At 34.9% G+C, this 72,089-nt stretch overlaps 1 protein-coding gene across 1 annotated transcript; it reads left to right on the plus strand.

Annotated features, from left to right (window-relative positions):
* The first annotated feature begins 8,308 nt into the window (after window positions 1-8,308).
* On the plus strand, window positions 8,309-45,774 carry LOC149252108 (cytochrome P450 750A1-like). The gene is made up of 4 exons (XM_089454077.1): window positions 8,309-8,468; window positions 44,694-45,262; window positions 45,361-45,468; window positions 45,574-45,774. Exons 1-4 carry the CDS (start codon window positions 8,309-8,311, stop codon window positions 45,772-45,774), a joined length of 1,038 nt encoding a protein of 345 aa, XP_089310203.1.
* Window positions 45,775-72,089: the final 26,315 nt, after the last annotated feature.

A 72,089-nucleotide genomic window follows, 5' to 3' on the forward strand; every position in this document is an offset into this window, starting at 1 on the left:
AATGTATATAGTCTGGATGTGGTCCTTACAAAACAAATACACATTGCGTGTAAAATAAAATTCTCCACTACAATACAACGTGAATGAATGGAAACCTCTCAATACTAAATATAGTGATTCAATTACTTCCCATTGACATGAAATGAGGAATACAGTGTTATTAACCTTGACTTCAGCAATACTAAAAGGTCCCAACAAAACATTTTCAAACTTTCCATGTTTTCTTTTGTCTTCTCTCATAGCATCCCATCTCAGTACCAAATCATCTTGCCTGAAATCTCTTTCCCTGGCTTTCCTATCAAACAAGCTTTTCATTTTACTTTGATATTTCTTGAGCTTGCATTGTACTTCATCTCCATCTTCATTCAATTCTATGATCTAATTTATTCTTTGAGAGAAGCCATCAGCTTCTTCATTTCACTCTTGCAAAAACGTTAAAGCAGGGAAAGCTATATGTGTGGGAAATATTGCCTCTTTTCCATAAACAAGATGAAAAAGGGATTTATGTATTGAGCTTTTGGGTGAAATCATGTTGGCCCAAAGAGCATAAATAAGATGAATTTCCCAACTCATTTTATGATCCTCTAATATTTTCCTTATTACTTTCACCAAGCTTTTATTTGAGGACTTTACCAGTCCATTTCCCTATGGATAATATAGTGTAGAATGATGCAACAAGATCTGATATTTCTCACATAACTCAATCATCTTTGTACCTTTTAATGCTTGTACATTATGTGTCACTATTTGCTGAGGGGATCCAAATCTAGACAATATATATTCTTCAATGAACTTGATCACAATAGTATCAGTTGCATTTATGACAGAGTGGCTTCTACCCACTTGGTAAAGTACTTTGTAGTAGTTAATATCCATCTGTGTTGATTTCTTGATGGAGGATGAATTTCACCAATGAAATCCATTCCCCATTGGCAAAATGGTGCTTGGACTAAGACTGGAACCAATGGAAGAGTTGCTAATCTCTACTTTCCAGCAAACATCTGGCACTGTTTACAACTCCTAACCTTTGCTCTTATCTGTGCAAAAACAGTAGGCCAATAAAACCTTGCCCTTAGGATCTTGTATGTTGTGGCCCTCCAGGCATAATGGAATCCATAAATTCTTGCATGAAATTCATCAATGATCCCTTCTATTTCATTATTTGTTAGGAAAAGTTGAAGGATATTAAGAGGATCCTTCCAGTACAAATTTGCATTCACAATACAATACTTAACAACTTTCAATTTCAGTGTTTTACATTGATTTTTGGTAAATTCAGTTGGACATTCAAATTCTCTAAGAAAGTTCACAATGTCAAAGTTCCAATCTGATAACAATTTTTTTCATCAATGTGAATCAAAATTGTCTCAGATGAAGTAGAAGGTTCTTATGGATTCTCCTGTGTGGGGATTTTAGAAGGTTGTTGTGGATTATTCTTAGTTGGGCTCTTAGAAGGTTCTTGTGGATTCTTCTTAGTTTGGTCCTCAGAAGGTTCTTTTGGGTTCTCTTGTGTAGGGGTTGCAAAAGGTCCTTATGTATTCTTCTGAGCTAGGATGTCAAAAAAATAATTTATTCCTAATATCTTTCAATTGGATTCAGCAAGGAGCTTGGAGAGGCCTTGACCTTTTATCAGTTTGGTAGTCTTGATGATGAGATCATACACTAAAATTTTAGTTATCCATCTCCCTCTCCTTCAATTAGTGTCAGGCTGAGTTAGAACAGTTTTGACAAAACTATTAGGCACATAGGAAATGATAAACGAGTCAAGGAGATGGACTCTAAAGGATTTGCGAGCTTGAACTAATGAGTAGGCTTCTTTTTAAATGATGTCATACTTTAGCTCAACATCTCTCATAACCTTGCTAAAAAAGGAAATGGGTTGGTCATCTCCATATTTGTTCCTTTGCAAAAGAACAACAATTAATGTGGTTTTGAGAAGATTTTTCTGGGAAAATCAAATCATAATTAATTTGTCGACGTGTTTCGAACCAACAAGTGTGGTTCATCGTCAGGTCAAATTGAATAACTAGACCATGGCTATGGGATAAATAAGGAGAGAATATCATCCAACGACTATATTTCACCAAGAATGGCTACATTTGACTAGGAAATGACTACATTAGACTAGGTAACCACACAAGACGAAGGGAAATATAATTAGTTATTCAATTAATTAGTCTGTTTTATTATATTAATTTCTTTTTGATTAAATGGAATTTTTTGTATCCAACTAAGTTGATAGTAAACTAAGTAATAAGTAATAAACTTTTTTTATTTAAATTTCAAAAAATATTTTGAAAGACTTATATTAATATTATTGTATGAAATAATAATAAGAAAAAAGAAATGAGTAATGACCTAATTAGTTAGTTAGTTATTTGACTTAATTATTAGTTTAGTAAAATTTTTAACTATATTAGTTATGTAGCAATTTTTTATTAGGATATAAATAAAAGTCGAAGAAGAATTATGGAAAATAATTATTATCAATTAGTTAGTTAAATCGATTTATAATTTTATTTATTCTACGAAATAAAATAATGAATTTAGCCCTTTGTTAATATTAATTATTATTATAATATAGATATTAGTTTAAATTAATATATGTATTATTTAATAAATAAATATATATATATATATATATATATATATATATAGATATATATATATATATAAGAGATCAGGGTAGGGATTCAACACCTGCTGATGCTCCAACCATCGTCTTTGTTAAGATTAATCGGCCTTTTTTCAATTTCTAAGGCCTCTCTAAATTTACGATGATGAAAATGATCAACCGTAGCTATGACTTTAGCCTCTTCTAAAGGGTATTAGAATTTTATGTTAGTTAGTTTCGATGTGGTCTCATTATTCGATAACATTCCTATTAATGAGGCCATTGACATCGTTAATTGTATCACGGATCCTGATACTACGTTTTTAGTTAAGATTTGCCTTACCTCTACTTTCATTAGTTTTGAGGGAGAATTTTATGAACAAACCTATGGTGTTGCTATGGGTTCCCCCCTTTCCCCTGTGGTTGCCAATATCTTTATGGAATTCTTTGAATCCAAAGCCTTGTCATCGACACTTTTCCAACCTAAGTTGTGTAAAGGGTTTGTGGATGACACGTGTACAGTTTGGTCTCATGGTAAAGAGAAGTTAGAGTTATTTTTCCATCACCTTAACAATTAGTTAGATTCCATAATGTTCACCATGGAAATTGAGGTTGATGGTAGCCTTCCTTTGCTTGATGTTCTCATTTCAAAAAAGGAGGATGGTTCTTTCTCTCCCAAGTTTTTTGAAATAAAACTCACATAGAGCCATATCTTCATGCAAATTCCCATCATTTCCCGGCCCAAAAACTAGGTGTTCTCAACACCTTAGCCACTAGGGCTTTACGAGTTTCTGATGATAATGATATTGATGATGAAAATGGCCCACCTCCTTAATGTCTTTAAAAAGAATGGCTATAACAAATCCCAAGGTCTGAGAGCTTTCCATAATGCGGAAAGACGACCTAAGAAGTGGATCAATCCCAAGGATCGAATTTATGGGGTTCATATTTCTTTTATTCAGGGGACCACGGACAAAATCACAAAGATCTTGAAGAAATATAATATTCCTTATTCCTTCAGACCCCTTCGCACTACTCGAAGTTCTCTTCATTCTGTCAAGGACCTGGTTAACCCCAAGGATGTGAAGGGAGTATATATTATTCCTTGTTCTTGTGGGACTCCTTACATTGGAGAGACTGGTCGATCAATAAATTAGAGGATTTGTGAACATGCTGCAGACATCAAGCATGGGAGGTCTCGCTCCTAAGCCTTGGCAGAACATGTAGAAAAGACCAATCATCTCATATGTATAGAAGAGGCTAAAATCATAGCTAGGGTTGACCATTTTCGTCATCATAAATTCAGAGAGGCCTTAGAAATTTAAAAAAGGCCCATTAATCTTAACAGAGATGATGGTTGGATCATCAACAGGTGTTGGATCCCTGCCCTGATCTCTTATATATATATATATATATATATATATATATATATATATATATATATATATATATATATATATATATATATATATATATATATATATATATATTAATGTAAATTAATATCTATATTATAATAATAAAATTAAATAATGTCTTCATTATAATTTATTAAATTTAATAAAATCTTTATTATAGTAAATTAAATAATATCTATATTATAATAATAATTAATATTAATAAAGGGCTAAATTCGTTATTTTGTTTTTATAATTATTATTCATTTTTATACGTTTTATTTATTTATTTTATTACAGCATTTTAACTATGAAAAAAATATTAAAAAATAAATAAATAATAATAACAATATTAATAATAATTAAAATCATTTTTAGTTAAAATTAAACAAATTAAAATAAAAAATAGAAATAAAATAGAAAATAAATAACTTAGTCAAACTAGCTATTTTTTCTAACAGCTACTTAGTTGTTCTCTTCGTCTATTTATTTCAATGCCTGGATCTGATTCATCATCTTGTCCTAAAGATGAACCACACTGGATGGTTCAAAACGCGTCGACGAAATTGCTCCTATGTGATTTTTTCCAAAAGAATTTGTTAAGATTAATATGGATCACAGAAGTCTAAACCCATAGATTTTATTTATTTTACTCAAGGTACAACATGTCTAATAGGTTTATCTTATTATAATCTTATTTATCTATGATTAGGACAAAAATATTATTATTATATTATGTCAAAAATATTTTTTAGAACCAAAAAACAACTAATTCTTAATTTTAAGTTAGACAATTTAAGATTAAAATGAATAAATAAATTACAGAATAAAAATCAAAGAGGAGAAATAGAAAAACCAACCAGAGGATGTGGGTGAAAGGACCAGAGATAATAATAATAAGAGGACAACACAAGGGGGTGGCTAGGATGAAAGGGGAGGGATGCAACAACTACTAATTTCCTGTCGTCATCCCTATTGAGATTTCTCAGACTTTTTTCGATTTCTATGGCTTCTCTAAATTTCTGGTGATGAAAAGGCGCAATCTTAGCAATAACACAAGTTTCCTCAATACATATGTGATGCTTCACCTTTTCCACATGTTCTGCTAGGGCGAAAGACTGGGTCCTCCCGTTTCTTATGTTGGTTGAGTCCTCCCATGTCTTATGTGGTTTCAGAAGCAAAAAAAAGGACACAGAAAGGTTGGGAGTAATCTGGACTAGCTAAGATGGGAGCTTCTGCAATGGCCTTCTTAATCTGATCAAATGCATACCTAGAAGGAAAATTCCATTTGATTTCATGATCCTTTTCTAGCATATCAGTTATTTCCTTAACTATTTATGCATAGTTAGGGATAAATCTTCTTAAAAAATTAATTTTGCTAAGGAAAGCTTGAACTTCCTTCTTGTTCCTTGGTAGTATGAGTACCTGAACTTTTGAGACTCTTTTAGGATCAACGACTACTCCTTATTTGGAAATGATATGGCCAAGAATTTTTCCTTCTTGAAGTGCAAACAAAAACTTCTTGGGATTAAGAGAAATCCCAAATTTTCTGCACCTGTCAAAAACCTTTCTCGAATGCTTCAAATGCTTTTCATCAGAGTTGGAAAAGACAGTTAAATCATCTAAATAGATAACAACAAATTTATTGATCTTACCTACAAATGCAAGATCCATAAGACGTTGAAATGTTTCTCCAACATTAGTTAACCCAAAAGGCATCTTATTATACATGAATGTGCCCCATGGAGTTGTAAATGCAGTTTTTTCTCTATCTTGTGGACTAACCATAATCTGGTTATGTCTAGAGAAACCATATAACATGGAAATTCTTCGGGCTCGTGAAACTTTCTGAAGTAATTGATCTATCTTAGGTAATGGATAATTGTCCTTCACGGAAGATTTATTCAAATTCCTAAAATATACACATAATCTAATTTCACTATTCTTTTTCCTCACGGGAACTAGATTGTCTACCCAATCTGAATATCTTAATGGAAGTATTATTTTAGCATTTAGTAACTTCTTTAGTTCTTTTACAATTACAGGAAGAAGTACAAGATTAATTCTCCTCAATTTTTGTTTGAAAGGTTTTTTTTCTGGTTTTAATGGAATTTTTTGGTCAATAAGAGATGTATCATAGGTTTTAAATTCGTAGTGTGACCTAGAAAAAACATCTTTGTGGGATTTTAGGAGGGCTAAATATTCATTTTTAGCTTCCATTGACAGGGATGCAGAAATTTTAACGTTTCTGATCTCTTCAGAACTTCCAATGTTATAAATTTTAATATTTTCATCATGTGAATCAAAAAGTGTATTTTTGGGAACATCATTATGATCAAAGAGCTTCTCAAGAGGGATTAACCCTTTCAGAATAAAGTTGTTAGAGAGTAGGATAATGTTATGATCAACAATTGTAGAATCAAATTGTGGTGTTTGACCTTCAATATCAATTTCAACATTATCAAGTGGTTCTTCCTCAATTTGCATGTTTGAAAATCCATCTATGACTTGAAAATCCATCTATGACTTGCAAAAAGGATTTTAGTTACTCGTCATCATCAAAATTTTTCCAGTACTTAAGATTGTCATGAATAAATGGTTTATACTTGAGTTGAATTTGATACTGGAAAAGCATATTATCAAGGATTTTAAAGCAACTTGCAAAAATAAGTACGGAATCTACATGCATGTTTTGATCTCTAGGAATAATACTAATATTGAATGATGAAAAGAAGTCAGACGAAAGAGAGAACGCTTTGGGTTGAGATTGGGAACGAAAATGAACCCTAGATGCTCAGACACCCCCTCCTCTCTTCTGGCCGCCGTTTGGACACGGCTCGGCCCCATTGATGATGGCGTAGCGGGTTTCAGGAAAGAATTGCAGATCTACGCCCTCTCCGCGGCTCCGACTGTCTTCAAGGTTCTCTCGAGAGCTCTCCGCCCCCTGTGCTTCTCCACTCTAGACTTTGGGGCCGCCGGCTCTCAGCCATCTGCCGCTGCATTTGGCTACAACTACCCCCATCAGATTGCAGACGCATTGGTCAAGAGCGAATCTGCAGAACCTGCATTCTGTTTTCTCCAAGCAACGGCTCTTGGAAATAATTTCTTCACCCTGGAAGGTTGCTCACTTTTATTTACTTCTTCTCTATCCCCCCCGATCTGCATCTGGACGCTCTTTTGGGTGGAACGCAATGTCAGATTCGGCATCCCTAGGACTCCCTCCTCCTCTTCTCTCTATCCCTTGCGGCAAACGCAAGAAAAGAAGGCCCTTCAAAGCTCCAACAGCCTGTTGTCTCAGATCTACAGAGGCACGCAGAACTCTGGTCTCTCGGCCTCATTCCAGATCCTGATCAAGCTTATTTCTGGCAAAACTCTGCTACAATGGGTGAGAGAGTCGGATCAAGTGCAAGACCTCAAGCTGGCTCTGGAACTCAAGCTGGGGATTCCCTCTGCAGCACAGCGACTTCTTCACGAAGGTAAACAACTCGAGGATATTTACCCCCTGTCTTTTTACAACATTAATAGAAATACCTCCATTGCTCTTACCCTTCGTCTAAGAGGGGGCGCTGCAGGACAGTCATCCTCAGCTGAGGCGTTTTCTTACAAGGACGCCGTCCATGCTAAGCTGCCTAAGAGAACAGCTCCACATGCTCAAGCTCCCAAGCCTTTCCTGGTGGATAAACTGGAGGAAACCCCCTCCATAGAAATAAAGCATCCTTCGCTGGATGAGCAAACCCAGCATTTTGCGGAACATGGCATTATTTGCAGGTTTAATGGGCTATGGCCACGCACAACAGACCTCTACCAATGGATCCACTCTAACTGGACCAACAACTGCAAGGTTCTGCTATGCTCGAAGGGATTTTTCATCGTAGTGTTTCCCTTCGATGAGGACTATCAAAAAGCCTTAACTGGTGGCCCATGGTTCTGGGGTGCAGCTGGTTTATTCCTCACTCCTTGGTTCCCAGATTTTGATCCCTCCACAGTAGTCATCACCAAACTCCCCATCTGGGTCAGACTTCCAAACCTCCCAGCGAATCTATGTCACTTTGTTGTATTCCAAGGGATTGGCAACTCTCTACGCTGCCTTTTAGACACAGACATATCTAGAGGGGAAAAGGGCTTATACACTTTTTCCAGGATCTGTGCAGAAATAGACATAAGAAAAGGTCTCCCGGACCAGATCAATCTCAAAATTGGAGACTTCCATTGGACTCAAACTTTGGATTACTAGAACACAGCCTTTCGCTGCCGCAACTGCCATCATACAGGTCACCTTCAGAGCTCTTGTCCCACGATGCCAGCCCAAAAGAAGAAAGCCAACACTAAGCAGAAATCCAAGAGCTGGAAGCATCATGATCCTCCTCCCATGGACGATTTTGACCTCAACTCCGATGAAGAGGAAGAGAATAAGAAAGGTGTGGCACCAGCGTCGGAACCGGATCCGTCCTCGGCAGGTCCTGTGGATTCGTCAGTCATACCAGCCTCACAGAAAAGGAACCATGAATCCTCCACCTCGGACTCAGACAAGGAGACCTCTCCGTCGGCTCATCTCAGTTTGCAAATCATGCCAGCTCAGCAAAGTCCTCCTGAGTGGGTCAAAGTTGGTAAAAAGAAAGGGAAAAAATGCAGAATAGTGGATTCTGCACATGTTGGGTAGAATCCTCTATTCAGATCCTACTCTTTTGTTCCTCTTGTTTCTTCTTGCTCAACAATGCTCTATACTCTTTCTCTCTTAGGAGCCGAGGTGGATAACCAATCCTTTCCGGTTGCCTATGTTCTTACTTCTCTTGTTTGTAACCTTGCATTGTACCATACGTTCTCTTAATAGAATTAGTTTTTACTGAGAAAAAAAAAATATTGAATGATGAAAAGAAATTTTCAATTAAATCCCAACCTTCATTCCTATAAGATATCAACCTTGGGCGCTTGGTTTGACACTGATTCCTAACTTGTCTGACAATAAGATCAGAATCACTGTATACACTTAAGTTCTGTACCTTAAGACTTCTTTCTTAGTCCAATCCTAGTAGAAAAGCTTCATACTTTGCTACATTATTGGTTACCTCAAATTCAATTTTGTATGATTGGGTAATGTTTTCTTTATGTGGAGAAATTAATACAATTCCAGCTCTTGCTCCTTCCTTTGAGCAAGAACCATCAAAGTACATTCTCCAAATATCTGTTTCAATTGTTTTAGGTTGATTAACAATATCTTTGATAGTTGGTTGAGTATTTTGTGAATTATTTATGGATAGTTCAAAACCCCAAAGTCTTGATAAACATCACAAATAGGATGATTCCTAGCCTAATCATCTCTACAAATAGTGTTCATAAATTTGACTTCTGTATACAACCTGAGATGTTCACCCCCATAAACTAGGATTGTGGCATAAGGCATATCCATCTGTAAGCTCCTTTCTAGTTTAGGACAACAAGATCTTGAAAGCAACATGCCAAATTTCGGAGGAATGTTAGTGAATGCTATGTCTAAAACCACACTTTTGACAGGGATCTAAGCTAAGGTTACCACCAAATCTTTAGTGAGTCCAAGACAAGGAAATTTCTTGGGGTCAAAAGTGTCACGATCATGATAAGTTCTAGTGACTTCCAATTGCAACTGGTCCATGATCATTTTAGGCATTCGATTATGGGAAGCCCCAAAATATAACATACAGTTATATAGCAGGAAATCATGAATTTTCAGTCACACAAAATGGTGGTACATTCTCATCTATCATGTCAGACTAGGACCAGAAACTACTGAGGGTTTTTCATCCTGCAGGCTTATCACATTCCCTTCAACATCCACACTCGATGATGAAATCCATTTTTAAACTTCGTTCTTATACCCTAGATTTTTTTACAGTTCAACTAGGGGAATTAGTATTTTAACCCTTTCTAGTTCTCTTTCAACATTAAAGGTTGTCAAAATAATTTTATCAATTTGACTTGTTTCACCTATTTGATTTAAGGGTTGAATGATAGTTGTCTGGGTTTCAACAGATTTTATGTGAGGTTCATTTTGTATGGGACCCTTTTGAGATCTACCAAGTCCTTCCCTAGGTCTAAGATCATATGTTCTATTTAATTCACCAATTAGGAATTCACAGAAGGCTTGTAATTTAGAAATTTGATTGTCTTCTTGATTTTGGGAAGACTGATTTGAAGGGTGAGGAACAATAACACTATGTACATATGTAGAATCAAAATTATTTATGTCTTAAAAAATTAGAGGACCAATATCATCTGGTTGTTGGTCATCAATCATCAGAGGAGGTTGGATCTGTTGATTAGTGTTAGGAAACTGTAAAATTCAAGTTTGGGGGGCTCTTTTAAACTAGTTCTGTGGTCTGCCAACAGTTTGTTGTATGGTTCTAGGCTGAGTTTAAATATTATAAATTCTATTAGATAAGTTTCTAAGTAAATATGTTATCTCGTCTATTTTTTTATCATCATTTTTGGACTTTGAGGAGGATCAAATAAAGGAGATATAATTTGAGAGCCAGAGTGAGATCTGATATGTTTTGAAGGAGCCAACTTGGTCAAGTGGATTCACCAAGTGAATTATTTTGAACCTACAATTTCTTTATTCACCTTCAAGAAAAAAATTTAATCATTTTCCCAAGGAAAATAACACAATTTTCGCTCCCCGACAGTGATGCCAATATGATGTTGTCCCCTGGGATGACTCTAGGTTAGTTAGGCATGTCAGAGCATCTAAAATATTTTTTTTCTTTTAAATTTTATGGATGAACAATGATATCAAATATTTAAAACACGTTCTTAATACTTAACAATTACTAAACTAGATGAAAGGGCTTCTATTTGTCTAGCTACATTTAATTCATTTAAAGTGAATGAATAGAAGAATATGTGATGGTATAACTTGTTAAATATTCAAAAAAAAAAATTGATTGGTTATAAGAAAAGAATATAGGGAAACAATGTTTCCTGTCGAAAAACAAATATTCAAATGAATGAAAATTTGTGTGACAATTAATTGATACAACGGAGTTTATAATAAAAAATAGTCTTATAAGCTAGCCCCTAGTTATTGCTGATAACTTCATGGGGGAGTTAAGACCGATTGATACTGAGAGGGAAGGTGAATCAGTATTCCTTAGCAATTAACACTTTTAAATACTTTCAGAGCATTAGTTAATCTTCAATTATCATTAATGTTTATGCAGTAACAACAGTGAATAAAAGAACACAGGAGGCACACAAATTTTAGGTGGAAAACCCCGTTCGAGTCAAAAACCACCGAATGCTTTTCTAATAATTCTTTAATCTTAAACTCCAATTGAAAAGAAAGCCCCAACTTCCTAGAATCTAGAAAATCATTCTTCTCTAGCTCCCATTGGATGGATGCTCCAACGCCTGTGATTCTTCAGTAGTCAACTGAACGGATGCCCCAACACCTACTGAGCTACAACTCACCCTAGAACCACCCTACCACCATAAATTTTTCATAGGCTTGAACCTGTCAGTGACTTCATGCACCAACCTAGAACCACCCTACCACCCTATAGAATAATAAAAGAAGAATGGACTCTCGTACAAGGGAAAATGGTCCACTTTACAATGATATACAATGATGTAGAAGAATAATACACCCTAGACCATGACCCAAACTATGACACAACCACCTAATGATGATCCTATACCTCCAGACATTGCCTCTTCAACTCTTGGCAAATAGACACTTGTACAACTTTTACGAAGATGCTTTTACAATGACTCTATACAATGATACTTTTACAATGTCTGTATGCAGTGCTACCCACTTGAAGACTTCATGTGGTAAACTTCTTGCTGCTGTTATGCACCTTGATTGTTGTTCTTGTCATGCTACCCTTTCTAATTCTTTAGAACATTATATTATGCATTGAATCTTCTCTTGATGAATATATAATACCTACAAAAGTCTTCAAGGAAATACCTATGACATGATAATAGCAAAACTTACCTCATCTTCTAGAGCACATGTCAGTGCTAAACAAAAAAAAAAAATTAGAATATAAAGAACCTAATGAAATTAAGAGATGAACATGCATATACAAAATATACTTACCTATAGCTTACCTCTGCTACAACATTTTACTGCCCTATAAAGTCTGGTTCTTTGCACCCCTTGACAACACTTGATCTAGTTTTTCTTCCCTTCTAGGAGCACGATATTTAATCTGATATACCCCTGTGATTTCAGATCCCCAACATGTGATCTTCAGTCTTGTAGAAAACATATAAGTCTTCTTTCCAATGCCATAGGTCGGACCCGATTGGGACTCTTCAAGGCAAAGTTATGCCCAATCTCTCACAATGACCTAATTATGGACTAGTTCAGTAGAGGAAACTTGTACGACAAGCCACGTGTCATTGTTTCCTCCTTCAGCTCTGAAATTTATACACAAAAAAATATATTCCATGCACTATCCACCACCTGTTACAGAATTCCAATCCTCTTCTCAGAGAGAGAGTTATGACGATTTTCCCAAGGTCACTTCTTTGAAATGAAAATCGGGAGCTTGCAAAAACCCTAACTTCCACAGATCATATCTCTAAAGATATAGCGAAACAAGATCACAAATTTGGTCACGAAGTTCATCAGGATTTTGAATCAAATGGGTTTTAATTTTAGAATCTAAAACTTCGCAGAAATGAAGTTATAGAAAAAATATCAAAATTGATTCATTTAGAGGATATATGAGATTTATTTTTATAGAGTTGAGAGGGGCTTCTATAGAGAATGTTGGAGGGATTTCAGGAGCTTAATAAATTATTAATTAATGACTATTCAATGACCAAAACCAATTATGAGTGCCATGCCACAACCCCATAGGGTTTTATCCCACTAATTGGGGTTACTAACTTCAAACATGAATATCCCTCAAACCTTGAAAAATTACTTGGCGTGCCATATATCAATGGAAACATCTCAATGAGTAGAATCTATCTATAAGATCCTTGACTAAAAATAGAGTAATTTTTCAAGTCAAAATTCCTTTGCAATATCAGGGTAGCCCCTGGTGCTGCTTGGGTTAACATCAATGACAACTTCAAATCATCTTTATATCAACAATCTACCCCTTTGGCATTGATGGCAACACACGTACTCCCCATGTGATCTGGGAACCTCTTCCTATTACCTTCTCTCCCCCTTTGACATCAATGGCAAAGTGAAACTCCTCCTTACACACAACCATTTTGCAGAACTGCACACACTTCCACTCCCCCTTTATTTTCTGAATAATGGAAATCTAATGAGAACTTGGGAGAATCCCAAGCTTCTGGCAAAGATATTCAAATGCTTCACGAGGTAAAGGTTTAGTGAGGATATCAGTGATTTTTTTTTTGTACCAACATATTCAAGTTTGGTATTCTTTTCAGCGACTTGTTCTCTAACAAAGTGATATTTTATCGAAATGTGTTTTTTTTTAATGCATGACAGGATTCTTGGAGATGCTGATGGCACTGATGTTATCATAGAACATGGGAATAGGCTCACTGAATTGTATTTGAAGATCATGCAAAGTTTTTTTCATTGAAAGGGCTTGAGTACAACAAGTTGCCTCTACAATGTATTCTACTTCTGCTGTAGATAACGAGATTGAGGTTTTCTTTTTACTCAACCATGATATGAGAGAACCACCTAGATAGAATGTTGCTCCACTAGTACTCTTACGATCATCAATGCTTCTTGCCCAATCTGAATTTGTAAAGGCTTGAATAATGAGATTGTTTCCCTTGGGATACCACAAGCCATATTTTGTTCTGTGCTTTAGATATCGAAGAATTCTTTTGACGAAAATAATATGTGATTATTTTGGTGCTTCTTAGAATATTTCTACTTGTACAACTGCTTGCATAACATCTGGTCGGGAGGCTGTTACACATAGAAGACTACCAATCATAGATCTGTACAACCTCTAATCCACATCCTTAGATGAGTCGTCTATGCTCAATTTGCAACATGTTACCATCAGAGTAACGAAAGGTTTGCAATCTTCCATTTTGAATTTCTTGATCATTTCCTTGATGTACTCAACTTGACATATAAGTATTCCTTTCTCTTGCTGAGATATTTGAAGCCCTAAGAAGTATGTCAACTCACCAAGTAAAGACATATTGAACTAAATTTTCATCTTTGTAGCAAAGTTCTTACTTAGTCAATCATCATTGCTACCAAATAATATATCATCCACATATACCTCAACGATTGTTAAATTATCCTTATCTATTTGTACGTAAAGATTGCTATCAACAGTACCTTTCTTGAACCCTTGTTGATGTAGATATCCATCAAAAAGAGCATGCCATGCTCTAGGAGCCTTCTTGAGACCATACAAAGCCTTATTTAACCTGCAAACATAGACTTATTTTTCTGATAGTAGAAAACCTTGAGGTTGTTCGATGTAAACTTCTTCTTCTAATTCTCCATTTAGAAATGCGGACTAAACGTCCATTTGGTAGACTTTTATTTTTCTTGAACATGCATAGGTGAGAAACATTTGGGTGGCTTCCATTATAGAAACTAGTGCAAATGTTTCATCGAAATGAATTCCTTCCACTTGTGCATAGCCTTTGCAAACCAATCTTGCTTTGTTTCTGGTAACCTGTCCATCTTCATTTAATTTTCTCCTGAACACCCATTTAGTCCCAAGGACATTTTTATCTTTTGGTCATGGAACTAATTCCTAGGTGTTATTATTCTCGATTTGATTGAATTCTTCATTCATAGTTGCTATCCAATGTTCATTCTGGATGGCTTCCTCAAAACTATTAGGCTCAAAAGTTTCTAGAAAAGCAATGTGAGCTTGTTGTGATGAACGAAGTTGTCAACCTTTTCTTGTTCGAATTCCTTCATTTATGTCACCAATGATTTGATTTGATGGATGGCTCTTTTGAATCCATTATTTTGTTCTCTTTGGAGGAGCTTCTTGTTGTTGTTCCTATATATCTTGTTGATCATTATTTACTTCTTCCCGGTTGATAGTTTCTTCTTGTTCTAGAATTTTCTTTGTACCCTTTTCAGCCTCTGTCTCAAGTTTCAAAGATTCTAGATCCTTATCATTATTTTTTAGAACATTATATTTGTCAAATGTAACATCTATGCTCTCCACTACCTTTTTTCATCTAAGATTATACCATTTATAGGCTTTTCTTTTGCGTGAGTAACCAATAAAGATACCTTCATCAACATGCGATTCAAACTTACCCAAATTTTGATCTTCTCTTTTGATATAACATTTGTTTCTGAAGATTCTGAAATATTTTACATTAGTCGGTTTTCCTTTCCATAATTCATATGGGGTGTTATTGCAATTATTTCTATGAAGACTTTTGTTGATAATGAAGAATGTCTTATCAATTGCTTGAACCTAGAATTTTCATCCAATTTTGAGTCCTTCAACATTGTTCTACCCATTTCCTGTATGGTTCTGTTCTTTCTTTCAGCGACTCCATTTTGTTGAGGTGTTCATGCTGTTGAAAATTGTCGTTTTATTCCATTTTCGTCACAGTATTGTTGAAATAACTTGGAAGTGAATTCTCCGTCATTATCTGAGCTTAGACACTTTATTTTTAAATCAGTTTCATTTTTGACCAACTCGTTGTAGATCTTGAACCAATCAAATGCTTCAGATTTTTTCTTTAGGAAACTGATGGTTGTCATCCTGGTATATTCATCTATCATTAACATGAAATATAATTCTCCATTTGATCCTTTTGTTCCCATAGGACCACATAGATCAGTATATATCAATTCTAATGGATGTGATGTAAAGTTTTCTCTTGTTTTAAATCTACATTTTGTCTGCTTTCCATGCCAACAGGCCTCACATAGTGTGTTGGAAGGTTTTGAGATTTTCAGAATTTCTCATACTTCTTCCTTTTTTCTTATCCTGACATCATTGTCAAAGTTTATGTGAACCATTCTTTTGTGCCATAACCAGCTTTCATCTTCTTTAGCTCGTAGACATGCTTTAGTTGCTTCATCCATAACATATATGTCGTTTTGAGCTCGACTTGCTGTAGCCAAAATTTTACCATATCTGCCTTTCTTGATTTCACATTTTGGGAGTTGATTAGCATTGTGTGTCCTTGATCACACACTTTTCCAACACTGAGCAGATTATGATTCATGTTTTCAACAAATAGAACATTCTTGGCTAGAGCCTCTTCGCTTCCGAGACTGATGGTACATGATCCTATAACATTTGAAGATCCATCATTTCCAAAGGCCATGGTTCCATCCTTCTTCTCTTTCAAAGATACACATTTCTTTCTATCTCCAATCATATTCGTTGAGCAACTATTATACACATACCAAACATCTTTGTTGTTTTAAGCCTTGAGAGTGAGAGCACAATTATCTTTGTTATTCTTCTTCCATGTTCGTTCGTTCTGTGGCTTCGAAGATTCTTCTGGAGGATTTTCAAGTCTGTAGTCTATGGCTATGTGTCCAAAGTTTCAACATTTGTAACATCCAATATCACTTCTTAAATGTTTAAATCTATTGATGTTTCGTTGAGTCCTGGGAGGTTCATATTTGACAGATCTCTTGGAATTATATTGGTTCCTATGGTACATGCGATATTATACAGCTTTATGACCAAATTTTCCACATGAGTAACAATAACCATGAAAAAATTTTTGGTACCTAGATGGAAATATTCGTCGCGGAATTGTCTTCCAAGGTTGTTCTTGCGAATCTTGTTCAATGAACTCTACATGCCTGTCAGATCTCATATGTTCATTGTATTTTGTTGTAGAAGGTCCTATTTCTTCCTCTTTGTAACTGAGGCTAGTTCTTTCATTGTAATATTGTTGATTGTTTATGAGTTCTTCCAACGCCCTTGAGCTATTGGCGTAGTTTTGGACAATTTTTTCCTTTTACACTTCCTTACACAACGAGAATACTTCGGCTTCTAATGCTTCCCTTTCTCAGTTGCTTTCTTCCAACTTCTTTTGAAGTGACTCTTCAATACATTTGTGTTCTTCAACTTCAATTTTGAGACCTTGAACTTGTTCTTCAAGAGTACAGGAAGGGATATTCTCAGCCTTGAGCTCTTTTATAAGCTTGATTACCTCTTTAGAAAATTCTTCTATGGTCAACCCTTCTTCTTTGTTGTATGATACCTCTTGTTTATTGTGCTTGGCCATAAACAATACTCTCTCATTGGCTTCTTCTTCTCTGTCATTGTCTTCATCAGATGATGAGCTATCTTCTTTAGAGGGAAAGTTCCTTTTGAATCCTTTCTTCTTGCCTTTCTTGTTGAATTCCTTAAAGCCTTTCTTTCCTTTTGAGTTTCCATCACTTCTATTTGGAAATTTTGCTGCGAAATGCCCAACCTCACCACAACCGAAACATATCAATGGAAGTTTACCTTTGAATTTTCCCTTAACAATTTTTAGTTTTCTCGTAAAGTAAGCATATTCTCCTTCTAAAAAACCTTCTTCATCATCTTCCTTTTCTTCGCAGTTGCAGGTCTTTTCCTTTGAAGGTTGTTTGTCCTTATTGATTTTCTTAGATGCAGCAAACACAATTTCTAGATGAGAAATACCCTCTTCTTCATCAAGTCTCATTTCATATGTTATCAAAACTCCATGTAATTCCTATTTACTGAGTTTGTACTCTAAGACCGATACCTTTGGGTTGAATCTTTCTCGTAACATTCTAAGAGTCTTTCGTATAATAGTCTTCTCATCAACAGGCTCTCCCAATCCTTCAAGAGTGTTGGTTATTTCATCAACGTGTTGGAAGTATTAAACAATGTTGTCATCTTCTTTCATTCTAAGTTTCTCAAATTTTTCTCTGTAGATTTGAAGCTTTGCTTCTTTCACATTTGAGTCACCTACATATATATTCTCTAGCTTTTCCCATACATTTTTGGTGGTCTTACAACCCAACAACTTATGATAAGAAAATTCAATAAGTCCACTGATAATAATATTCTTTTCTTTTGCATCATTTACCAAATTCTTCTTACCTTGTTCCTCTGAAGTTGTTGTAAAGCCATTTTGAACAATGTCCCATGCTTCGTAACCTTAGGCCAAGAGATAGACCTCCATTCTTCCTTTCCAAAGTGCATAATTATCTTCATTGAATAGAGGTACACCATTCTTGGTATGCTCCATGACCTCGCTCCGGATGTTAAACTGTTATTGAAGGAACCAAGCTCTGATACCAATTGTTGGAAAATACTAAGGGGGGGGGGGGGGGGGGGTGAATCAGTATTCCTTAGCAATTATCACTTTTAAATCTTTTCAGAGCATTAGTTAATCTTCAATTATCATTAATGTTTATGCAGTAACAACAGTGAATAAAAGAACACAGGAGGGAAAAAGTTTTAGGTGGAAAACCCCCTCTCAGTAAAAAACCACTGAATGATTTTCTAATAATTCTTTAATCTTCAACTCCAATTGAAACGAAAGATCCAACTTCCTAGAATCCAGAAAAATATTCTTCTCCATCTCCGACTGGATGGATGCTCCAACACCCGTGATTCTTCAGTAGTCGGCAGAACAGATGACCCAACACTAAATGGGCTACAACTCACCCTACCACCACCCTACCACCTTGAATTTTTCACAGGCTTGAACTTGTTAGTGACTTCATGCATCAGCCTAGCACCAACGTACCACCCTATAGAATAATAAAAGAAGAATCGACTCCCGTACAAGGGAAAATGGTCCACTTTACAATGATATAGAATGATGTAGAAGAAGAAAACATACTAGACCATAACCCCAACTATGACACAACCACCTAATGATGATCCTAGACCTCTCAACACTGCCTCTTCAACTCTTGGAAGATATACACTTGTACAACTTTTACAAATATTCTTTTGCAATGACTTTGTACAATGATACTTTTACAATGTCTGTATGTAGCACTGCTGACTTGAAGACTTCGTGTGGTAAACTTCTTGCTGTTGTTCTACACCTTCATTTCTGCTCTTGTCATGCTACCCTTTCTTATTCTTCAGAAAATTAGATTATGCATTGAGTATTCTCTTGATGAATATATAATACCTGCAAAAAGTCTTTAAGGAAATACCCATGACATGATAATAGCAAAACTTACCTCATCCTGTAGAGCATATGTTAGTGCTAAACAAAAACAACAAATTAGAATACAAATAACCTAATGCAATTAAGAGATGAACATGCATATACAGAAGATACTTACCTGTAGCTTACCTCTTGCTGCATCATTTTGCTACACCTTACTCTTTGCTGCCCTAGAAAGTCTGGTCCTTTGTACCCCTTGACAACACTTGATCATGTTTTGCTTACCTTCTAGGAGCATGATATTTAATATGATGTATCTCTGTGATTTTAGATCCCCAACATGTGATCTTCGATCCTATAGAATCCCTCTAAGTCTTATTTCTAATGCCATAGGTCTGACCCGATTTGGACTCTTCAAGTCAAAGTTATGCCCAATCTCTCACAATGACATAATTATGGACTAGTTCAGTAGAGGGAACTTGTACGATGTTCCACGTGTTATTTTTTCCTCCTTCAGCTCTAAAATTGATACAAAAAAAACTAAAGTCCATGCACTATCCACCACTTTTTACAAAATTCCAATCCTCTTCTCAGAGAGAGAGTTATGACGATTTTCCCATGGTAACTTCTTTGACATGAAATTTGGCAGCCTGCAAAAACCATAACTTCCATAGATCATATCTCCGAATATGTAACACACCAATATCTGAAATTTGGTCATGACGTTCATCAGGATTGAAAATCAAATGGGGTTTAATTTCATAATCTAAGACTTTGCAGAAATCAAGTTATAGAGAAAATTCCACAATCACTTCATTTAGATGATATATGACATTTCTTTTTATTGAGTTGAGAGGGGCTTCTATAGAGAATGTTGGAGGGATTTTATGAGCTTAAAAATTTACAAATTAATAACTATTCAATGACCAAAAGAAATTATGAGTGCCATGCAACAACCCCATAGCGTTTTATCCCACTAACTGGGGTTACTAACTTCAAACATGAATATCTCTCAAATTGCGAAGAATTACTTGGCGTGCCATATATCAACGGAAACATCTCAACGAGTAGAATCTATCTATAAGACCCTTATTTAAAAATAGAGTATGTTGTCAAGTCAAAATTCCCTTGCAAGATCAGTGTAGCCCCTGGTGCTGCTTGGGTTGACATCAACAACAACCTCAGATCATCCTTAGATATAGGGGAGGTTATAATAAAAATAGTCTTATAAGATAGTCCCTAGTTATTGTTGATAACTTCATAGGGGATTTAAGACTGACTAATACTCAGTATGATATTATCCAGTTCTCTGCATAAAGAATTGAATATATGAAGCAATACATAATGAAATAAACACATTAAAAACTTACAAGAAGACAAAACTTAGTAGGAAAATTTAGAATCCTTTCATTAGATTTGCAATTCTCCAACTCAGTTACAATTCCATTCTCAATGTTCATACAAGGGTTTGGCCCATAATAAATCGAATAAGGAGTTATTTATAGAAAAACTAAATATCTTCTATAGATATTTTTGACAAAATCTTACAAAAATAGTACAAAATAATAGGAAATTAAAAACTGCTAAGTAGTCGCACTATCTTTTAGGAATCTATTGATAGCTGGTCCCCAAAAGGTCTTGCCCAGCTGTATATCGGTTGAAGATGAAAATTACTCAATTAATTCGCAGAAGTGATCCCATATTTCTTCACTTGGTATGGTGAGATTCACCAACTTCCTATAAACTTCATCTACTTGTATATCTTTCTCAAAAGTGGGCTTATTTATAAAAAAAAATTATTTCATGCTTAATGGTCAAGTCAAAGTCTAATTCTTCCAATGCTTGCTTCCCTATAATGTGCTCTTTTATGCCAGAAAAACTTGATTTATCAGTTTCTTTGCTGTAAAGTTACTTGTAGTAATCTTCCAAACTAATAATCCTATAATTTGGAGCAAACAATCCTAGAAATCCTCTGGTTAAGTAAATTAAACTTGAAGTGAAATCTTTGAAGAAAGGTCCTTAATACTTGACATTTTGTTTCAAGTTGTGTCATCAAGTTCTTCTTTTGGAGAACCTTTTTGATCTCCAAAATGGTTTATGTTCTCTCTAAAATTTGTATCTGCTCCAACTCTGTCCTTCTCTTTGAATTAAGAACCCTCATCATATCAGTAGCCTCACTAGGTTTATCTTTAAGCAACTATTTCACTTCATCAATGGCTACTTGACATTTGTTGATGAATTCCTCGTGCTTGAAAATGATCTGAATGGATAGCCATATTTCAGGTTATGGCTTGACTAATATTTGACCAAATTATTTCCCTGGCTTGGGCCAAGGTCTCTTGCATTAGTGACTAACTTTGCAATTCTTTGATCCTTCTATTCAGCTTGTGTTTTCAGCATCTCCTCAACATACAAACTGTCATTTTTTTATTTTATGTGCTTCCAAAGTCTGAAATTTCTTATGGATCCTCTCATTCTCTTTCTTTTGATGAATGAGTTCCTTTGAAAGTTTGTTCAAATCCTCTGTTGTCAAGATTTCCCTGTTGCCGATGAAGATGTAATAGGAATAGTTATGATGGGGGCTATAGATAATTGAGTAAATTTCACTTTTTCTTTTAGTAACTTCTCAATTTGTTCCTCCATGGTTTTAATCTATACATTTTTCTCAATTATCAGTTTGAGAATTTCTTCCTTATGTTTTTCAAACTTTGTTATTTCCTTAGTTTGGGGGTCCTCTGTAGAAGTCATTTTAAACTATTTTCTCAATGATGTAATATATGTGTTCTTTCTTCTGATTATATATTCTACTATGTTTACATCAATAAGGTCATATCCTATTTTAATGACTAACTCCTCCTATGACTTAACCCTATTATCCTTCACTAGAGATGCTATTTTCTCAATTTTCAATTGAGACTAGACATTTGATAGAACAGTTTTAAGCTTAGAAAGTTTCATAGCAGTGTTGGTCATGGTTGAGAAAAACATCTCACCAGAATGCCTATGCATGTCCATTTGGTCAATTGGATGAATATGATTGGCATCAAATGAGAATATAATTTTCTTATAATCAATAGAACCCTTGGGAAAAGGTACTTGAGCCTACAAAAAGGCCATCTGCATTCTTCCATTCTCACTGTCAAACGCTGTCAGTAACCTATGTTGTGAAGTGGGAGTCTATTTCCATAACTGTGCATAGACATTAGCAATTAAAGCTTCATTCTTTTGCCTGATCTCAAGAAAGTTAGTGAAAACATTTGAATCCTCTGTTTCACTTGGACCAATAGAGTGAGTAATTTCTAGCAAATTTTGTGAAGTGGAAGAGGAAGGAGTAGTAATTACATGCTCCTTAGTGCCTATAGACACCTGTGAATCATCCAAATTGATGACCAGTAGACTCCTTTTGAACTTGAGTTGCAGTAATAGTAGTAGATTTTTATCCAATCCTTGGTTTCTTATGGTAGTGGATGAACTCCTTTTCTACCATTGATGATGATGATGATCCTTCACTAGGCCATTTATTTATCTTAGTTTGAGAAACTAGAGTCTGATGAGTAGAAGGAGTTAAGACTTGTTCCTCTACTTCTTCAAGAGTATTCTCTTCCCACTATTCCTGATCTCTAAATTTCTCAATTTCAGGCCTAGGTGTGTGATTATAAGGAGTAGTATTAAGCTCAACCCTTAAATATGAAATAATATTAAATGGATCGTAGGACCAAGTGAAGGTGGGTTGAAACACCATCTGTTTGAATATAGAGCCAACTGATCTAGTGTTGCAAATGAATGACCCAACCTGTGATCTAAGCTTAAACTGTGATTTTCTCTTTCCTAAGATGACATGTAACTCATCCATATTCATCATTTTCCTGATATATTCCAAAGAGAAAATTCTCATTGGAACATACTTTGGCAACTTGTATGGATCCAATTCACACCCATATACTCTGATATCTGCGTAGTTCTGGTAGAGATACCAGTCTCTTGTTCTGACTTGATCACTAAGGTGAAAGATCCTCTTGATTTCCGGACCGGTTCTTGGTTCACTTTGACTGCTAAAAAGTTGTTCTATTGGCTGAATGAAAAAGTCTATGAAATTTGCAAATTTGAACTCACTTGAGTTCTTTATGATCAACGAGATCCAATGAATAAGTGATTGGTCATCCGGGTGGTCATCCTTCTTGTGTAAAACAATGGGTAATTTGTCTCCATGATGAAAAATAAACATGTGAAATAAGACAAAAGAGTATTTGAATACTCCTTTAGTTGTAATATTCATAAGTTGCTCATGCATAGCATCAACAAAAAATTGACTATATTTATACATTAACGTAGGTTTGTTTTCCTTTGAAAATATAGACAAATATCCTAAGATAGCCTCGTGTACCCATTGATTTGATGGGTAGCCTAATAAGTGGGAAATGAGGGAAATAATTTGCTTGGCTCTCTCTGGAAACATGGATGCTGAGTAAGGAGGGTTTTTCTTGGAAAGCTCAGCATCTTCAAGGAGAAAAATCTCAAAGATCCGAGTTCTCATAGGGAATGAAAGTTTATGATATAGGTCAATTAGAGTTGCAGGGGAGAAAAAGTTGAGGGAATCACTCTCAGGTATCAAAAGAATTTTGTTTATTGTTTTAGTAGTGATGGTTATCAGAATGTCACCATTCTGAGCCACTCCTATTCTTTGCAAGGGATTATACTTAGATTGACACCAAATACCCAAATAAGGGAATGGATGAGCTTGGGGAAACATGTATAGAGGAAGGTTTGATTCCCAAAGGTTTATTTCATCCTCTGAATCAAGGTATGTTTGTCTGAGCCAGTTGTGCAATTCAAGCATCTCAAATTAACACTCACTATCTATGATTTTGAATTATTGGTCGGTTAATGGGATATGGTCAAGGTCAAGAGGATCAGGAGTTTGCGAGTTTTCCTGTGTTGAAGAAAAACCAATGAAATATTTTTCCTTCTTCCTAGGAGTCATAATATTTGATAGAAACGGTCATATGATAAAACAACAAAGATATCTTGAGAGATGATTCACGTTGCAGAGTTGGATCAATAAAAAATGTGCAGGAAAACTGAATAATTTAGAAGTAGTTGAATAGTAATAAAAGTAGTAGTATTGGGGAAACTGAACATTTATAGGAAAATTTAAGCTACCGTTACAACAGAAGTCATTAATAATGGGATAATCAGCACATTAGTGACTTAACGGGAAAGGATTGTAGCAACAAATAAGTATTTACAGTGGAATGTTTAAAACATTTATTCAGCAACGGATAGCGGGAACGGTTATCGAGAATGGCCATGAAAATAGTGGTGGACACGTGGCATGGAAATATTGGATGAAGGTGGAGTGGAAGGATCAGATGTTGAGCTGGTATGAGAAGAGGCGGGAGAAGGAATAACGATTTCTGAGTGGGGTATAGTGGTAAGTAGTTTAGAGTAGGGGGGTGTGAAAGCTTGAGAGGGCGACATGTAGGTTGCGAGCCCACATGGACGGAAACCACTTTTTGCACGCGTCCTCACCATTAACTCATTTTGTAGGTGGGGGCTACGAAGCGTTTCCCCACTGTTGATCTGGGTGGGAAAATCTTGAACCATTGATTTGAGTTCATTCATTAGCACTTGCCGACCACCGATCATGGCATTAACCACCATTCTCAACTCTTGTGGGCACGAGAGTTCTGATTGGCCAATTCTTTATAAAAGTGACCCAAAATTTGTCCACACATACCAGACTCTCTCAGAGGGTCAACAAGTTCTATATTTTCACCTCTAGGATGTCCTATTATGCCACCTAGGACACCTCTATGTTCCTTTAAGCGAGTGTGCCAAGATGATTTGGTAAGCACTCTACAGTCTGTCCACTACGCATTTTGGGGTTGAGAAAATGGTCGGACTACTACAGAGGCATTTCTATTGGCCGAATCTTTGATAGGATATCGAGAAGTATATTAGATCTTACACTGCCTGCACCATTGCCAAACCAACCATCAAGAATAAAGGCCTATATACTCCGCTACCTACCCCTAGTCGACCTTGGGAATCCATCTCCATGGATTACATGTTCGGCCTTCCTTATACTAAGCATGACAATGACTACGTTTTTGTGGTCGTCGACAGATTATTGAAGATGGCCATTATGGTGGCCTGCCAGAAGAATATCATAGTGGAAGACACTGCTAAAATATTCTTTGAACGAGTGTGGGTACAATTTTGGATCCCAAATTCTATCATCTTAGATCCAGACAACATGTTCCTAAGTACATTTTCATCCAGTCTCTGGTCAATGCTGGACACCAATCTCATTAAGTCAATAACTTCCATCCCCAAACTAACAGCCAGACAGAGGTTGTCAATAGGATGATCATACACATTCTGCGCATGTACAACTCAAAGCATCAATGCAGATGGGAGGAGATCCTCCCCTATGTCCAGCACAGTTGTAATTGGGCTCTCCATAGCTTGACTGGTGGAAACCCTTTTTAGATGGGCTTGGGATTCCAGCCACTATGTCCCATTGATGTGGCCATGCCATTTGCAGCTACTCTGGCAAATTCGGCTCATGTCTAATTTGAAATCGATAAGGCAAACAAATTCATTGAGCACATCCAACATATCTACTAGCAGGTTCAGGACATTCAGGAGAAATCAAGTACCAAGTATAAGCAGCGACACGATCAACATCGGGTATCACACAAGTTTCAGGTGGGCGACAAAGTCTGGTTGCATTTGAAAAAGGAACGCCTTAACAGAGCTTATCGGAAACTCAAACCACTCCGATATAGTCCTTACACCATTACCAAGGTCGTGAGAGACAATGCATATAGCTAAGAATTCCCCCATTCCTCGGCCTACACCCAGTGTTCAATGTGGACCACCTTTGACCATACTTCCCACCATTGCTAGATGCATCAGACATTGCAAAACAACTCACACCTACAGAGTTAAATCCAGATTACATGGAACAAGCCAAAACTGATCAGATCATGGAAACACATACCAAGAACACCCAACAACAAAGGATCAAACTATATCGAGTTGTCAAAGCAGGCCAACTCCTTCACCAGTGCAAGTGACTCACTAAGGACCAAGTTCAGCAAAAGTTTCCTCATCTCATGGAGGAACTCAATGCGATGGGGACCATTGCTTCCTAATGGGTGGGGAATGATCCAGGTGGATATTGGTGTCCAACCGCCTATTCCACTTGGACCCCCACCATTGTTTCTTTCATTTTTTTAGTTTCCTTAATTGTAGAACAATTTAGTATTTTTGGCAACTTTTCGGGTTGTAAACTTCCGGAGCTATTTTGAGGCCATAAACGATGCTTTTTTGGAAAACTGGGTGCAACATGGGTTGTTGTTTAATGTTACCCACTCAAAAGTTGTATTCCTCGAATAAATATTTCTAACGAGGTATTCTGCATATCAAACAAAGATCATATGCCAAAGTTACAACCTGGGGAATTCGATGTACCAATTCACCCAAACGAGGCCCATAGTTTGTTGCTTCATCTCCTAGGGTTAGGTTTTTGGATGTTTATGGTTTTCCATTGTTTCTCAATAATAAACAGGCCTTGGAGCCTCATTGTAACATAGTTCAGAGACATGTAGCCACCACATCTCTTCTCAAAGATAAGCTACCATCACCCGAGCTAGTCTTATTTCCATTCTGTTTGTAAGCATATTTCAGTATTTGATTTTAATGAAATGAATTGTTATTTATACTGCATCTTTGTATTTATGGTTATATCTGTAATTTGTAGTGTTCCTATTTAAATCTCGATCAGTGGTATCAGAGCGGTCTGCTCTTTCTCTGTTTTTCTTTGCATGTCCCCAACTAGGTCAGGATGTAAGGCGTTAGGGCTTGAACTGGTTGAACCTTTGGAAGCTCAGCCTTGCAAATCCCAATAGCCTCCCATGGTGGATGAAAAGAAATACGAGGGGGCAGGAGATCCTATCAAAATCTTGCTCGAAGAAGCCCTCGAGCGATAAAGGAATGCGATGATGGATAACTTTTCCCAGATCCTTTAGTGACTATCCAAGGGTGACACATCTACTTTTGGCAGCTATTCTAGAAGTGCCACACCCTTTAAGGTACAAGTTAACTTTGACATTCCCATATTTGACGATTAGATAGATGCAAACGTTGTATATAAATGGTTAAATATACTATAAGGATATTTTTTTGTTCATGATTTTTCCAGCGGGGAAAGGATCACTTTTGCACTTCTCAAAGCAGCCCCCCACGTCAAGGACTGGTGGGAAACCTAATGTGAGCAGAAGGATGAAAATACGAACTCATTATTTTCATTTGCACCCACTTGGAACTCGTTCTAGGATGCCATCAAGGAGTAGTACTACTCTATCAGGAGCTATGAGGATAAATACAGAAAGTGGACAACACTGCGACAGGGAAGGGACAAGATGTGCCAGAGTTTACAAATGTTTTTCATACCCTTTGCACAAAGTTGGATATCAAGGATTCTGAGAAGCATTTGGTTCTCAAGTACCGAGTCTGCCTACACAGGTACATCTAGGGTGAGATGGAGTTCCTGGACATCTCCTGGCACCGAACGGCATACCGATATGCCATCAAGATCGAGCAAAAGTTTAAATAGAAGAAGCAATACTTTGGATCTACAAATTTGAAGTAAGGGAAAGGTGCCCCCAAACTCCAAAACAAAGGAAAAATCCAAGGTGGGGTGGCCGAGGACAACCTGGAAAAGCCGCAAGTAAAGAACAACACCACAAAGCCAAAGAAGGACATGGGAAAGTGGTTTGAGTTTCATAAGAGCTCCACTCACAACACAAGTGAGTGTTGGGCCAGGAATTCACTGTTGGCCAAGCTAAAGGCTTCAAAATAAGATGCATGTTCCTACTCTAAGTAAAAACTTGACAAGGGGAATGACAAAGGGAATCAGATTATCGATGCGGAGCCTAATGCCACCGTTTCCACCACAAAGATCCAAAAGGAGAAACCCAAAGATCGAGAGGAGGAGGAGTGCCTCTTCCACTCCCAGATGTGGGTAAAGAGTTCCTTGCTACAGTGCATTTTCAACAGCGGGAGCCAAAAGAACCTCATTTTAGTATAGGTCATGAAGCTGATGGGGTTACCGAGCATAGCACATCCACAACCGTACACCATCGGGTGGCTTCACTAAGGATGGGATCTTCACGTGAGCGAGTAGTGCCGCCATCCATACAACATCAAGCCCTTGACCGATAAGGTATTATGTGACGTTGCTCCCCTTGATGTTTTTGATGTATTATTAGGCCAACCATACTTATGGAAGTGACATGTTGTGTATGAGTCAAGGCCTCATGTTGTTATTATTACTTTGAGAAATAAGTTGTATAGGATACTTGAGGTAGCACCATCTATCACCATCTCATTGGTTACTACAAAACAATGTTGTAAGCTCATTTCCAAAACCAATAAATTAATTTTCCTGATGATACGCCCTCAGGGAAAGAAGAAGATGATGCCCACAACCTCCAGACAGGCCCCCTACGCATGACAAAAATAGATGGACAAGGTCGTGGAGGAGTACAAGGACATCATCACCTCCCTCATAGGGGTGCCTCTACACTATGAGGTCAACCACTCCATCGATTTGACCTCAGGTGTGCCGCTACCCAATGGAACCATCTATCGGCGCTCAAGTATATTTAGGAGCTACTCTAGAAAGGTCACATCCGACCGAGTTCATCGCCCTATGGGAGCTTGATCGTGTTGGTACAGAAGAAGGACGAGACTTGGAGACTCTGTATTGACTATCTGGAACTTAACAATATCGACTGGAAATCAAGATATCACCAGGTACCAATCGAACCCTCTGAAGTGTGGAAGACTGCCTCCAAAGCCAAGGACGACCTTTTCAAATGTTTGGTTATGCCTTTTGGGTTGACAAGTGCTCCTGCAAACATCATGAGGCTGATGGATGACATATTGTGGCTATTCACCAACTCATTTGAAGTGGTACACTTGGATGAGATCCTGATCTTTAGCCAGAGTTCGAAACACCACCTCCGTCACATCCAACTGGTTCTCAAAACACTACAACAACACAAGATATGTGCTAATTTGGAGAAATGCACTTTTGGCATGACCCAGGTTTTGTATCTGGGATACATTATCGATGAACGAGGGGTGCATGTGGATCCAACCAAGATCCTAGTCACTCGGGATTGGCTAGCTCCAACCACTCTAATAGAACTCTGCAGCTTTCTGGATCTTGCCAATTTCTACTGCAGGTTCATGTTGGGATTCTGTCATATCACTTGGCCCTTCAGTAAAGTCATCGAGGGAGGAGCGAAAGCAAAATTATTTTGGTCTAAATCTCAATAGAAGGCATTCATAGAGTTGAAATATCACCTTTGCTCTGTACCAATGCTCAAATTACCAGACTTGCAACAACCATTTGAGATTGAGATAGATGTCTCTAACTATGTTATTGGGGCAGTCCTTACTCAACAACAACATCCAATGGCATATCACAATGAGACACTTTCAGACACAGTTTGGAATTATCCCACTTATGACAAAAAGATGTATTCCATTGTGTAGGCATGCCGAAAATGGAAGCATTACATTTTGGTGAAGGAAATAGTCATCCACACAGACCACCAACACTTGCAGTTCATACAGATGTAAGGGAAGTTGCAAAATGTTGCCATCAGAAGTGGTCCACATATCTGCTACAGTTCCATTTGAATATCAAGTATAAGAAGGGCAACACCAATAATGTTGTAGATTGCCTCAGCCAACCACTGATCATGGTGTTAACAATCATGCTCAACTCTTGTGGGCACGAGACTTCTGATTTGCCAATTATCTAGAAAAGTAACCCAAAATTCGTCCACGCATATCAGACGCACTTGGAGGGTCAGCAAGTTCTAGATTTTCATCTCCAGGATGCCCTATTATTCCATTTGGGACACCTTTGGGTTCCTTCAAGCGGCCTTGCCAAGATGATTTTGGAAGCACACTACAGTCATAACACTGGGCATTTCGCAGTCGAGAAAATGGTGGAAGTACTGCATAAGTATTTCTATTGGCCGAATCTTCAATAGGATGTTGAGAAGTACATCATATCCCACACTGCTTGCACCATTATTAAACCAACCATAAAGAAGCAAGGCCTCTAGACTCTGCTGCCTACGCCTAGTCGACCTTGGGAATCCATATCCATGGATTACATGTCCGACCTTCCTTCTACTAAGCATGGAAATGACTGTGTTTTTGTGGTTAGCGACAAATTCGTGAAGATGGCCATTATAGCAACCTGCAAGAAGAATATGACAGCAGAAGCCACTGCTAAACTCTTCTTTGAATGATTGTGGGTACAGTTTGGAATGCCATTGTCTATCATCTTAGATCAGGACAATAGGTTCCTTAGTACATTTTGTTGCAATCTCTGGTCGATGTTGAACACCAAGGTCACTAACTCCTCAACTTTCCATCCCCAAACTGATGGTTAGACAGAGGTCGTCAATAGGATGATTGTACACATTCTACACATGTACAATTCAAAGCATCCATGCACATGGGATGAGAGCCTCCCCTACATCCAGCACAACTATAACCAGGCTCTCCATATCTCGACTGACCACAACCCTTTTCAGGTGGGCTTGGGATTCCAGATGCTATGTCCCATTGATGTGGCCATGCCATTTGCAGCCACTTCGACAGATTCAGCTCACGTCTAGTCCGAAACCGATAAGGACAACAAATCATTGAGCACATCTAACATATCTACCAGCAGGTTCATGATATTCTGCAGAAATCGAATGCCAAGTGCAAGTAGTGACATGACCAACATTGGGTGCCACACAAGTTTCAAGTGGGTGACAAAGTTTAGTTGCATTTGCAAAAGAAACTCCTTATGGGAACCTACCAGAAACTCAGACCACTCTGATATGGTCCTTACACCATTACCAAGGCTATGGGAGACAATGCATTTGAGCTTAACATTCCCCCATTCCTTGGCTTCCACTTAGTGTTCCATGTGACCGCCTTTGACCATACTTACGACCATTGCTAAAGACATCAAACATTGCATAAAAGCTCACACCTAGAAGGTTAAATCCATATTGCATGGAAGAAGCCACAACTAATCGGATCATGGACACACAGATCAAGAACACCCGACAACAAAGGATCAAACTATATCGAGTTGTCAAAGCAGGCCAACTCCTTCACCAGGGAAAGTGGCTCACAAGCGACCAAGTTCACTAAAAGTTTCTTCATCTCATGGAGGAACTCAACGCAATGGGGACCATTGCTTCCTGACAAGGGAGGAATGATTGAGTTGGGTATTGGTGGCCACCTGACTATTCCACTTGTACCCCCACAATTGTTTTTTTTTAGTTTTTAAGTTTCCTTATTTGTAGTACAATTTACTATTTTTGACAGCATTCGGGTCGTGAACTTCGGAAGCTACCTCAAAAGTTGTATTCCTTTGATAGATCTTTCTAACGAGGTATTGTGCACGCTAAATGGAGATCGTATGCCAAAGTTATGACCCTGGGAAGTTGATGTACTAATTTACCAAAACAGGGCCCATAGTTTGGCACGTCATCTCCCGGGGTTACGTTTTTGGATGTTTAAGGTTTTCCATTATTTCTAAATAATAAATAGGCCTTGGAGACTCATTATAACATAGTTCAGAGGCATGCAGCTGCCATATCTCCTTTTAGATATAAGCTACCATCGCTCGGGCTAGTTTTATTTCCATTATGTTTGCAAGCATATTTCAGTATTTGATATTAATGAAATGAAGTGTTATTTCTACTACATCTTTGTATTTATGGTTATAGCTATAATCTGTTTCATTTGTTTTGAAATCTGGAACAAGTAATGGAGGTGATAAACTTGTAGGTCACTAATAGATTGAGAATTGGCCTATATCATGTTGCGAGGACTTGTATCGATTTTCCATCTTTTGTAAAACCTTCATCAGGACAGGATTGCCAATCAACTGTAGATTCGAACGCATACACATTCTTACAATTTTTTGTTATCAAGGAAGCCAATTCCAATTATATATGGGTATTGAAAATATGGAGCTAACCACTGGATATAAATTTAATTTTCCACTATTTAATGTGATTCAAGCTTTTGGATTTATATGTTAGAGAGTAAACTCTCTTGTAGGATGGAGAAATGTTGAACGCTTTTCTTTCCCTCATAAAATGTCATGAAATGGAGTTCCAAATGAGGATCTTGCATGTTCAAATTCAATGATATGAATGTATTTTCAACAAATATAAGTGTGTTGCCTTATTCTTTTCAAGGTTGCTTTCGAGAATTGTTAAGTTTTGAAATTGTTTTTTCATTTAGATTTAAAATGAATTTGGTGTTAGCTTTTAAAAAATTAGAACTGTTTGTTTTTTTCCATGAAGAAAAAATATCTAAGGTAATTAAAATCATTATTTGGGAATATTGAATGATGAAACCACCTTAAAAGAACATTTAAAATGACTTTGTTTATTTTTTAAAAATATTTTTTCATATTGTCTTTAATAGTTGGAATTATGGACGTATAGTCTCTATAGAGACAATATGCTTTTAATCTCAGCTATTGTCCCTTAAGAGACAAAAATGTAATTATCTCTAAAGAGACAAAATGGAAGCATCTCTAGAGACACAAACAAAATTGTCTCTAGAGAGACAAATAAAATTATCTCTCAAGAGACAAAAATTTGTGTGTCTTTACACACACAATAATAATATGTGTTCTATATTGTCTTTATATAGACAATTTTTTAAGACAATAATTTTGAGACACTAATTTTGAGACACCGAATTAAAGATAATATTTAAGACAATACACAAGTTTCTTTTTGTCTCAAGTTAAGACATTGACTCAAAAATTGTCTTAAAAGCCCCCTACATGTAGTAGTGCTCTTGCGGACATTTAGATGGAAACATTTTCTATTAGGATTTGGATTTTTTTTTTTATAGTTGATGGATATTAGGATATCATAGGATTTGGAAATGTATATACATAATGGGCTTGCAACGAACAGATTCAAATGCCACCAAACTCCACATCAAACGTTGTTATCAAGTTGTAAAGGGTTGAAATTCAGAACGTCAAATTTTGCCTTTTATATGGGAATGTTCTAATCATTTTTGTTGTCATCATATTCATCATGATCATTAAAGGAATATTAAACATGACCACCATCGTCATTAGCAAGCTTATACTAATAAACATGTATTGTCGTCATCCTTGTCCTCCTCCTCTTCCTAATGATGATGAGTCTTGTTCTAGACTTGAAACATCGACAACGTAAAAATGAAGACTGTGGAATATCCAAATTCAGAACCTCAAATACCACACCACCAAAATCATTTTCATTGTCATCGTCATCATCATGATCATCAAAGAAATATCGTCGTGATCATCACGACCATCAAAGGAATATTAAACATAACCATTGTAATCATTAGCTAGCTTATACTAATATAAATATATTGTCATCATCATTATTGTCAACATCGACATCCAAAACCTTGTTTTAAGAAAATTGGATTATCCTCCTCCTACTCTTCCTCTTTTTACTAATATTGTCATCATTGTATTTTCCATCATCATTACCATGTCATGTTTTCAATATCAATTGATTTCACATTAAATATTAAAAAATGACATCATCATTATTTTGATCCGGTCATTATGATCATTGTGGTTAACATCATCCATGATATCATCATGGACAACAACTTTATTATAATAATATATTTAAAAAAATATTCAATATTTTATCGATGGTAAAAGAATTTCTTTTAAATATGAATAAAAGTATTTTACGGTGTCATTTGGTCGTCGTCATCAACCCCATCAATTTAAAAAATATCAACTATTTTATCATAAAGTGATCATCAACTATTAAAATATATTAAATATTTTAAAAAGTTATCAAACAAACAACATCCGTAAGGACGTTAGTCAAACAAGTAAATTAATTTATGACCGTTTGCGCTCGTTTGTGAAAATCTTACGAGAAGCAACAAATTATTTGAAATTGGTCATTTTTATTATATTATATTTTATTATCTAAATTCTGGTTTTATTTTTATAACGTACGCGGATGAATCACGCATTCGATGTTCTGCTTTTATTTTTTTTTATTATCTAAATTCTGGTTTTATTTTTATATCGTACGCGGATGAATCATGCATTCGATGTTCTGCTTTTATGCGGATGAATGACACATTTGATGTTCTGTTTTTATTTTTATATCCTACACTGATGAATGAGATATTTGATGTGAAAATTAATTTGTGTGTGTCTTTATACATACAATAATAATATGTGTTCTATATTGTCTTTATATAGACAATTCTTTAAGACAATAATTTTGTGGCACTAATTTTGAGACACCGACTTAAAGATAATATTTAAGACAATACGCAAGTTTGTTTTTGTCTCAAGTTAAGACAATTGACTCAAAAATTGTCTTAAATATTGTCTTAAAACCGCCCTACATGTATTAGTGCTCTCGTGGACATTTAGATGGAAACATTCTCTATTAGGATTTGGGTTTTTTTTTGGATACTTGATGAATATTAGGATATCATAGGATTTGGAAATGTAAATGTAATGGGCTTGCAATGAAATAATTCAAATTTCACCAAACTCCACATCAAACGTTGTTATCAAGTTGTAAAGGGTTGAAATTCAGAACGCCAAATTTTGCCTTTTATATGGGGATGTCCTAATCATTTTTGTTGTCATCATCTTCATCATGATCATCATGATCATCAAAGGAATATTAAGCAAGACCACCATCATCATTAGCAATCTTATACTAATAAACACATATTGCCATCATCCTTGTCCTCCTCCTTTTCCTAATCATTTCATTGTCATCATAATCATCATGGTCATCAAAAGAATATCATCATGATCATCATGATCACCAAAGGAATATTAAACATAACCATTGTCATCATTAGCTAGCTTATACTAATATAAATATATTGTCATCATCATTATTGTCAACATCAACATCAAAAAACTTGTTTAAGAAAATTGAATTATCCGCCTCCTCCTCTTCCTCTTTTTACTAATGTTGTCATCATTGTATTTTTCATCATCATTACCATGTCATGTTTTTAATATCAATTGATTTTATATTAAATATTTAAAAGATGACATCATCATTATTTTGATCATGGTCATTATCATCATTGTGGTTAACATCATCCATGATATCATCATCAACAAGAACTTTATTATAATAATATATTTAAAAATATATTCAATATTTTATCGATGGTAAGAGAATTTCTTTTAAATATGAATAAAAGTATTTTATGATGTCATTTGGTCGTGATCATCAACTATTAAAATATATTAAGTATTTTAAAAAGTTATCAAACAAACAATGTCCATAAGGACGTTATTCAAACAACTAAATTAATTTATGACCGTTTGCGCTATGTTTGTGCAAATCTTACGAGAAGTAAGAAATTATTTGAAATTGGTCATTTTTATTATATTATATTTTATTATCTAAATTCTGTTTTTATTTCTATATCGTACGCGGATGAATGACAAATTTTATGTTCTGTTGTTATTTATTTTTATATCGTACGTGGATGAATAACACATTCGATGTTCTGTTTTTATTTATTTTTATATCGTAGACGTATGAATGACACATTTGATGATGAATGATATATTCGATGAGAAGATTAAGAAATGAGATATTCGATGTGTAGATATGCCTTTTCGAATGTTTGGTTCTGCCTTTTGGGTTGACGAATGCTCCTGCAACTTTCATGAGGCTGATGGATGACATCTTGCGGCCATTCACCAACTCATTTGTGGTGATATACTTGGATGACATCCTGATCTTTAGCGAGAGTTGGGAAGAGCACCTCCACCACATCCGACAGGTTCTCCAAACACTGCGACAACACAAGATATGTTCTAATTTGGAGAAATTCATTTTTGGCATGACCGATGTTTAGTATCTGGGATACATTATTGATGAACAGGGAGTACATGTGGATCCAGCCAAGATCCAAGTCATTTGGGATTGGCTAGCTCCAACCACTCTGATAGAGCTCCGTAGCTTTCTGGGTCTTGCCAATTTCTACTCCACATTCATGTTGGGATTCTGTCATATCACTTGGCCCTTGAGTCAAGTCACCAAGGGAGGAGCGAAAGCAAAATTCTTTTGGTCTGAATCTCAACAGAAGGCATTCACAGAGTTGAAAAATTACCTCTACACTGTACCAGTGCTCACATTACTAGACTTACAACAACCATTTGAGATAAAGACAAATGTCTCTAACTATGATATTGGGGCAGTCCTTACTCAACAACGACATCCAATGGCATATCACAATGACACACTTTCAGACACAGTCCGAAAGTATCCCACTTATGACAAAGAGATGTATTTCATTGTGCAGGCCTATCGGTAATGGAAGCATTACAATTTAGGGAAGGAAATGGTCATCCACACAGACCACTGACACCTACAGTTCAAATAGATGCAAGGGAAGTTGCAGAATGATTTCCATTAGAAGTAGTCCACATACTTGCGACAGTTCCATTTGAATATCAAGTATAAGAAGGGAAACACCAATAATGTTGCAGATTGCCTCAGTTAACCACCGATCATGGTGTTAACCACCGTGCTCAACTCTTGTGGGCACGAGACTTCTAATTGGCCAATTATCTAGAAAAGTGACCCAAAATTCGTCCACACATACCAGACGCTCTTGGAGCATCAGCAAGTTCGAGATTTTCACCTCCAAGATGCCCTATTATGCCACTTGGTACACTTTTGCGCTCCTTCAAGCGAGCATGCTAAGATGATTTGGGAAGCACACTACAGTCGGGTTACTGGGAATTTTGGGGTCGAGAAAACGGTGGCAGTACTATAGAGGTATTTCTATTTTCCAAATCTTCGACAAGATGTCGAGAAGTACATTAGATCCTACACTGCCTATGCCATTTCCAAACCGACCATCAAGAAGCAACGCCTCTATACTCCGCTGCCTACCCCTAATCGACCTTAGGAATCCGTATCCATGGATTACATGCTAGCCCTTCCTTCTACTAAGCATGGAAACGACTATGTTTTTGTGGTTGTCAACAGATTCTCAAAGATGGCTATCATGGTGACCTGCAAGAAGAATATCACGGCGGAAGCCACTGCTAAACTCTCCTTTGAACGAGTGTAGGTACACTTTGGGATGCCAGAGTCTATCATCTCTGATTGGGACAACAGATTCCTTATTACATTTTGGTCCATTTTCTGGTCGATGCTAAACACCAAGCTCACTAAGTCCACAACTTTCCATCCCCAAACTGATGGCCAGACAGATGTCGTCAACAAGACGATGGTACACATTCTACACATGTGCAACTCAAAGTATCCATGCCCATGGGATGAGAGCCTCCCCTACGTCCAGAACAGTTATAACCAAGCTCTCCATAGCTGGACTGACCAAAACCATTTTCAGGTGGGCTTGGGATTCCAGCCACTATGTCCCATTGATGTGGCCATCCATTTGCATCTACTCTGATAGATTGGGTTCATGTCTAGTCAGAAACCGATAAGGCAAACAAATTCATTGAGCACATCCAACATATCTGTGAGCATGTTCACGACATTCTGGAGAAATCAAATGCCAAGTACAAGTAGCGACATGATCAACATTGGGTGCCACACAAGTTTCAAGTGCGCGACAAAGTGTAATTGCATTTGCAACAGGAACGCCTCACTAGAGCCTATCAGAAACTCAGACCACTCTGATATGGTCCTTACACCATTACCAAGGCTGTGGGAGACAATGCATTTGAGCTCAACATCCCCCCATTCCTTGGCTTGCACCTAGTGGTCCATGTGGACTGCCTTTGACCATACTTACGACCATAGCTAGACACATGAAACATTGTAGAACAGCTCACACCTACAAAGTTAAATCCATATTACATGGAACAAGCCACAACTGACCATATCATGGACAAATAGATAAAGGAAACCTGACAACAAATGATCAAACTATATCGAGTTGGCAAAGCAGTCCAACTCCTTCACCAGGGCAAGTGGCTCACCAGGGACCAATTTCAGTAGAAGTTTCCTCATCTTATGGAGGAACTCAAAAGAAATGGGGACCATTGCTTCCTAATAGGGGAGGAATGATCCAGGTGGATATTGGTGGCCACTTGCCTTTTCCACTTGGACCCCAAGCATTATTTCTTTTAGTTTTTAAGTTTCCTTATTTGTAGCACAATTTACTATTTTTGGCAGTTTTTCAAGTCCTGAACTTTTACAGCTCACTCAAAAGTTGTGGTCCTCCGAAATTTCTTTTAACGAGGTATTGTGCACGTCAAACGGAGATCATATTCCAAAGTTACGACCCCGGGAAGTTGGTGTACTAATTTACCCAAACGGGGCCCATAGTTTGGCACGTCATCTCGTAGGGTTAGGTTTTTGGATGTTTAACATTTTCCATTGTTTCTAAATAATAAATAGGCCTTGGAGACTCATTGTAATAGAGTTCAGAGGCATGTAGCCACCATATCTCTTTTTAGAGATAAGCTACCATCGCCCGAGCTATTCATATTTCCATTATGTTTGCAAGCATATTTCAGTATTTGATATTAATGAAATGAAGTGTTATTTCTACTACATCTTTGGATTTATGGTTATATGTATAATTTGTTGCGTTCCTGTTGAAATCTGGATCAAGTAATGGAGGTGATAAATTTGTAGGTCACCAATAGATTGAGAATTGGCCTATATCATGTTGCAAGGACTTGTGTCAATTTTCCATCTTTTTAAAACCTTCATCAGGACAGGATTGCCAATCAATTGTAGATTTGAATGCATATACATTATTACAATGTTTTGTTATCAAGGAAGCCAATTCCAATTATATATAGGAGTTGAAAATGTGGAGCTAACCACTGGATATAAATTTAATTTTCCACCCTTTAATGTGATTCAAGCTTTTGGATTTATATGTTTAATGAGTGAACTCTCTTGTAGGATGGAGAAATGTTGAACGTTTTTCTTTTCCCTCATAAAATGTCATGAAATGGAGTTCCAAATGAGGATCTTGCATGTTCAAATTCAATGATATGAATGTATTTTCAACAAATATAAGTGTGTTGCCTTATTCTTTTCAAGGTTGCTTTCTAGAATTGTTAAGTTTTGAAATTGTTTTTTTCACTTAGATTTAAAATGAATTTGGTGTTAGCTTTTAAAAAATTGGAACTGTTCGTTTTTTTTCCATGAAGAAAAAGGATTTAAGGTAATTAAAATCATTATTTGGGAACATTAAATGATGAAACCACCTTAAAAGAACATTTAAAATGATTTTGTTTATTTTCTAAAAATATTTTTTCATATTGTCTCTAATAGTCGGAATTATGGACATATAGTCTCTATAGAGACAATATGCTTTTAATCTCAGCGATTGTCCCTTAAGAGACAAAAATGTAATTATCTCTAAAGAGACAAAATGGAAGCGTCTCTAGAGAGACAAACAAAATTGTCTCTAGAGAGACAAATAAAATTATCTCTCAAGAGACAAAAATTTGTGTGTCTTTACACACACAATAATAATATGTGTTCTATATTGTCTTTATATAGACAATTTTTTAAGACAATAATTTTGAGACACTAATTTTGAGACACTGAATTAAAGATAATATTTAAGACAATACACAAGTTTCTTTTTGTCTCAAGTTAAGACATTGGCTCGAAAATTGTCTTAAATATTGTCTTAAAACCCCCCTACATGTAGTAGTGTTCTTGCGGACATTTAGATGGAAACATTTTCTATTAGGATTTGGATTTTTTTTTGTATAGTTGATGGATATGAGGATATCATAGGATTTGGAAATGTATACATAATGGGCTTGCAACGAACAGATTCAAATGCCACCAAACTCCACATCAAACGTTGTTATCAAGTTGTAAAGGGTTGAAATTCAGAACGTCAAATTTTGCCTTTTATATGGGAATGTTCTAATCATTTTCGTTGTCATCATATTCATCATGATCATTAAAGGAATATTAAACATGACCACCATCGTCATTAGCAAGCTTATACTAATAAACATGTATTGCCATCATCCTTGTCCTCCTCCTCTTCCTAATGATGATGAGTCTTGTTCTAGACTTGAAACGTCGACAACGTAAAAATGAAGACTGTGGAATATCCAAATTCAGAACCTCAAATACCACACCACCGAAATCATTTTCATTGTCATCGTCATCATCATGATCATCAAAGAAATATCGTCGTGATCATCACGACCATCAAAGGAATATTAAACATAACCATTGTCATCATTAACTAGCTTATACTAATATAAATATATTGTCATCATCATTATTGTCAACATCGACATCCAAAACCTTGTTTTAAGAAAATTGGATTATCCTCCTCCTACTCTTCCTCTTTTTACTAATATTGTCATCATTGTATTTTCCATCATCATTACCATGTCATGTTTTCAATATCAATTGATTTCACATTAAATATTAAAAAATAACATCATCATTATTTTGATCCGGTCATTATGATCATTGTGGTTAACATCATCCATGATATCATCATGGACAACAAATTTATTATAATAATATATTTAAAAAAATATTCAATATTTTCCATCATCATTACCATGTCATGTTTTCAATATCAATTGATTTTACATTAAATATTAAAAAATGTCATCATCATTATTTTGATCCGGTCATTATGATCATTGTGGTTAACATCATCCATGATATCATCATGGACAACAACTTTATTATAAAATATATTTAAAAAGATATTCAATATTTTATCGATGGTAAAAGAATTTCTTTTAAATATGAATAAAAGTATTTTACGGTGTCATTTGGTCGTCGTCATCAACCCCATCAATTTAAAAAATATCAACTATTTTATCATAAAGTGATCATCAACTATTAAAATATATTAAATATTTTAAAAGGTTATCAAACAAACAACGTCAGTAAGGACGTTAGTCAAACAAGTAAATTAATTTATGACCGTTTGCGCTCGTTTGTGCAAATCTTACGAGAAGCAATAAATTATTTGAAATTGGTCATTTTTATTATATTATATTATATTATCTAAATTCTGGTTTTATTTTTATATCGTACGCCGATGAATCACGCACTCGATGTTCTGCTTTTATTTATTTTTATTATCTAAATTCTGGTTTTATTTTTATATCGTACGTGGATGAATCACGCATTGATGTTCTGCTTTTATGCGGATGAATGACACATTTGATGTTTTGTTTTTTTATGCAGTTGTTTATAAAGCGATTTTTTGAAAATTGTCGAAATCCGGCAAGTATTTATTGGCATCCGAAGTTTGATAGCTAGTTTCTGCAAAATGAAACCTTCAATTTCCTCCGCCGGAATCTCTTTTATTTTCATATCTTACACTGATGAATAAGATATTCCATGTGCAAATGAAGAAATAAGATATTCAACGTGTAAATTAATAAAGGAGTTGTTTTCAGTTTTTGTTTAAAAAATAAATTTAAATAACACAAATACGAATTTCATTTCAATTTTTTTCCAATCAAATTCCAACACAAAACCATCAAAAAAATCATACTAAAAACAACTCCAACTCCATTATGAAATATATTTAAAAAAAAAAACCTAAATTCCACACCGACCCACTGAACTACCCCTTCAACTGCGGTAGTTTTGTGAATTACATATTGACGGCTTTAAAGAGGAGAGGAGAGCACCTTCCTTTCCAAACATAGAGCGAGTGCACTACTTACAAAGGGTGTGCCCGATATGGCTTTTCATAGTTTGCCTCTGTCTCTAGCTTTGCCTGTGCCTGCATTAACATTAAGGTTTTCCATTGTTTCTAAATAATAAATAGGCCTTGGAGACTCATTATAACATAGTTCAGAGGCATGTAGCCGCCATATCTCCTTTTAGAGATAAGCTACCATCACCCGGGCTAGTCTTATTTCCATTATGTTTGCAAGCATATTTCAGTATTTGATATTAACGAAATGAAGTGTTATTTCTACCACATCTTTGTATTTATGGTTATATCTATAATCTGTTTCATTTGTTTTGAAATCCGGATCAAGTAATGGAGGAGATAAACTTGTAGGTCACTAATAGATTGAGAATTGACCTATATCATGTTGCGAGGACTTGTATCGATTTTCCATCTTTTGTAAAACCTTCATTAGGACAGGATTCCCAATCAACTGTAGATTCGAATGCATATACATTCTTACAACTTTTTGTTATCAAGGAAGCCAATTCCAATTATATATGGGTATTGAAAATGTGGAGCTAACCACTGGATATAAATTTAATTTTCCACCATTTAATGTGATTCAAGCTTTTGGATTTATATGTTAGAGAGTAAAATCTCTTGTAGGATGGAGAAATCTTGAACATTTTTCTTTTGCCTCATAAAATTTCATGAAATGACGTTCCAAATGAGGTTCTTGCATGTTCAAATTCAATTATATGAATGTATTTCCAACAAATATAAGTGTGTTGCCTTATTATTTTCAAGGATGCTTTCAAGAATTGTTAAGTTTTGGAAATTGTTTTTTCATTTAGATTTAAAATGAGTTTGGTGTTAGCTTTTAAAAAATTGGAACTTTTCTTTTTTTCCATGAAGAAAAATTATTTAAGGTAATTAAAATCATTATTTGGGAACTTTGAATGATGAAACCACCTTTAAAGAACATTTAAAATGATTTTGTTTATTTTTTAAATATCTTTTCATATTGTCTCTAGAGAGACAATTGTCAGAATTATGGACATATAGTCTCTGTAGAGACAATATGTTTTTAATCTCAACTATTGTCCCTTAAGAGACAAAAATGTAATTATCTCTAAAGAGACAAAATTGAAGTGTCTATAGAGAGGAAAATGAAATTGTCTGTAGAGAGACAAATGAAATTTTCCCTAGAGAGACAAATAAAATTATCTCTCAAGAGAATAATTTATCTGTGTCTTTATACATACAATAATAATATGTGTTCTATATTGTCTTTATATAGACAATTTTTTAAGACAATAATTTTGTGACACTAATTTTGAGACATCGACTTAAGGATAATATTTAAGACAATACACAAGTTTGTTTTTGTCTCAAGTTAAGACAATTGACTCAAAAATTGTCTTAAATATTGTCTTAAAACCCCCCTACATGTGTTAGTGCTCTCGTGGACATTTAGATGGAAACATTTTCTATTAGGATTTGGGTTTTTTTTTGGATACTTGATGAATATTAGGATATCATAGGATTTGGAAATGTAAACGTAATGGGCTTGCAATGAACAGATTCAAATGTCACCAAACTCCACATCAAACGTTGTTATGAGGTTGTAAAGGGTTGAAATTCAGAACCCCAAATTTTTCCTTTTATATGGGGATGTCCTAATCATTTTTGTTGTCATCATCTTTATCATGATCATCATGATCATCAAAGGAATATTAAGCATGATCACCATCATCATTAGCAATCTTATACTAATAAACACATATTGCCATCATCCTTGTCCTCCTCCTCTTCCTAATCAGTTTCATTGTCACCATCATGATCATGATCATCAAAAGAATATCATCATGATCATCAAAGGAATATTAAACATAACCATTGTCATCATTAGCTAGCTTATACTAATATAAATATATTGTCAACATCAACATCAAAAACCTTGTTTAAGAAAATTGAATTATCCGCCGCCTCCTCTTCCTCTTTTTACTAATGTTATCATCATTGTATTTTTCATCATCATTACCATGTGTTTTTAATATCAATTGATTTTATATTAAATATTTAAAAAATTGACATCATCATTATTTTGATCATGGTCATTATCATTAACGTCATCCATGATATCATCATCAACAAGAACTTTATTATAATAACATATTTAAAAATATATTCGAACTTTATTATAATAATATATTTAAAAAGATATTCAATATTTTATCGATGGTAAGAGAATTTCTTTTAAATATGAATAAAAGTATTTTATGATGTCATTTGGTCGTGGTCATCAACCACATTCATGACGCGGATTTTTATTTTTATATCGTACGCGGATGCATGACGCATTCGATGTTCTGCTTTTATTTATTTTTATACCGTATGCGGCTGAATGACACATTTGATGTTCTGTTTTTATTTTTATATCGTACACTGATGAATGAGATATTCGATGTGCAGATGAAGAAATGAGATATTCGACGTGTAAATTAATAAAGGAGTTGTTTTTAGTTTTTGTTTAAAAAATAAATTTAAATAACACAAATGCGAATGTCATTTCAATTTTTTTTCAATCAAATTCCAAGACAATAAAAAAATCATACTAAAAACAACTCCATTATGAAATATATTTAAAAAAAAAACCTAAATTCCACACCGACCCACTGAACTACCCCTTCAACTGCGGTAGTTTTGTGAATTACATATTGACGGCTTTAAAGAGGAGAGGAGAGCACCTTCCTTTCCAAACATAGAGCGAGTGCACTACTTACAAAGGGTGTCTCTAGCTTTGCCTGCATTAACATTAACAGTAGGCATTCTTTGTATTTTCTCCCCTTTCTTCTTCATATGGTTATTGCACAAGAGAAGGGTTAGTGCCACATTGCCACCAGGCCCCCCTGCATGGCCCATCATCGGAAATCTGCACCAATTGAAACTGCCTGCTCACCGTAATCTTAAAGCCCTGGCTCAGAAATATGGTCCCATTTTGTTTCTCCGCTTGGGCTCCGTCCCTGCAGTCGTAGTTTCTTCTTCTGCGACAGCAAAACAGTTTCTCAAAACTCATGATTTCATCTTTGCCAGCCGACCACCAACCGCTGCTGGGAGATTAATGTTCTACGATTGTAAAGATGTGGGGTTCTCTCCGTACGGAGATCACTGGAGGCATGTGAGAAAAATATGCGTATTAGAACTCCTGACTGCCAAAAGAATCGAGACCTTCAGGCACGTGCGAGAGGAAGAGGTGTCTGCCATGATCCAATCAATATGGGAGGAGAGTAAGAGCGGAATACTGAGCGTGAATGTGAGCAAGGCCGTCACTACTGTCAACTCCAATATAATTTTGCGGATACTGGCGGGGAGGAAATTTAGTGACGGTGATTTGGGTGGCGAATTCAAAGGGTTCAAGGATCTGATGGTAGAGATGACTTCATTCCGTATGTGGATTGGCTTGATTTGCAAGGTATCAATCAACGCCTCAAGAAGCTCCGTAAAGCATTCGATGGATTCGTCGAGAGAATGATAAACGAGCATGTTAATCTCAATCATTTCAATTTGCAGAAAGGCGCAGACGCAGAGCCTTGCGTTCAAGACTTCGTGGGTGTGCTGCTCCGAATGGCTGAGACGGACACCAATATCACACGGGAAACCATCAAGGCCCTTGTGATTGTATATCTTGGGATTCTGCTTTTTTATATTATTTGGCATCCTCATTCTTGAACTTCAGTCCATCATCATTTTGCATTAATTGGATTTGTATGTGTATGTGTGTAGGACATGTTCGTGGGTGGCCTGGAGTCGACGTCCACTACGTTTGAATGGGCAATTAGTGAGCTGCTCAGACATCCCAATGCAATGACGAGATTGCAGGAAGAAATTGAATCGGTCGTTGGCAAACATGGTAGGGTAAAGGAGTCGGATTTGGCAAGCATGAAATACCTCCACTGTGTGGTGAAAGAGACTCTCCGATTATAAACGGAACCGTAGGAGACAAAGGCACTGTTTCTCTTTATTTGCAATAGTTTTCCACGCACGATTTCACTTCTGTCTACAGGATTTGCTACATCTAATTATGTCTTGGTAGGAATAAATTCCATATTCTCCACGGCTGATCGAAATTCTATATTTGTCGGTATTATTTCGAAGAATACTTTAAAATATACAAGTGCACAATCAGTTTACAATTTCTTATTGTGGTAGGAAGGTATTCCACTTTTTTTATATAATTATAGATTTATTCTATTATGGATTTAAGATGAGTTGACATGAATCAAATTTTTCCCGGTATAAATATATTTAAACTGACAAAAAATAATGTATAGTTTTTCATTGTTCAAGTTATATTTTTGAATGTTATATAGAGTATAAATAAGATGAGATAAATTTTTTAATCAAATAGATTTATTTTTTTATGATATTTTCATAATTATTTTCAAATGATATATATTATATATATAATTGACAATAAAATGTTTTATATAACATGTACATCACATTTGTCAAATTAAAATGGTTTATTATTATTATTATATTTTTAAGTATATATTAATATTAATTTATATTAAAAAATTTATTGATAATTCACATTTCATATTTTTTTATATACAATTTTAAAATATTTTATTTTAACAATATCTACATAAATTAGTTAACATAGATTCTCAAATAACTTGTTGAAATATTTTTTAAAAGCATAAAGTTTAAACATCTTTTACTTCTACTTACTTTACCACATTCATTTTTTATTATAATTCACACTATTTTTCTATTTAAAGTATAATTTACATTTATTTTAAAGAAGCATGTTTCACTCTATAGACTAAAAGAAAAATTTACACATCCTCTGACACCGACCTATAGAATAAGCCTCTCGGCTCAATAATACTAATATAACTTGTTTTATTATATTTATTAAATAAATACAAATGATGTTTTATTAATTCTCTACTATTTAATATGAATATTATATTAATATATGTTTTTTATTTTCTATATAAAATAATATTTTATATTCTAAAATTAATAACTCTTCTTTTTTTTTTTAAATATTTCTATTATTCCAAAAATAATTTTAATTTAAAATTTGGAAATATTGTTTAACATAAGAAGTCAACCCATAGTGTGGATCACTGGTTCGAAATGCCTCGACCAAAAGGTGATTTCCAGAAAAATTCTTATACATTATATATCTATATATATATATATATATATATATATATATATATATATATATAATCCCAAAATTTAGATATCACTTCAAAACATCTCAATCACTAATTAAGATGTGCTACAAAGTTACAAAGTTTTATGAATATTATATTATGATATATAATAAATTTTATATAATTCAGTGAGACTTCATTTCCACGGCCGTTGCAGCTTGACCTACCACATGCGGAAAAAAATTGTATTTTTATAAATTAATGGTTATATTAAAAAATATTATTGAATATTTCGGTTTAAATTTTAAGAAATAAAATATATAATTCTTGATTTAGATAGACAACCTTGAATTCAATGACTAATGTAGTACAAATGTAAATTAAAGATATGTTTGCATAAGCATTGAAATTAGGACCTTGCTCTTTAATTGCATAGAGGGGGTCTTTACCACTAATTTGAATTCATTATTTTTAATGTAATTTAGCTATATTTAAACAAACCAGGAGGAGTGACTACTATGTAGTGCTTGTTTAAATTGTATTTTAGAATATATAAAAAGCTTTAACATCTTGAAAATTTACTTGGTCATTTCCATTTTTTTTAGTACATCTCATAAGATTGCAATTCCAATGCATAATTACTTGATTTCAAATAAAATTGATGGAAAAAAAATGGCCAAAATATATAATAGTGACACTAAAATTTCAATTTTTGCAATTTATGTTATTATTAATAATACTTTTTATGATACATATTAATTTCAGATTAAAAAGTAAATGAATTACACAACTTTCCCTTATTATTTTTATTAAGAAGTAATTAATTTTCTTTTAATTACTCAGAAATATTTTATTATGATCAATATTCAAATTCCTTAGCCCTTTTATTGCATATATATATATATAGAGAGAGAGAGAGAGAGAGAGAGAGTTGATATTGAAACAAATTAGTGAACATGTTTTTTCAAATAGTTTATTAAAGTATTGTAATAAAAGATTTTAAAAATCTTAAGAACTATACAACTTCACCACAGTCCAATGCAAGATCATAATTTTTTTTAATACTTTTAAATAAAACTAACTAATATGTATATCATTTTTTTATTATATTTTATTTATTGTAGTTCACATTTGTTATTTTATTTTTATTTTAAACGAACATGTGTTAATAAGGGGGTTGAACACAGACATAATTACACATCCCTTCATAATGGGTTGTGGAACTAGCATAGATCCATCTTAAGTATGGATATAACGTGAGCCCACACGGATCAATTTCTTTAGGTGCAAACTTATTTTAGAGAGCAAAAAACAATGTGTAATATTTATTATTTAAATTGTATTTTTGAATATTATAGAGATTGCATAACATGTGTATTGAGTGACTTAATCAATTGACATTAAATTTGATTTTTTATTAATAATAGGTTATTAAATATATGTCAATATTAATTTATATTAAAATATTTTACTCGTAACTCACAATGGATATTTTATTTTATATAGCATTAAGACGTCCATGTGAAATATTTTTTTCCTCATCTGCTATATAATGATATTGCATTCTCTTTAGATCTACAAATGTATATGTACCAATACTTTGATTTTCTATTTTCTTGGTATAGTTGTTAGATTAAAAACAAGAGACTTCGTTCCTTTTGACATAGTTATCATCAACATATTCCTTGTACACTCGGCTCAACTTATTCAAAATATTAAATTACCCACTATAATTTCTTGTTAATGGTTTGTTTAATTGAACGTTGTAGTTTACTCCCCTACTCCTACATGTTAAAATATTTTATCAATATAATTTTCTCACTGCATTTCACCTTATTTAGAGTCCTTTATGATATATACAGACTTAAACAGTTAATGGAAATTTCCCTTTAACTTGCATATATTTTGATTTTCTTTTTAACCCCTCTTTGTTAATGTTTCCTAACAATATTGAAATTACGATTGTTGTTACACCAAAACCCTTCAGGTGTTAGTAAATGGATGCATTGCCAGACTTAACAGATCCACAAAAGGTGGTGAAGCACATGTAACAAAACACATGTGGAGTGTTGTTTTATCCAATGTCCAACAATCTCGCCCCCAATGTGAACCAAGTGTGATTCGAACTCGGGACCTTTGTCTCTGATACTAGTTGTTAGAATCACGACTATCGTTACCCCAAAACCTACAGGTGTTAGTAAACAAATGCATCACCAGAGTTAAGAGATCCACAAGAGGTGGTTAAGTAGATGTCATGAAACACAGGAGGAGCGTTGATTTATCGAATGCCCAAGAATAATTGTTGGAAGCAATGTTAATACTAAGAGGCAAGGGGGGGTAAATCAATATTAATTCTAATTTAAATTTTTATATAGATTTTTCGCTACTCATTCAAACTTGGAATCCACTAAACGAGAGAAACCATTAACAAACCATAACAGTAACCATATGAATCAATAGAAGCATACACATCATGAGAGTCACAAATATGACACAAAGGTTTAACATGGAAATCATTTCAGGAAAAAAACCACCAAAGCATGTTGTTGTTATTGATGTAAAAATTAGAGCACCTACTTTATTACATTAATATGTTTGTGTGCCACCACTCACAGGAAGCACCAACTACTTTGATTGTTTACTAGCGCCCACTAGTAGGAAGCACCAACTCACTCCTTATGCAAACACATGATCAACCTACCAGAAGCACCAATTGAAGCACCAACTTCATGTATTTGTTGCAAACACAAACTCGCAACTCCTTCGATCTATGCAAGCACCAACTTGTAGGAGGAACCAACCCCTAAGACTTCTCATACACCCACTAGAGATGGAAGCACCTACTTCCTCCATGCATGCTCCAACGCACACTCAAAAGGAAACTCACTGGTCAATGTACATGGTAGCTATTGTGCCTCATATCATTTATGTTCTCCTAAAAAATGTTTCCTCTACATATCCCATGTTGCACTATGCCCTCTACTCACTCTGTAGCATCCCACTATTTTACTCAACAATAGTCACTCACACACAACCCTAAAATTGCTTTCCATAATGCAACATCGTCCTTGTTCTCTCAACCCTTTGTTTTTTCACAAGCTCTCTTGGCCTCACACTATAACACTCAATGCACTCCACCTAATTTCTTATTCCACAGGCTTCCTCGGCCTCACACAGTAGTCTTAGCACACTTTGGGCCTTTTTCCTTTGCAAAGGCACTCTTTTCCTTTCTCTGTAGCTTATGCTCACTCAGTCTCCCCTCAGCAATGCACACACACATACCTCTCCTTTGAACTCACTGGCCACAATGTTGCTTTCCCACCTTTGCTTAACTGCAATCCTAGGTTTTATTTCATTGTCACACAAAGAACTATGGAGTCCCTGTCAGCCATCACTCTACTATTCACACTTCCCAAGTGTACTCCTGCATGGCATATTCATCCTTCTCTTGCATCTCTTTCTTGAATTCTACTACTGTAATCATACTACATGTGAAGCATGGGCTTCTGAGAATTTTGTCCTCCCCAGCCACTCAAAAATCAATTTGGAGAATGGATCACTATGTGATTCTCTGTGCTGAGAATTAAATCTTAGTCAACCTACACACTCCAACAAGGTTCTTGTCCTTTCTGTGAAGAAATATCCTGTCCCAGAGGCTCTAATATTCATTTAGTTCCTTGTAGCATGCAAGGAACCACAGGGATGAATTGGCACAACTCAATGACAGACTCCATTTAAATCATCTTGTGTAATCATGGTCATTGCTACATTGACCCAATAATCTCCATCTCTGTCTCCTGCCTACGATCGTCACCACTAACTCTCATATCCTCTGATATGACTTTAGGTTAGTTATTCATCCCAGAGCATCTAAAATATTTTTGTTGGTTTTAAATTTTATGGATGACCAATGATATGAATTATTTAAAACAGGTTCTTAAGCCTTAACAATTACTCAACTAGATGAAAGGGATGTTATTTGTCTAGCTATATGTAATTGATTTAAAGTGAATGAATAGCAGAATATGTAATGGTATAACTTGATAAAAATTCAAACCTAATATTTAATTGGTTATAAGCAAAGAATACGGGAAAACAACATTTCCTGTAGAACAAAATATATTCAAACGAATGTAGATTTGTGCAACAATAAATTGATATAGGGGAGTTTGTAATAACAAATTGTCTTATAAGCTAGTGCCTAGTTATTGTTGATAACTTCACAGGGAATTTAAGACTGACTAATACTCAGTATGATCTTACCCAGTTCTCTACATAAAGAATTCCATATATGAAGCAATACATAATGAAGTAAACACATGTGAAAACCTACAAGAAGATAGAACTATAGTAGGCAAATTCAGGATCCTTTCATTAGCTTTTCAATTCTCCATCTCAGGTACAATTATGTTTTCAATGTTCATACAAGGTTTCAACTCAGAATAACTCGAATGAGGGGTTACTTATACAAAAATAAATATCTGCTATAGATATTTCTTACAAAATATTACGAAAATTGTACAAAATAATGGGAAATTAAAAACTGTAAGTGGTGGCACTATCTTTTAGGAATTTGTTGATGACTGGTCCCCAAAAAGTGTTGCCGAGTTGTGTTGGTTGAAAATGAAAGTTACTCAATTACTTGATAGAAATGATCCTATATTTCTTCACTTGGTCTGGTGACATTCACCAACTTCCTGTAGGCTTCATCTACTTCTGTATATTTCTCAAAAGTGGGCTTATTTATAGAAAGATGTTTTATTTCATACTTAATGGTCAAGTCAAAATATTTCCAATGCTTGCTTCCCTGTCCCCTTTTATGCTTGCAAAACTTGATTTATCAGTTGCTTTGTTGTAAAGTTTATGGAATAAATCTTCTAAACTAATAAGACTATCATTTGGAGCCACTAATCCTGGCAATCCTCTCTGATTAAGTAAATTAATATTAAAGTGAAATATTTGAACATAGGTCCTTAATAATTGACATTTTTTTTCAAGTTGTGTCATCAAGTTCTTATTTTGGACAACCTTTTTGATCTCCAAAATGGTTTTTGTTTTGTCTAAAATATGTATCTGCTCCAACTCCGTCCTGCTCTTTGAATTAAGAACTCTGATCATATCAGTAGCCTCACTAGGTTTATCTTTAAGCAATTGTTTCCCTTCATCAATGACTACTTGATATTTGTTGATGAGTTCCTCCTGCTCGAAAATGATCTAAACGGATGGCCATATTCCAGTTATGGCTTGACTAATTTTTGACCAAATGCTTTCCTTGGCTTGGGCCAAGGTTTGTGCCATTGGTGACTGACTTTGCAATTCTCCAATCCTTCTATTCAACCTGCGTGTTTTCTACATTTCCCCAACATAAAAACTGTCATTTTTTATTTTTTGTGCTTCCAAACTATAAAATTTCTTATGGAGCCTCTCATTCTCTTGCTTTTTATGAATGAGTTCCTGTGAGATTTCGTTCAAATCCTCTTTTGTCCATGCAGATTCCCCTATGGCTAATGAAGATGTAATAGAATAGTTGTGATGGGGGCTACAGATAATTGAGTAAATTCCTCTTTTTCTTTAAGCAACTTCTCAATTTGTTCCTCCATGGATTTAGTCTATACATTTTACTATGTTATTAGTATGAGAATTTCTTCCTTATGTTGTTCAGTCTCTGTTATTTCCTTAGTCTTAGGGTCCTCTATAGAAGGCATTCAACTATTTTCTCATTGCTGCAATATCTTTGTTCTTTCTTCTGATTATATCTTTTGGTTATTTTACATCGTTAGGGTCATATCCTATTTTAATGACTAAGTCCACCAATAACTTAACCCTATTATCCTTGGGCAGAGATGATATTTTCTCAATTTTCAATTGAGACTAGACATTTGATAGAGTAGTTTTAAGCTTAGGCAATGCCATAGCAGTGTTGGTCATGGTTGAGAACAACATCTCACCAACCTGCCTATGCATGTCCATTTGCTTAATTGGATGAATTTGAATGGCATAAAATGAGAATATAGTTTTCTTATAATCGGCAAAACCCTTGGGAAAAGGTACTTGATCCTGGAGAAAGGCCATCTTCATTCTTCCCTTCTCACTGTCAAATGTTCTCAATAACCTATGTTGATTCCGATTCCAGAACTACACATAGACATTAGCTTTTAAAGCTTCATTCTTTTGCTTGATCTCAAGAAAGTTAGTGAAAACATTAGACTCCTCTATTTCACTTGGACCAATAGAGTGAGTAATTTCTAGCAAATTTTATGAAGTGGAAGAGGAAGAAGGAGTAGTAATTATAGGCCTCTAGTGCCTATAGACACCTGTGAATCATCCAGATTGATTCCAATAGGCTCCTTTTGACCTTAAGTTGTAGTAGTAGTAGTGGCATTTGATTTAGCTTAGATTGAGAAACTAGAGTCGGATGAGTAGAAGGAGGCAAGAATTTTTCCTCTGCTTCTTGAAGAGTATTCTCTTCCCACTATTCCTGATTTCTAATTTCTCAATTTCAGGACTAGGTGTGTGATTATAAGGAGTAGACTTAAGTTCCACCCATAAATCTGAAATAATATTGAATGGATCATAGGACCAAGTGAAGCTAGGTTGAAAACACATATATTTGTGTATGGCATCTGCCTCTGAGCGAGCTTATCCAATGTTGCAAATGAATGACCCACCCTATGCTTTAAGCTTAAACTGTGATTTTATCTTACCTGAGATGAAATGCAACTCATCCCTATTCATCATTTGCCTAATATATTTCAAAGAGAAGATTCTCATTGGAACATACTTTGGAAACTTGTATGGAGACAACACACACCCATATACTCTGATCTCTATGTATTTCTGGTATAGGTAGCAGTCTCCTGTTCTGACTTGATCACTAAGGTGAAAGATCCTCTTGATTTCGAGATTCATCCTTGGTTCACTTTGACCGCTAAAAAGTTGTGCTATTGGGTGACTGAAACAGTCTATGAAATCTGCAAATTTCAATTGAGTTGAGTTCTACCTGATCAACGAGGTCTAATGAATAACTGATTGATCTTCTTGCTTCTCATCATGCTTGTGTAAAAAAATGGGTAATTTGTCTCCCTGCTGAAAAAAGACATGTGAAATAAGGCCGAAGAGTATTTGAATACTCCTCCAGTTGTAATATTCATAAGCTGCTCATGCATAACATCAACAAAAAATTGATTGTAGTTATACATGAAGGTAGGCTTGTTTTCCTTTGAAAACGTAGACAAATATCCTAAGATAGCCTCATCTACCCATTGATCTCATGGGTAACCTACCACGCAGGAAATGAGGGAAATAATTTGCTTGGCTCTCTTTAGAAACATGGATGCTGAGTAAGGAGGATTTTTCTTGGGAAGGTCAGCATTTTTAGGGAGAAAAATCTCAAGGATCTAAGCTCTTTAAGGGAATGTAAGTTTATGATATAGGTAAATCAGAGCTGCAGGGAAGAAAAATCTAAGGGAATCACTCTCAGGTATCAAAAGCATTTTTTTATGGCTTTAGCAGTGATGGTTATCAGAATATCACCATTCTAAGCCACTACTGTTCTTTGCAAGGGATTATAATTAGATTGACACCAAATAACCAAATCAGGGAAAGAATGAGCTTTGGGAAATATGTACATAGGAAGGTATGATTCCAATAGGTTTATTTCATCCTCTGAATCAAGGTATGTTTTTCTGAGCCAGTTGTGCAATTCAAGCATGTCAAATTCACAATCGTTATCTATAATTTTGAAGTATTGGTTGGTTAATGGGATATGGTCTAGGTGAAGAGAATCAGGAGTTTGTGGGTTTTCCTATGTTGAGGAAGAACCAGTGGAAGGGTTTTCCTTCTTCCTAGGAGCCATAATGTTTAACAGAAATGGCAATATGATAAAACAACAAAGATAGCTTGAACAATGATTCAAGTTGCATAGTTGGCTCAATAGAAAATATGCAGGAAAATTGAATAATTTAGAAGTATCATAATAGTAAGAAAAGCAGTTGTAATGGGGACAATGAGTATTTATAGGGAAATTTAAGCTATTGTTACAGCAGAAGTCGTTAATAACGGGCTAATCGGAAAATTAATGACTTAACAGGAAAGGATTGTAGCAACAGATAAGCATTTACAGTGGAACAATTAAAACATTTCTTCAGCAATGGAATAAGCATTTATTCGACAATGGATAGCAGGAATGGTTATCAGGAACGATTATGAAAATAGTGGCAGACACGTGGCACATTGGATGAAGGTGGTGCAAAAGGATCATATGTTGAGGTGGTATCAGAAGAGGTGGGACTGGGAATAGCATATTTCGGAAGGGGGGGTAGCAGTAAGTAGTTTAGAGCACAAGGGGGGGGGAGGGTGGTGCAAAACATTGAGAGGGAAACAGGTAGGCGAGGGGCCTGCATGGGCAGAAACCATTTTTCGTAGCCCCACTCACCATTAACTCGTTTCATAGCTGGGGGGGTGCGAAGCGTTCCTCCACTGTTGATCTGGGCAGGAAATGCTTCAACTGTTGATTTGATTTCATCCATTAACACTTTCCGATAAGCATTTTTTTTGTATATGAGCTTGATTAAAAACATTTACATATAACCCTTTTCAATCATTAATCACCACTTAAACAGGGTAATTGACATTAATAAGAATTAATAAATCACTAATCAACCATTCTAAACCTAATCTATAAGATTTTAGGCCACTTTTTAAGCATATTAGACCTTTTATTTGTCCTAATCTAACCTAATTTATAAATTTCAACCAAGATCAAACTTCTTGATTGAATTAATTCTCAAGACTATAACAAAAATTTAAACGATGTGATCAATATTAAATAGTTTGATTCAGATAAGAAGAAAGGGCTATGCCATAAAAACAAACTGCACACACGCCTTTATTATTACAAATGGCATTTTTCATGAAGTGCCACTTTAAACATGCACACTTATTCAAATTTTTTTGACTTTATTTTGATGGGGTTCTATTTCATCTCTTTTGATTTTTCTATTTTTTCATATTTCATTTTTTTCTTTATTTTTTATACCCTCTTTTATAAAATAACAACAAACTTACCAAAAATAAATTATGTTACAACATTGGCTCCAAATGGGGACTGATTCCTCCTACAGTAGGCAGATAACTTACAGATCCATGTTCCTTCTCCTCGGACTAATGTCATCTTTTGTAGAGACAAATACACATTGCATGTAAAATAAAATTCTCCACTATAATACAACGTGAATGAATGGAAACCTCTCAATACTGAATATAGTGATTCAATTACTTCCCATTGACATGAAATGAGGAATACAGTGTTATTACCCTTGACTTCAGCAATACTAAAAGGTCCTAACCAAACATTTTCAAACTTTCCATGTTTTCTTTTGTCTTCTCTCATAGCATCCCATCTCAGTACCAAATCATCTTGTCTAAAATATCTTTCCTTGGATTTCCTATCAAACAAGCTTTTCATTTTACTTTGATATTTCTTGAGCTTGCATTGTACTTCATCTCCATCTTCATTTAATTCTATGATCAAATTTATTCTTTGAGAGAAGCCATCAGCATCTTCATTTCACTCTTGCAAAAACGTTAAAGCAGGGAAAGCTATATGTGTGGGAAATATTGCCTCTTTTCCATAAACAAGATGAAAAAGGGATTTATGTATTGAGCTTTTCGGTGAAATCATGTTGGCCCAAAGAACATAAATAAAATGAATATCCCAACTCATTTTATGATCCTATAATATTTTCCTTATTACTTTCACCAAGCTTTTATTTGAGGACTTTACCAGTCCATTTCCCTATGGATAATATAGTGTAGAATGATGCAACAAGATCTGATATTTCTCACATAACTCAATCATCTTTGTACTTTTGAATGCTTGTACATTATGTGTCACTATTTGTGGAGGGGATCCAAATCTAGACAATATATATTCTTCAATGAACTTGATCACAACAGTATCAGTTGCATTTATGACATAATGGCTTCTACCCACTTGGTAAAGTAGTTTGTAGTAGTTAATATTCATATGTGCTGATTTCTTGATGGAGGATGAATTTCACCAATGAAATCCATTCCCCGTTGGCAAAATGGTGCTTGGACTAAGACTGGAACCAATGGAAGAGTTGCTAATCTCTACTTTCCAGCAAACATTTGGCACTGTTTACAACTCCTAACCTTTGCTCTTATCTGTGAAAAAACAGTAGGCCAATAAAACCTTGCCCTTAAGATCTTGTATGTTGTGGCCCTCCAGGCATAATGGAATCCATAAATTCTTGCATGAAATTCATTAATGATCCCTTCTATTTCATTATTTGTTAGGAAAAGTTGAAGGATATTAAGAGGATCCTTCCAGTACAAATTTGCATTCACAATACAATACTTAACAACTTTCAATTTCAGTGTTTTACATTGATTTTTGCTAAACTCAGTTGGACATTCAAATTCTCTAAGAAAGTTCACAATGTCAAAGTTCCAATCTGATAACAATTTTTTTTCATCAATGTGAATCAAAATTGTCTCAGATGAAGTAGAAGGTTCTTATGGATTCTCCTGTGTGGAGATTTCAGAAGGTTCTTGTGGATTCTTCTTAGTTGGGCTCTTAGAAGGTTCTTGTGGATTCTTCTTAGTTTGGTTCTCAGAAGGTTCTTGTGGGTTCTCTTGTGTAGGGGTTGTAGAAGTTTCTTATGTATTCTTCTGAGCTAGGATGTCAAAAAAATAATTTATTCCTAATATCTTTCAATTGGATTCAGCAAGGAGCTTGGTGAGGCCTTGAACTTTTATCAGTTTGGTAGTCTTGATGATGAGATCATACACTAAAATTTTAGTTATCCATCTCCCTCTCCTTCCATTAGTGTCAGGCTGAGTTAGAACAGTTTTGACAAAACTATTAGGCACATAGGAAATTATAAACGAGTCAAGGAGATGGACTCTAAAGGATTTCAGAGCTTGAACTAATGAGTAGGCTTGTTTTTCAATGATGTCATACTTTAGCTCAACATCTCTCATAACCTTGCTAAAAAAGGCAATGGGTTGGTCATCTCCATATTTGTTCCTTTGCAAAAGAACAACAATTAATGTGGTTTTGAGAAGATTTTTCTGGGAAAATCACATCATAATTAATTTGTTGACGCGTTTCGAACCAACAAGTGTGGTTCATCGTCAGGTCAAATTGAAGAACTAGACCATGGCTATAGGATAAATAAGGAGAGAAGATCATCCAACGACTATATTTCACCAAGAATGGCTACATTTGACTAGGAAATGACTACATTAGACTAGGTAACCAGACGAGACCAAGGGAAATATAATTAGTTATTCAATTAATTAGTCTGTTTTATTATATTAATTTCTTTTTGATTAAATGGAATTTTTTGTATACAACTAATTTGATAGTAAACTAAGTACTAAGTAATAAACTTTTCTTATTTAAATTTTCAAAAATATTTTGAAAGACTTATATTAATATTATTGTATGAAATAATAAAAAAAGAAAAGAAATGAGTAATGACCTACTTAGTTAGTTAAATCGATTTATAATTTTGTTTATTTTACAAAATAAAATAATGAATTTAGCCCTTATATATATATATATATATATATATATATATATATATATATATATATATATATATATATATATATATATATATATATATATATATATATATATATATATATATATATATCAATATATATAAATATAAGAGATCAGGGTAGGGTTTCAACACCCGCTGATGCTCCAACCATCGTCTCTGTTAAGATTAATCGGCCTTTTTTCAATTTCTAAGGCCTCTCTAAATTTACGATGATGAAAATGATCAACCCTAGCTATGACTTTAGCCTCTTCTAAAGGGTATTAGAATTTTATGTTAGTTAGTTTCGATGTGGTCTCATTATTCAGTAATATTCCTATTAATGAGGCTATTGACATTGTTAATTGTATCATGGATCCTGATACTATGTTTTTAGTTAAGATTTTCCTTACCTCTACTTTCATTAGTTTTGAGGGAGAATTTTATGAACAAACCTATGGTGTTGCTATGGGTTCCCCCCTTTCCCCTGTGGTTGCCAATATCTTTATGGAATTATTTGAATCCAAAGCCTTGTCATCGACACTTTTCCAACCTAAGTTGTGTAAAAGGTTTGTGGATGACACGTGTACAGTTTGGTCTCATGGTAAAGAGAAGTTAGAGTTATTTTTCCATCACCTTAACAATTAGTTAGATTCCATAATGTTCACCGTGGAAATTGAGGTTGATGGTAGCCTTCCTTTCCTTGATGTTCTCATTTCAAAAAAGGAGGATGGTTCTTTCTCTCCCAAGTTTTTTGAAATAAAACTCACATGGAGCCATATCTTCATGCAAATTCCCATCATTTCCCGGCCCAAAAGCTAGGTGTTCTCAACACCTTAGCCACTAGGGCTTTACGAGTTTCTGATGATAATCATATTGATGATGAAAATAGCCCAACTCCTTAATGTCTTTAAAAAGAATGGTTATAAAAAATCCCAAGGTCTGAGAGCTTTCCATAATGTGGAAAGAGGACCTAAGAAGAGGATCAATCCCAAGGATCGAATTTATGGGCTTCATATTTCTTTTATTCAGGGGACCACAGACAAAATCACAAAGATCTTGAAGAAATATAATATTCCTTATTCCTTCAGACCCCTTTTCACTACTCAAAGTTCTCTTCACTCTGTCAAGGACCTGGTTAACCCCAAGGATGTGAAGGGAGTTTATATTATTCCTTTTTCTTGTGGGACTCCTTACATTGGAGAGACTGGTCGATCAATAAATTAGAGGATTTGTGAACATGCTGCGGACATCAACCATGGGAGGTCTCGCTCCTAAGCCTTGGCAGAACATGTAGAAAATACAAATCATCTCATATGTATAGAAGAGGCTAAAATCATAGCTGGGGTTCACCATTTTCATCATCATAAATTCAGAGAGGCCTTAGAAATTTTAAAAAGGCCCATTAATCTTAACAGAGATGATGGTTGGATCATCAAGAGGTGTTGGATCCCTGCCCTGATCTCTTTTATATATATATATATATATATATATATATATATATATTTTAAATAATATAGATATTAATGTAAATTAATATCTATATAATAATAATAAAATTAAATAATGTCTTCATTATAATTTTATTAAATTTAATAAAATCTTTATTATATTAAATTAAATAATATCCATATTATGATTTTATTAGATAAATAATATCTATATTATAATAATAATTAATATTAATAAAGGGCTAAATTCGTTATTTTGTTTTTATAATTATTATTCATTTTTATACATTTTATTTATTTATTTTATTACAACATTTTAACTATGAAAAAAATATAAATAAATAATAATAACAATATTAATAATAATTAAAATCATTTTTAGTTAAAATTAAACAAATTAAAATAAAAAATAGAAATAAAATAGAAAATAAATAACTTAGTCAAACTAGCTATTTTTTCTAACGGCTAGTTAGTTGTTCTCTTCGCCTATTTATTTCAATGCCTGGATCTGATTCATCATCTTTTCCCGAAGATGAACCACACTGGATGGTTCGAAACGCGTCGACAAAATTGCTCCTATGTGATTTTTTCCAAAAGAATTTGTTAAGATTAATATGGATCACAAAAGTCTAAACTCAGAGATTTTATTTATTTTACTCAAGGTACAACATGTTTTATAGGTTTATCTTATTATAATCTTATTTATCTATGATTATGACAAAAATATGATTATTATATTATGTCAAAAATAATGTTTAGAACCAAAAAACAACTAATTCTTAATTTTAAGTTAGAAAAATTAAGATTAAAATGAGTAATCTTATTGAGATTTATCAGAGTTTTTTCTATTTCTATGGCTTCCCTAAATTTCCGGTTATGAAAAGGCGCAATCTTAGCAATAACACAGGCTTCCTCAATACATATGTGATGCTTCACCTTTTCCACATGTTCTGCCAGGGCGAAAGACTGGGTCCTCTCGTTTCTTATGTTGGTTGAGTCCTCCCATGTCTTATGTGGTTTCAGAAGCAAAAAAAAAAAAAGACACAGAAAGGTTGGGAGTAATCTAGACTAGCTAAGATGGGAGCTTCTGCAATGGCCTTCTTAATCTGATTAAATGCATACCTAGAAGGAAAAGTCGATTTGATTTCATGATCCTTTTCTAGCATATTAGTTATTTCCTTAACTATTTATGCATAGTTAGTGATAAATCTTCTTAAAAAAATAATTTTGCTAAGGAAAGCTTGAACTTCCTTCTTGTTCCTTGGTAGTATGAGTACCTGAATTATTGAGACTCTTTTAGGATTAGTGACTACTCCTTATTTGGAAATGATATGGCCAATAATTTTTCCTTTTGAAGTGCAAACAAAAACTTCTTGGTATTAAGAGAAATCCCAATTTTTTTGCACCTGTCAAAAACATTTCTCAAATGCTTCAAATGCTTTTCATCAGAGTTGGAAAAGACAGTTAAATCATCTAAATAGATAACAACAAATTTATTGATCTTACCTACAAATGCAAGATCCATAAGACGTTGAAATGTTTCTCCAACATTAGTTAACCCAAAAGGCATCTGATTATACATGAATGTGCCCCATGGAGTTGTAAATGCAGTTTTTTCTCTATCTTGTGGACTAACCATAATCTGGTTATATCTGGAGAAACCATATAACATGGAAATTCTTCGGGTTCGTGAAAATTTCTGAAGTAATTGATCTATCCTAGGTAATGGATAATTGTCCTCCACGGAAGATTTATTCAAATTCCTAAAATCTACACATAATATAATTTCACTATTCTTTTTCCTCACGGGAACTAGATTGTCTACCCAATCTGAATATCTTAATGGAAGTATTATTTTAGCATTTAGTAACTTCTTTAGTTCTTTTACAATTACAGGAAGAAGTACAAGATTAATTCTCCTCAATTTTTGTTTGAAAGGTTTTTCTTCTGGTTTTAATGGAATTTTGTGTTCAATAAGAGATGTATCATAGGTTTTAAATTCGTAGTGTGACCAGGAAAAAACATCTTTGTGGGATTTTAGGAGGGCTAAATATTCGTTTTTAGCTTCCATTGACAGGGATGCAGAAATTTTAACGTTTCTGATCTCTTCAGAACTTCCAATGTTATAAATTTGAATATTTTCATCATGTGAATCAAAAAGTGTATTTTTGGGAACATCATTATGATCAAAGAGCTTCTTAAGAGGGATTAACCCTTTCAGAATAAAATTGTTAGAGAGTAGGATAATGTTATGATCAACAATTGTAGAATCAAATTGTGGTGTTTGACCTTCAATATCAATTTCAACATTATCGAGTGGTTCTTCCTCAATTTGCATGTTTGAAAATCCATCTATGACTTGCAAAAAGGATTTTAGTTACTCGTCATCATCAAAATTTTTCCAGTACTTAAGATTGTCATGAATAGATGGTTTATACTTGAGTTGAATTTGATTCTAGAGAAGCATGTTACGAAGGATTTTAAAGGAACTTGCAAAAACAAGTAGGGAATCTACATGCATGTTTTGATCTCTAGGAATAATAGTAATATTGAATGATGAAAAGAAATTTTCAGTTAAATCCCAAACTTCATTCCTATAAGATATCAACCTTGGGCGCTTGGTTTGACACTGATTCCTAACTTGTCTGACAATAAGTTCAGAATCACTGTATACACTTAAGTTCTGTACCTTAAGACTTCTTTCTTAGTCCAATCCTAGTAGAAAAGCTTCATACTTTGCTACATTATTGGTTACCTCAAATTCAATTTTGTATGATTGGGTAATGTTTTCTTTATGTGGAGAAATTAATACAATTCGAGCTCCTAATCCTTCCTTTGAGCAAGAACCATCAAAGTACATTCTCCAAATATCTGTTTCAATGGTTTTAGGTTGATTAACAATATCTTCGATAGTTGGTTGAGTATTTTGTGAATTATTTACAAATAATTGAAAACCCCAAAGTCTTGATAAAGATCACAAATAGGATGATTCCTAGCCTAATCATCTCTACAAACAGTGTTCATAAATTTGACTTCTGTATACAACCTGAGATGTTCACCCCCATAAACTAGGATTGTGGCATAAGACATATCCATCTGTAAGCTCCTTTCTAGTTTAGCACAACAAGATCTTGAAAGCAGCATGCCAAGTTTCGGAGGAATGTTAGTGAATGCTATGTCTAAAACCACACTTTTGACAGGGATCTAAGCTAAGGTTACCACCAAATCTTTAGTGAGTCCAAGACAAGGAAATTTCTTGGGGTCAAAAGTGTCAAGATCATGATAAGTTCTAGTGACTTCTAATTGCAATTGGTCCACGATCACTTTAGGCATTTGATTATGGGAAGCCCCAAAATAAAGCATACAGTTATATATCAGGAAATCATGAATTTTTAGTCACACAAAATGGTGGTACATTCTCATCTATCATGTCAGAACTAGGACCAGAAACTACTGAGGGTTTTTCATCGTGCAGGCTTATCACATCCCCTTCAGCATCCAAACTCGATGATGAAATCCATTTTTAAACTTGGTTCTTATACCCTAGATTTTTTTACAGTTCAACTAGGGGAATTAGCATTTTAACCCTTTCTAGTTCTCTTTCAACATTAAAGGTTGTCAAAATAATTTTATCAATTTGACTTGTTTCACCTATTTGATTTAAGGGTTGAATGATAGTTGTCTCGGTTTCAATAGATTTAAGGGTTGAATGATAGTTGTCTCGGTTTCAATAGATTTGATTGTCTTCTTGATTTTGGGAAGACTGATTTGAAGGGTGAGGAACAATAACAATATGTACATATGTAGAATCAAAATTATTTATGTCTTAAAAAATTAGAGGACCAATATCATCTGGTTGTTGGTCATCAATCATCAGAGGAGGTTGGATCTGTTGATTATTTTTAGGACTCTGTAAAATTCGAGTTTGGGGGGCTCTTTTAAACTGATTCTGTGGTCTGACAACAGTTTGTCGTATGGTTCTAGGCTGAGTTTAAATCTTATAAATTCTATTAGATACGTTTCTAAGTAAATATGTTATCTCGTCTATTTTTTTATCATCATTTTTGGACTTTGAGGAGGATCCTTCCTCTTTCGACTTGATTTTTCTTTCAACCTTTTCAGCTTTAGCTTTGAGTTTAGATGAAGTTGTTCTGTTAGCCTCAACTTCAATAACATTAGTTTGCATGTCTTGAAGGGTGGGAGATATCGTTTCCCTCAGCATGACTACAAAGTCATCATCAAAGGCTACAATAGGAGGTTTACTATCAAGGGGCATTTTGTGGTAGACTTTATTTAATTGTTTAGTGAAATATTCCATAGGTTCTCCATGGTTCCTTTTAAGTTCTTCAAACGGAATAAGGAAGTAAACTGCATCCCTTTTTACACCCCACTTATTCTTGAATATATATTTTAAATCATTCCAGGAATGAATTGAAACAACCCTCAATTACCTGAACCATATGCTAACATTTCCCTCTAAAGACTAAACAAATAAACACATATAAACATCCTCGTGCTCTAGATTCACATTATCTGCAAAATATAAAAATGTAGCTAGATGATCTTCTCCAATCGGACTAGATTCACCATTATACTTGGGTATCTTTTTCAAATAAACATGAGGAAAATTATTTAACTGGTTGGGAACATGTAAGGTGGAATATCTTGAACTATAGGTTGAAATGCCATATCTGAAGATGCAGAAGAAGATGATTCAGTAGAAGTGGTAAGAGATGATGTAGTGGAGGATGATGAAGCAAGTGGTGAGGCAGTGGGTGAAGATGGAGGTGTAAAAGTGGGAGGAGGAGAATGGTAAAGTGGAGGAGATCTAAAAGTTTTCAAAGGTGTTTTTATTACTAATTTTTGAACTTCTGTTTCAACCTGCTATTTACTTTGAAGCAGTGGCTTTGGATATACAAAGAAGGTTTCTTCAGGTTGGGCAGAACTGGATGGGAATATATAATGAGTTGGTGAGATAAAATCAGTTGGTTTTAGCTCTGGTAAATGTACATCTAGTTTTTCCTCTGACTTGGGAGAATCTGAAAATATTTCAGGAAGTTTTTAAGATTCCAAAGATTGGACTAACAGAGCTGACTGCAGATCAACTCCTTTAGATAAAAGCTCGAAAACCCTAGGTGTTAGATCAGCCAAATCTAATTGGGATGAAACAAAGGTGAAGGGATCAGAAGCTAGAATATCTTGAGGTTGTAATGGTATAGAAGAAGAAGCACAAGCTTCAAGTCTCCTTCTAAACGAGGCCTCTCTCACCAGTCTCTCAGGATCAGATAAAGGAGGTATAATTTGAGAGCCAGAGTGAGATCTGATATGTTTTGAAGGAGCCAACTTTGTCAAGTGGATTCACCAAGTGAATTATTTTGAACCTACAATTTCTTTATTCACCTTCAAGAAAAAATTTTAATCATTTTCCCAAGGAAAATAACACAATTTTCGCTCCCCGACAGTGATGCCAATATGATGTTGTCCCCTGGGATGACTCTAGGTTAGTTAGGCATGCCAGGGCATCAAAAATATTTTTTTCTTTTAAATTTTATGGATGAACAATGATATCAAATATTTAAAACATGTTCTTAAGCCTTAACAATTACTGAACTAGATGAAAGGGCTTCTATTTGTCTAGCTACATTTAATTCAATTAAAGTGAATGAATAGAAGAATATGTGATGGTATAACTTGCTAAATATTCAAAAAGAATATTTGATTGGTTATAAGAAAAGAATATAGGGAAACAACGTTTCCTGTAGAAAAACAAATATTCAAATGAATGAAAATTGGTGTGACAATTAATTGATACAACGGAGTTTATAATAAAAAATAGTCTTATAAGCTAGCCCCTAGTTATTGCTGATAACTTCATGGGGGGGTTAAGATCGACTGATACTAAGAGTGGGGGTGAATCAGTATTCCTTAGAAATTAACACTTTTAAATATTTTCAGAGCATTAGCTAATCTTCAGTTATCATTAATGTTTATGCAGTAACAACAGTGAATAAAAGAACACAGGAGGCACACAAACTTTAGGTGGAAAACCCTGTCTGATTCAAAAACCACCGAATGCTTTTCTAATAATTCTTTAATATTCAACTCCAATTGAAAAGAAAGCCCCAATTTCCTAGAATCTAGAAAATCATTCTCCTCTAGCTCCCATTGGATGGATGCTCCAACGCGCGTGATTCTTCAGTAGTCAGCTGAATGGATGCCCCAACACCTACTGAGCTACAACTCACCCTAGAACCACCCTACCATCATAAAGTTTTCATAGGATTGAACTTGTCAGTGACTTCATGCACCAACCTAGAACCACCCTACCACCCTATAGAATAATAAAAGAAGAATGGACTCTCGTACAAGGGAAAATGGTCCACTTTACATTGATATAGAATGATGTAGAAGAAGAATACACCCTAGACCATAACCCCAACTGTGACACAACCACCTAATGATTATCCTAGACCTCCAGACATTGCCTCTTCAACTCTTGGAAAATAGACACTTGTACAACTTTTACGAAGATGCTTTTACAATGACTCTATACAATGATACTTTTACAATGTTTGTATGCAGTGCTGCCCACTTGAAGACTTCATGTGGTAAACTTCTTGCTGCTGTTATGCACCTTGATTGTTGCTCTTGTCATGCTACCCTTTCTAATTCTTTAGAACATTATATTATGCATTGAATCTTTTCTTGATGAATATATAATACCTACAAAAGTCTTCAAGGAAATACCTATGACATGATAATAGCAAAACTTACCTCATCTTGTAGAGCACATGTCAGTGCTAAACAAAAACAAAAAATTAGAATACAAAGAACCTAATGAGATTAAGAGATGAACATGCATATACAAAATATACTTACCTATAGCTTACCTCTGCTACAAAACTTTGCTGCCCTATAAAGTCTCGTCCTTTTCACCCCTTGACAACACTTGATCTAGCTTTTCTTCCCTTCTAGGAGCACGATATTTAATCTGATATACCTCTATGATTTGAGATCCTCAACATGTGATCATCAGTCTTGTAGAAAACATATAAGTCTTCTTTCCAATGCCATAGGTCGGACCCGATTGGGACTCTTCAAGGAAAAGTTATGCCCAATCTCTCACAATGACCTAATTATGGACTAGTTGAGTAGAGGAAACTTGTACGACAAGCCACGTGTCATTTTTTCCTCCTTCGGCTCTGAAATTTATACACAAAAAACTATAGTCCATGCACTATCCACCACTTGTTACAAAATTCCAATCCTTTTCTCAGAGAGAGAGTTATGACGATTTTCCCAAGGTCACTTCTTTGAAATGAAATTCGGGAGCTTACAAAAAACCTAACTTCCAGTGATCATATTTCTAAAAATATAGCGAAACAAGATCACAAATTTGGTCACGACGTTCAGAGGATTTTGAATCAAATGGGTTTTAATTTTAGAATCTAAAACTTCGCAGAAATGAAGTTATAGCAAAAATGTCAAAATCGATTCATTTAGAGGATATATGAGATTTATTTTTTAGAGTTGAGAGGGGCTTCTATAGAGAATGTTGGAGGGATTTCAGGAGATTAATAAATTATTAATTAATGACTATTCAATGACCAAAACCAATTATGAGTTCCATGCCACAACCCCATAGGGTTTTATCCCACTAATTGGGGTTACTAACTTCAAACATGAATATCCCTCAAACCGTGAAAAATTACTTGGCGCGCCATATATCAATGGAAACATCTCAATTAGTAGAATCTATCTATAAGATCCTTGACTAAAAATAGAGTAATTTTTCAAGTCAAAATTCATTTTCAATATCAGAGTAGCCCCTGGTGCTGCTTGGGTTAACATCAATGACAACTTCAAATCATCTTTATATCAACAATCTACCCCTTTGGCATTGATGGCAACACACGTACTCCCCATGTGATCAGGGAACCTCTTCCTACTACCTTCTCTCCCCCTTTGACATCAATGGCAAAGGGAAACTCCTCCTGACGCACAACCATTCTGCGGAACTGCACACACTTCCACTCCCCCTTTATTTTCTAAATAAGGAAAATCTAATGAGAACTTGGGAGAATCCCAAGCTTCTGGCAAAGATATTCAAATACTTCACAAGGTAAAGGTTTAGTGAGGATATCAGTGATTTTTTTTTTGTACCAACATATTCAAGTTTGGTATTCTTTTCAGCGACTTGTTCTCTAACAAAATGATATTTTATCGGAATGTGTGTTTTTTTTAATGCATGACAGGATTCTTGGAGATGCTGATGGCACTGATGTTATCACAGAACATGGGAATAGGCTCACTGAATTGTATTTTAAGATCATGCAAAGTTTGTTTCATTGAAAGGGCTTGAGTACAACAAGTTGCCTCTACAATGTATTCTGCTTCTGCTGTAGATAATGAGATTGAGGTTTTCTTTTTACTCAACCATGATATGAGAGAACCACCTAGATAGAATGTTGCTCCACTAGTACTCTTACGATCATCGATGCTTCCTACCCAATCTGAATTTGTAAAGGCTTGAATAATGACATTGTTGCCCTTGGGATACCACAATCCATATTTTGTTCTGTGCTTATATATCGAAGAATTCTTTTGACGAAAATAATATGTGATTATTTTGGTGCTTCTTAGAATCTTGCTACTTGTACAACTGCTTGCATAACATCTGGTCGGGAGGCTGTTACACATAGAAGACTACCACTCATAGATCTTTACAAACTCTAATCCACATCCTTAGATGAGTCGTCTATGCTCAATTTGCAACACGTTACCATCAGAGTAATGAAAGGTTTGCAATCTTCCATTTTGAATTTCTTGATCATTTCCTTGATGTACTCAGCTTGACATATAAGTATTCCTTTCTCCTGCTGAGATATTTGAAGCCCTAAGAAGTATGTCAACTCACCAAGTAAAGACATATTGAACTAAATTTGCATCTTTGTAGCAAAGTTCTTACATAGTCAATCATCATTGCTACCAAAGATTATATCATCCACATATACCTCAACGATTGTTAAATTATCCTTATCTATTTGTACGTAAAGATTGTTATCAGTAGTACCTTTCTTGAACCGTTGTTGATGTAGATATCCATCAAGAAGAGCATGCCATGCTCTAGGAGCCTTCTTGAGACCATACAAAGCCTTATTTAACCTACAAACATAGACTTATTTTTCTGATAGTAGAAAACCTTGAGGTTGTTTGACGTAAACTTCTTCTTCTAATTCTCCATTTAGAAATGCGGACTAAATGTCCATTTGGTAGACTTTTATTTTTCATGAACATGCATAGGCAAGAAACATTTGGGTGGCTTCCATTATAGAAACTAGTGCAAATGTTTCATCGAAATGAATTCCTTCCACTTGTGCATAGCCTTTGCAAACCAATCTTGCTTTGTTTCTGGTAACCTGTCCATCTTAATTTAATTTTCTCCTGAACACCCATTTAGTCCCAAGGAAATTTTTATCTTTTGGTCATGGAACTAATTCCTAGGTGTTATTCTTCTCGATTTGATTGAATTCTTAATTCATAGTTGCTATCCAATGTTCATTCTGGATGGCTTCCTCAAAAATACTAGGCTAAAAAGTTTCTAGAAAAGCAATGTGAGCTTGTTGTGATGAACGAAGTTGTCAACCTTTTCTTGTTCGAATTCCTTCATTTATGTCACCAATGATTTGATTTGATGGATGGTTCTTTTGAATCCATTATTTTGTTCTCTTTGGAGGAGCTTCTGGTTGTTGTTCCTATATATCTTGTTGATCATTATTTACTTCTTCCCGGTTGATAGTTTCTTCTTGTTCTAGAATTTTCTTTGTACCTTTTTCAGCCTCTGTCTCAAGTTTCAAAGATTCTAGATCCTTATCATTATTTTTTAGAACGTTATCTTTGTGAAATGTAACATCTATGCTCTCCACTATCTGTTTTCATCTAAGAATATACCATTTATAGGCTTTTCTTTTGCATGAGTAACCAATAGAGATACCTTCATCAACACGCGATTCAAACTTACCCAAATTTTGATCTTCTCTTTTGATATAACATTTGTTTCTGAAGATTCTGAAATATTTTACATTAGCCGGTTTTCCTTTCCATAATTCATATGGGGTGTTATTGCAATTATTTCTATGAAGACTTTTGTTGATAATGAAGAATGTCTTATCAATTGCTTGAACCTAGAATTTTCATCCAATTTTGAGTCCTTCAACATTGTTCTACCCATTTCTTGTACGGTTCTGTTCTTTCTTCCAGCAACTCCATTTTGTTGAGGTGTTCATGCTGTTGAAAATTGTCTTTTTATTCCGTTTTCGTCACAGTATTGTTGAAATAACTTGGAAGTGAATTCTCCGTCATTATCTGAGCTTAGACACTTTATTTTTAAATCAGTTTCATTTTCAACCAACTCCTTGTAGATCTTGAACCAATCAAATGCTTCAGATTTTTTCTTTAGAAAACTGATGGTTGTCATCCTGGTATAGTCATCTATCATTAACATGAAATATAATTCTCCATCTGATCCTTTTGTTCCCATAGGACCACATAGATCAGTATATATCAATTCTAGTGGATGTGATGTAAAGTGTTCTCTTGTTTTAAATCTACATTTTGTCTGCTTTCCATGCCAACAGGCCTCACATAGTGTGTTGGAAGGTTTTGAGATTTTCGGAATTTCTCATATTGCTTCCTTTTTTCTTATCCTGGAAATATTGTCAAAGTTTATGTGAACCATTCTTTTGTGCCATAACCAGCTTTCATCTTCTTTATCTCGTAGACATGCTTTAGTTGCTTCATCCATAACATATATGTCGTTTGGAGCTCGACTTGCTGTAGCCACAATTTTACCATATCTGCCTTTCCTGATTTCACATTTTGTGGAGTTGATTAACATTGTGTGTGCTTGATCACACACTTTTCCAACACTGAGCAGATTGTGATTCATGTTTTCAACCAATAGAAGATTCTTGGCTAGAGCCTCTTCGCTTCCGAGACTGATGGTACCTGATCCTATAACATTTGAAGATCCATCATTTCCAAAGGCCATGGTTCCATCCTTCTTCTCTTTCAAAGATACAAATTTCTTTCTATCTCCAATCATATGCGTTGAGAAACTGCTATACACATACCAAACATCTTTGTTGTTTTAAGCCTTGAGAGTGAGAGCACAATTATCTTTGTTATTCTTATTCCATGTTCGTTTGTTCTGTGGCTTCGAAGATTCTTCTGGAGGATTTTCAAGTTTGTAGTCTATGGCTATGTGTCCAAAGTTTCAACATTTGTAACATCCAATATCACTTCTTAAATGTTCAAATCTATTGATGTTTCGTTGAGTCCTGGGAGGTTCATATTTGACAGATCTCTTGGAATTGTATTGGTTCCTATGGTACATGCGACATTATACAGCTTTATGACCAAATTTTCTGCATGAGTAACAATAACCATGAAAAAAGATTTGGTACTTAGATGGAAATATTCGTCGGGGAATTGTCTTCCAAGGTTGTTCTTGTGAATCTTGTTCAACGAAGTCTACATGCCTGTCAGATCTCATATGTTCATTGTATTTTGTTGTAGAAGGTCCTATTTCTTCCTCTTTGTAACTGAGGCTAGTTCTTTCATTGTAAGATTGTTGATTGTTTATGAGTTCTTCCAACGCCCTTGAGCTATTGGCGTAGTTTTGGACAATTTTTCCCTTTTACACTTCCTTACGAAACGAGAATACTTCGGCTTCTAATGCTTCCCTTTCTCGGTTGCTTTCTTCCAACTTCTTTTGAAGTGACTCTTCAATACATTTGTGTTCTTCAACTTCAATTTTGAGACCTTGAACTTGTTCTTCAAGAGTACTGGAAGGGATCTTCTCAGCCTTGAGCTCTTTTATAAGCTTGACTACCTCTTTAGAAAATTGTTCTATGGTCAACCCTTCTTCTTTGTTGTATGATACCTCTTGTTTATTGTGCTTGGCCATAAACAATACTCTCTCATTGGCTTCTTCTTCTCTGTCATTGTCTTCATCGGATGATGAGCTATGTTCTTTAGAGGGAAAGTTCCTTTCGAATCCTTTCTTCTTGCCTTTCTTTTTGAATTTCTTAAAGCCTTTCTTT

The sequence above is a fragment of the Pinus tabuliformis genome, chromosome 7, assembly GCF_031772625.1.
Source record: "Pinus tabuliformis cultivar Carrire ecotype Pingquan chromosome 7, CPIR1, whole genome shotgun sequence".
In the NCBI taxonomy this organism is placed as follows: Eukaryota; Viridiplantae; Streptophyta; class Pinopsida; order Pinales; family Pinaceae; genus Pinus; species Pinus tabuliformis.

Excerpts from the sequence above, each read along its gene's own strand:
- LOC149252108 (XM_089454077.1), top strand. The coding sequence starts at position 8,309 with ATGCCAGCCCAAAAGAAGAAAGCCAACACTAAGCAGAAATCCAAGAGC. Across the intron at positions 8,469-44,693 it reads ACCGGATCCGTCCTCGGCAG|GCCCCCCTGCATGGCCCATC; the intron begins GTCCTGTGGATT and ends CATTGCCACCAG. Across the intron at positions 45,469-45,573 it reads CCATCAAGGCCCTTGTGATT|GACATGTTCGTGGGTGGCCT; the intron begins GTATATCTTGGG and ends GTATGTGTGTAG.